Source organism: Ranitomeya imitator, chromosome 5 (genome assembly GCF_032444005.1).
Source record: "Ranitomeya imitator isolate aRanImi1 chromosome 5, aRanImi1.pri, whole genome shotgun sequence".
In the NCBI taxonomy this organism is placed as follows: Eukaryota; Metazoa; Chordata; class Amphibia; order Anura; family Dendrobatidae; genus Ranitomeya; species Ranitomeya imitator.
In genome coordinates this window covers 294793172-294865260 of record NC_091286.1, presented here as the reverse complement: position 1 = coordinate 294865260, position 72089 = coordinate 294793172, and the positions used below count along the sequence as shown (strand labels likewise).

The following is a 72089-nucleotide window of genomic DNA, read 5'->3' as shown; positions in this document are numbered from 1 at the left end:
GCTGCTCTGCATAGCTAAGTTCTTCTTTGCTATTTGTTTGCTATTTTTTCTGTCCAGCTTGTCTATTTTGTTGCTGGAAGCTCTGGGACGCAAAGGGTGTACCTCCGTGCCGTTAGTTCGGTACGGAGGGTCTTTTTGCCCCCTTTGCGTGGTTTTCTTTAGGGTTTTGTGTAGACCGCAAAGTTACCTTTTCTATCCTCGATCTGTTAAGAAAGTCGGGCCTCACTTTGCTGAATCTATTTCATCTCTACGTTTGTCTTTTCATCTTAACTCACAGTCATTATATGTGGGGGGCTGCCTTTTCCTTTGGGGTATTTCTCTAAGGCAAGGTAGGCTTATTTTCTATCTTCAGGCTAGTTAGTTTCTCAGGCTGTGCCGAGTTGCATAGGCAGAGTTAGGCGCAATCCACGGCTGCCTCTAGTGTTGTTTGAAGAGGATTAGGGATTGCGGTCTGCAGAGTTCCCACGTCTCAGAGCTCGTTCTATGATTTTGGGTTATTGTCAGATCACTGTATGTGCTCTGACCGCTATGTCCATTGTAGTACTGAATTGCCTTTCATAACAGACTGCGGCGTTGATAGTAATTGTTCCTGCCTGAGTGGGAGTAGTTATCGCGTCGCTGCAGCGTGCCCAATAGCCAGTACATAGCAGGCAGCCTTTCTGGCGACTAATTACCCAGGGTGCAGTACCTAATCTGACCTGAGAGTAAGGGGGGCGCCAGAGAGCTGCAAGTGTTAAGTGGAACTGTAAGCGGGATATACATAAATCCCTGCAGTTTGGGGTATATTGAAAGCAGTGGGATACCTAGAATAAGCCCCTGCTGTAAACTAAGAGGTCAATAGCCTTGTGTGTGTTTTCTCATCACATTGTTAGCAGTGGAGGGATAACTAAGATAAGCCCCCTGCACATGTGACAGCCGTCTGTTGGCCCAAAGTCACCCCGACCCGTGACGTAGGGGTGACGGTCACGGTGTGAATTGTGACAAATTGGTGGCAGCGGTCAGGGGGAATCCTGACACTTGTGATGCCATTCGAGCTCACTAATGCTCCATCTGTTTTTCAGTCCTTCATGCACGATATTTTGCGGACTTATATTGATAAGTTATTGATTGTATATTTGGACGATATTTCGATTTTTTCAGATGATTGGGAGTCTCATGTGGAACAGGTCAGGATGGTGTTTCAGATCCTTCGTGACAATGCCCTGTTTGTGAAAGGGTCTAAGTGTCTCTTTGGGGTGCAGGTGGTTTCTTTTTTGGGCTTTATTTTTTCTCCCTCGTCTATAGAGATGGATCCGGTTAAGGTTCAGGCCATTCATGATTGGATTCAGCCCACATCCGTGAAGAGCCTTCAGAAATTTTTGGGTTTAACTTATTTATATCGCCGTTTCATTGCTAATTTTTCCAGCGTGGTTAAACCCTTGACCGATTTGACAAAGAAAGGCGCTGATGTGGCGAATTGGTCCTCTGCGGCTGTCTCTGCCTTTCAGGAGCCTAAACGTCGAATTACTTCTGCTCCGGTGTTGCGCCAACCGGATGTTTCTCTTCTGTTTCAGGTTGAGGTTGACGCTTCTGAGATTGGGGCAGGGGCCGTTTTGTCTCAGAGGGATCCTGTTGGTTCCTTAATGAAACCGTGTGCCTTCTTTTCCCGTAAGTTTTCGCCTGCTGAATGCAATTATGATGTCGGCAATCGGGAGTTGTTGGCTATGAAGTGGGCGTTTGAGGAGTGGCGACATTGGCTTGAGGGAGCTAAGCACCGTATTGTGGTCTTGACCGATCATAAGAATTTGATTTACCTCGAGTCTGCCAAACGGCTGAATCCTAGACAGGCTCGATGGTCCTTGTTTCTTTCCCGTTTTGATTTCGTGGTCTCGTACCTTCCGGGATCTAAGAACATTAAGGCTGATGCCCTCTCTAGGAGTTTTTCGCCTGATTCTCCTGAGGACTTAGAACCGGTCGGTATTCTAAAAGAAGGGGTGGTCCTTTCTGCCATTTCCCCTGATTTACGATGGGTTCTTCAGGAATTTCAGGCTGACAAACCTGACCGCTGTCCTGTGGGGAAACTGTTTGTTTCTGACAGATGGACTAGTAGAGTGATTTCTGAGGTTCACTGTTCCGTGTTGGCTGGTCATCCTGGCATTTTTGGTACCAGAGACATGGTTGTTAGGTCCTTTTGGTGGCCTTCCTTGTCGCGTGATGTGCGTTCTTTTGTGCAGTCCTGTGGGACTTGTGCGCAGGCCAAGCCTTGTTGTTCCTGTGCTAGTGGGTTGCTTTTGCCATTGCCGGTCCCTGAGAGGCCCTGGACGCATATTTCTATGGATTTTATTTCCGATCTTCCGGTTTCCCAGAGGATGTCGGTTATCTGGGTTGTTTGTGACCGGTTCTCTAAGATGGTTCATTTTGTGCCTTTGCCTAAATTGCCTTCCTCTTCGGATTTGGTTACGTTGTTATTTCAGCATGTGGTCCGTTTGCATGGTATTCCGGAGAATATTGTGTCCGACAGAGGTTCCCAGTTTGTTTCTAGATTTTGGCGGGCCTTTTGTGCTAGGCTGGGCATTGATGTATTTTTCTTCAGCGTTTCATCCTCAGACAAATGGTCAGACCGAGCGAACTAATCAGACTTTGGAGACTTATTTGAGATGCTTTGTGTCTGCTCATCAGGATGATTGGGTGGCTTTCTTGCCATTGGCCGAGTTTGCCCTTAATAATCGGGCTAGTTCGGCTACCTACTTTAGTTTCACCTTTCTTTTGTAATTTTGGTTTTCATCCTCGTTTTTCTTCTGGGCAGGTTGAACCTTCTGACTGTCCTGGTGTGGATTCTGTGGTTGACAGGTTGCAGCAGATTTGGGCTCATGTGGTGGACAATTTGGTGTTGTCTCAGGAGGAGGCTCAACGTTTTGCTAACCGTCGTTGGTGTGTTGGTTCCCGGCTTCGGGTTGGGGATCTGGTCTGGTTGTCTTCCCGTCATGTTCCTATGAAGGTTTCTTCTCCTAAGTTTAAGCCTCGGTTTATTGGTCCTTATAGATTTCTGAGATTATTAATCCGGTGTCTTTTCGACTGGCGCTTCCGGCCTCTTTTGCTATCCATAATGTCTTCCATAGATCTTTATTGCGGAAATATGTGGAGCCCGTTGTTCCCTCTGTTGATCCTCCGGCCCCTGTGTTGGTTGATGCGGAGTTGGAATATGTTGTTGAGAAGATTTTAGATTCCTGTTTTTCGAGGCGGAAGCTTCAGTACCTTGTCAAATGGAAGGGTTATGGCCAGGAGGATAATTCTTGGGTTTTTGCCTCTGATGTCCATGCCGCTGATTTGGTTCGTGCCTTTCATCTGGCTCATCCTGATCGGCCTGGGGGCTCTGGTGAGGGTTCGGTGACCCCTCCTCAAGGGGGGGTATGTTGTGAATTCTGTTGCCGGGCTCCCTCCTGTGGTCGTGAATGGTACTTCGGTGAGTTCTGTTCATGGACTCCCTCTGGTGGCTGTAAGTGGAGCTGCTGCTTCTGAGGTTCCTTACACAGGTGACATGGTTTATCCTTTGGCTGGCTGCTCTATTTAACTCCACTTAGATCGTTACTCCATGCCAGCTGTCAATGTTTCTGCAATGGTTCAGTTCGCTCTTGGATCTTTCTGGTGACCTGTCTACTCCAGCAGAAGCTAAGTTCCTGATAGTATCTAATTTGTTCATTGTTTTCTTGTCCAGCTGCATATCATGATTTTGTCTTGCTAGCTGGAAGCTCTGGGATGCAGTGTGGCATCTCCGCACCGTTAGTCGGTGCGGAGGTCTTTTTTGCACACTCTGCGTGGTCTTTTGTAGGTTTTTGTGCTGATCGCAAAGCTACCTTTCCTATCCTCTGTCTATTTAGTAAGTCTGGCCTCCCTTTGCTGAAACCTGTTTCATTTCTGCGTTTGTGACTTTCATCTTTACTCACAGTCAATATATGTGGGGGCTTCCTTTACCTTTGGTGAATTTCTCTGAGGCAAGGTAGGCTTTATTTTCTATCTCTAGGGCTAGCTAGCTCTTAGGCTGTGACGAGGTGCCTAGGTAGAGTCAGGAGCGCTCCATGGCTATTTCTAGTGTGTGTGATAGGATTAGGGATTGCGGTCAGCAGAGCTCCCACATCCCAGAGCTTGTCCTGTATGAGTTTTAACTATCAGGTCATTCCAGGTGCTCCTAACCACCAGGTCATAACAGTACAGCTGGACCAAAGTATTAGTGCATCTCAATAGAGGGATAAGAGAAGTTCTGAGACCATTTTTTTTTCTTTGCACTGTCTTTTGTCTTTCTTTTCCCCTAGACCTTTGGGTGGTTCAGGACACAGGTGTAGATATGGACATTCAAGGTCTGTCCTCTTGTATAGATCATCTCACTGCAAGGGTACAAAACATTCAAGATTTTGTGGTTCAGAATCCGATGTTAGAGCCTAGAATTCCTATTCCTGATTTATTTTCTGGGAATAGATCTAAGTTTCTGAATTTCAAAAATAATTGTAAACTGTTTCTAGCTTTGAAACCCCGCTCCTCTGGTGACCCCGCTCAACAAGTAAGAATCATTATTTCTTTGTTGCGTGGTGACCCTCAAGACTGGGCATTTTCCCTTGCGCCAGGAGATCCTGCATTGCGTGATGTTGATGTGTTTTTTCTGGCGCTTGGATTGCTTTATGATGAACCAAATTCAGTGGATCAGGCAGAGAAAATCTTGCTGGCTTTGTGTCAGGGTCAGGATGAAGCGGAGGTGTACTGTCAGAAGTTTAGAAAGTGGTCTGTGCTTACTCAGTGGAATGAATGTGCCCTGGCGGCAATTTTCAGAAAGGGTCTTTCTGAAGCCCTTAAGGATGTCATGGTGGGATTTCCCACGCCTGCTGGTCTGAATGAGTCTATGTCCTTGGCCATTCAGATCGATCGGCGCTTGCGTGAGCACAAAGCTGTGCACCATTTGGCGGTGTTCTCTGAGAATAGGCCTGAGCCTATGCAGTGTGAAAGGACTTTGACCAGAGCTGAACGGCAAGAACACAGACGTCGGAATAGACTGTGTTTTTACTGTGGTGAATCCACTCATGCTATCTCCGATTGTCCTAAGCGCACTAAGTGGTTCGCTAGGTCTGCCACCATTGGTACGGTACAGTCTAAATTTCTTTTGTCCGTTACTCTGATTTGCTCTATGTCGTCCTATTCTGTTATGGCATTTGTGGATTCAGGCGCTGCCCTGAATTTGATGGACTTGGAGTTTGCCAGGCGCTGTGGTTATTCCTTGGAGCCCTTGCAGTATCCTATTCCATTGAGAGGAATTGATGCTACGCCTTTGGCCAAGAATAAACCTCAGTATTGGACGCAATTGACCATGTGCATGGCTCATGCACATCAGGAGGATATTCGCTTTTTGGTGTTGCATAATCTGCATGATGTGGTCGTTTTGGGGTTGCCATGGCTACAGGTCCATAATCCAGTATTGGATTGGAAATCTATGTCTGTGTCCGGCTGGGGTTGTCAAGGGGTACATGGTGATGTTCCATTGTTGTCAATTTCGCCTTCTACTCCTTCTGAAGTCCCTGAGTTTTTATCAGATTACCGGGATGTATTTGAGGAGCCCAAATCCGGTGCCCTACCTCCTCATAGGGATTGCGATTGTGCTATTAATTTGATTCCCGGTAGTAAGTTTCCTAAGGGCCGACTGTTTAATTTATCTGTGCCAGAGCACGCTGCTATGCGGAGTTATATAAAGGAATCCTTGGAGAAGGGTCATATTCGCCCGTTGTCGTCACCATTGGGAGCAGGGGCTGTTTTGTTGCAAAGAAGTTCTGATGGCTCGGTGATGAAACCATGTGCCTTCTTTTCTAGAAAATTCTCGCCTGCTGAGCGCAATTATGATGTTGGCAATCGAGAGTTGTTGGCCATGAAGTGGGCATTCGAGGAGTGGCGACATTGGCTTGAAGGAGCTAAACATCGCGTGGTGGTCTTGACGGATCACAAGAATTTGACTTATCTCGAGTCTGCCAAACGGTTGAATCCTAGACAGGCTCGATGGTCGCTCTTTTTCTCCCGTTTTGATTTTGTGGTTTCTTACCTTCCGGGATCTAAGAATGTGAAGGCTGATGCCCTGTCAAGGAGTTTTGTGCCTGACTCTCCGGGTGTTCCGGAGCCGGCGGGTATTCTTAAAGAGGGGGTAACTTTGTCTGCCATCTCCCCGGATTTGCGGTGTGTGCTGCAGAAGTTTCAGGCTGATAGACCTGACCGTTGTCCAACGGAGAAACTGTTTGTCCCTGATAGATGGACTAGTAGAGTTATCTCTGAGGTTCATTGTTCGGTGTTGGCTGGTCATCCTGGAATCTTTGGCACCAGAGATTTGGTGGCTAGATCCTTTTGGTGGCCTTCTTTGTCACGGGATGTGCATTCTTTTGTGCAGTCCTGTGGGACTTGTGCTCGGGCTAAGCCCTGCTGTTCTCGTGCCAGTGGGTTGCTTTTGCCCTTGCCGGTCCCGAAGAGGCCCTGGACGCATATTTCCATGGATTTTATTTCTGATCTCCCTGTTTCTCAAAGGATGTCGGTCATTTGGGTGGTTTGTGATCGCTTCTCTAAGATGGTCCATTTGGTACCCTTGTCTAAATTGCCTTCCTCCTCTGATTTGGTGCCATTGTTTTTCCATCATGTGGTTCGTTTGCATGGCATTCCGGAGAACATCGTCTCGGACAGAGGTTCCCAGTTTGTTTCGAGGTTTTGGCGGTCCTTTTGTGCTAAGATGGGCATTGATTTGTCTTTTTCTTCGGCTTTCCATCCTCAGACTAATGGCCAAACCGAACGAACTAAACAGACTTTGGAAACATATCTGAGATGCTTTGTTTCTGCTGATCAGGATGATTGGGTGTCCTTCTTGCCTTTGGCTGAGTTCGCCCTTAATATTCGGGCCAGCTCGGCTACTTTGGTTTCTCCTTTTTTCTGCAATTCTGGTTTCCATCCTCATTTCTCTTCAGGGCAGGTTGAGCCTTCGGACTGTCCTGGTGTGGATACTGTGGTGGACAGGTTGCAGCAGATTTGGACTCATGTGGTGGACAATTTGATATTGTCCCAGGAGAAGGCTCAACGTTTCGCTAACGCCGGCGCTGTGTTGGTCCCCGACTTCGGGTTGGGGATTTGGTTTGGTTGTCATCTCGTCATGTTCCTATGAAGGTTTCCTCTCCTAAGTTTAAGCCTCATTTCATTGGGCCATATAAGATTTCTGAAGTTCTTAATCCTGTGTCATTTCGTTTGGACCTTCCAGCTTCTTTTGCCATCCATAATGTGTTCCATAGGTCGTTGTTGCGGAGATATGTGGCGCCTATGGTTCCCTCCGTTGATCCTCCTGCCCCGGAGTTGGTCGAGGGGGAGTTGGAGTATGTGGTGGAGAAGATTTTGGATTCTCGTGCTTCAAGACGGAAACTCCAGTACCTGGACAAGTGGAAGGGTTATGGTCAGGAAGATAATTCCTGGGTTTTTGCCTCTGATGTTCATGCTGCCGATCTAGTTCGTGCCTTTCATTTGGCTCATCCTGATCGGCCTGGGGGCTCTGGTGAGGGTTCGGTGACCCCTCCTCAAGGGGGGGGGGGTACTGTTGTGAATTCTGTTGTTGGGCTCCCTCCTGTGGTCGTGAATGGTACTTCGGTGAGTTCTGTTCATGGACTCCCTCTGGTGGCTGTGAGTGGAGGTGCTGCTTCTGAGGTTCCTTACACAGGTGACGTGGTTTATCCTTTGGCTGGCTGCTCTATTTAACTCCACTTAGATCGTTACTCCATGCCAGCTGTCAATGTTTCTGCATTGGTTCAGTTCGCTCTTGGATCTTTCTGGTGACCTGTCTACTCCAGCAGAAGCTAAGTTCCTGATAGTATCTAATTTGTTCATTGTTTTCTTGTCCAGCTGCATATCATGATTTTGTCTTGCTAGCTGGAAGCTCTGGGATGCAGTGTGGCATCTCCGCACCGTTAGTCGGTGCGGAGGTCTTTTTTGTACACTCTGCGTGGTCTTTTGTAGGCTTTTGTGCTGATCGCAAAGCTACCTTTCCTATCCTCTGTCTATTTAGTAAGTCTGGCCTGCCTTTGCTGAAGCCTGTTTCATTTCTGCGTTTGTGACTTTCATCTTTACTCACAGTCAATATATGTGGGGGCTTCCTTTACCTTTGGTGAATTTCTCTGAGGCAAGGTAGGCTTTATTTTCTATCTCTAGGGCTAGCTAGCTCTTAGGCTGTGACGAGGCGCCTAGGTAGTCAGGAGCGCTCCACGGCTATTTCTAGTGTGTGTGATAGGATTAGGGATTGCGGTCAGCAGAGCTCCCACATCCCAGAGCTTGTCCTGTACGAGGTTTAACTATCAGGTCATTCCAGGTGCTCCTAACCACCAGGTCATAACAGGGGTACTGTTGTGAATTCTGCTTTTGGGCTCCCTCCGGTGGTTGTAGGTGGTAGTGCAGTTGTCTCTGGGCTGCGGTCCTGGACAGGTGTATCTGCTGATTGCAGTTCTGACTGGAGTATTTAGGTTTGCAGGACTCATTAGTCCTTGCCAGTTGTCAATGTTTCTTGGGAAGTGTTGGATCCCTGTCTGGTTTCTCCTGCTTAGCTGCCAATTCAGCAAAGATAAGTGTCTGTTTCTTTTTCTATGGCACACAAGCTGTGTGCTTGTTTTTTGATTGTATTCCTGCTCTGAGTTTAGTAGTCTCTGGAGTTGCAGATATACGTTCCACGTCTTTAGTTAGATGGAGGAATTTTTGTATTATCTGCTGTGGATATTTTTGGAAGGGTTTTAATACTGACCGCACAGAACTCTGTCCTATCCTTTCCTATTTTAGCTAGAGCAGCCTCTTGTGCTAAATCCTGTTTTCTGACTGTGTGTGTCTTTCCTCTCCTACTCACAGCCAATATTAATGGGGGGCTGCCTATCCTTTGGGGTTCTGCTCTGAGGCAAGATAGTATTCCTATTTCCATCTTTAGGGGTAATAATAATAATTTTTATTTATATAGCGCCAACATATTCCGCAGCGCTTTATATTTAGTCCTCCGGCTGTGACGAGGTGTCTAGGGCTTGTTAGGTACACCCCACAGCTACTTCTAGTTGCGGTGTTAAGATCAGGATTTGCGGTCAGTATAGTTACCACCTACTCCAGTGAAAGTTTTCATGCTGCTCCAAGGTCACCGGATCATAACACTCCTCCATGCTCCATGGTGGGAACCAGGCATGTAGAGTCCATCCGTTCACCTTTTCTGCGTCGTACATAGACACGATTGTTGGAAGCAAAGATCTCAAATTTGGACTCATCAAACTAAAGTATAGATTTCCACTGGTCTAATGTCCATTCCTTGAGATGTGTCTGCTGCTAGAACTCTGTGTGGCATTGACCTGGTCTCTAATCTGAGCTGCTGTTAACCTGCGATTTCTGAGGCTGGTTACTCGGATAAACTTATCCTCAGAAGCAGAGGTGACTGTTGGTCTTCCTTTCTTGGGGCGGTCCTCATGTGAGCCAGTTTCTTTGTAGCGCTTGATGGTTTTTGCCACTGCACTTGAGGACACTTTCAAAGTTTGCCCAATTTTTCGGATTGACTGACCTTCATTTTGTTAAAGTAATGATGGGCACTCGTTTTTCTTTACTTAGAATTTGTATTATGGCAAGAAAAAAAGCTAACAGTCTATTCAGTAAGACTATCAGCTGTGTATCCATCATACTTCTACACAACACAACTGATGGTCCCAACCCCATTTATAAGGCAAGAAATCCCACTTATTAAACCTGACAGGGCATACCAGTGAAGTGAAAACCATCCCCGGTGACTACCTCTTGAAGCTCATCAAGAGAATGCCAAGAGTGTGCAAAGCAGTCATCAAAGTAAAGGTGGCTACTTTGAAGAACCTAGAATATAAGACATATTTTCAGTTGTTTCACACTTTTTTGTTAAGTATACAATTCCACGTGTTCATAGGTTTGATGCCTTCAGTGTGAATGTACACTTTATGAATATGAAAATTGTACATTCACACTGAAAGCATCAAAACTATGAATTAACACGTGTGGAATTATATACTTAACAAAAAAGTGTGAAACGACTCAAATTATGTCTTATATTCTAGGTTCTTCAAAGTAGCCAAGACATAGCGACGGCATCCGTGCTGTAAGATATTTTTTGGATACTTCATCACGGTCTATGGGTATGAGATCGCTTCTGCTGGAGCTTCTAGAGTTTACCCTCACCCATAACTTTTTTGTTTTTAAGGGGTCCTTCTACCTGCAGCTCCAGGGGACCGCTATGGGGGCGGCTTTTGCGCCCGCGTATGCGGGTCTTTTCCTGGGGCTGTGGGAGAGGGACCTCCCCCTGTCAGATGAACAGGGATCGATTGATCGTGTTCCTCTATGGACACGATATATCAATGATGTCTTCTTCATCTGGCAGGGCACATCCGTCGACCTGGCGTAATTTATGTCCCTCCTGAACAGTAACAACTTAAATATTCATCTGACGTTTGTATCAGATGCCGATTCTATTGATTTTCTGGACGTCACGATTAAGAGAGACAGCAGGGGTATCTTAAATACGGACATATTCCATAAGAAAACATCAACTAACACCCTGCTACATGCCACCTCTGGACACCCAAGACACATAGTTAAATCTATCCCTGTGGGGCAGTTCCTCCGCTTGAGACGTATTTGCTCTGATATGGGTGATTTTGAAAAACGAGCGGAGGAACTTCGCCTCAGATTTAGGGAACGTGGATACAGTGGGAGGTCCATTAAAAGAGCCTATCTGCGTGCAAAACATACCTCTAGGGATAGTTTGATCTATGGTCCCCCTAGACGTTATGCTGTAGGTGTCAATGAAAAGACCAGATTTATCACCACTGTCAGCCTGCAATCAGACCGGATACGCCATGTACTGGAAAAAGCATGGCCCATCCTAAAGGTGGATCGGATTATCAGGAAATTCCTCCCAACCCGGCCCCTACTGACATTTAGACGGGCTAGGAATCTCCGTGACTGCCTAGTTCGGAGCCACTACGTGAGCCAGCATCCTCCAACCTTTTTGGAGAGATTTGCTCCTGGGCCTGGATGTCGTCCGTGTGGCCGCTGTGTCGCCTGCCCCAACGCGGATACCTGTGATACTTTCATGGACTCTAAGGGTGTCAGAACATACTCGATTAGATCACATATTTCGTGTAATACACGATATGTGATCTACTATGCCACCTGTCCGTGTGGGCTTATCTATGTAGGTCTGACTACCCGTTTATTAAAGGTCCGTGTGAGGGAACACGTTTTGGGGATACAGGCGGCCAGTGGCCACGCGCATGTCTCCATGTTAAAAACTTTGCCTAGGCATTTCAGGGAGTTCCACGGGTGTAATGCATCATTATTGAGGGTTAGAGGAATCGATACTCTAAAAATTATTATCAGGGGTGGCCAATTATCTAAAAGGCTTGCGAAATTGGAGACGCAATGGATTTGGTGCCTCCAGACTATCCACCCGGAGGGTTTAAATGAAAATATTTCGTTTGCCCCATTTTTGTTGTCCGCCGGTTGCTGTGTGTATTCCTGTGTGCCTCCGCATGCATTTGATTTTGTGATTTTAATGGGTTTTTGTTTTCTTTCCTAGTATTGATAGTTGTGGCACGCTAAGGACGCTTGGTTGGCCGCCTACTTGGGAGCAGGTTAACTAGCTGGATGGACGATACATGAAGTTTTGGGCAACACATGACCGGGTTGGTCGAAGAAACCTACTGGGACTTTTTATACGCATATTACGGACTCACCTGGACTATACTATACATATTATTATTACTCTTTCGGACATGCCCCCTTTGTTCCGTATATGAATTGGTACATGAGGCTGTGATCCGGTATTTAGACTATCTTATTCTGCCCAGTAACATCTAGAATTATCTTCATACATCGAGCTCTAGCGAGTTTTTTCCAAATGTTTAACCTAGATGTCTAATATGGTGGTCTTTATTTCGTGCATTTCATCTTTGTATATTTTATTATAATGTTTTTCTGTTTTTTGCTCCTTTGTGTTTTGGTGGACCTCTAATTGGCAGGCTTTGTTAATGATATATAAATTGTTACTGATTCTCTGTGATGTGTGAATTGGCATGGTAGCGTATTGTTCCCTATGATGTTTGGGATAATCCGCCTCCTGTTATCCTGCCCACATATCTTATATGACTGCTATGGTCAATATGGCCATCTATCTCTACTTTCATTATTCTTCATATGTTTGGCTATTTCTTTGTTGCCAATAGGTGTTATCTTCAGCACTTACCAGTATGGCTGCGCTTTTTTATCTGCGCATGATCGATCTTGGTGATGTGGAGATAGTCTACATAAGTACGGCCGCTTTGCTTCTGTCTGCGCATGTCTGGCTATAATAAGGTGGCCGTGCTTCTGTCTTTCCAACATGGCCGCACCGCTTTGTTTGCGCATGTCCGGCTCCAGTAACATGGCCGCAGTGCTGAGTAAGGACTTGGCCCACAGTTGTATGGCCGCCAGATGCGATGTGCGCAGGCGCACCATGGTTACATAGCCGCCTGCAGTCTCCATTCTCTCTGCGCATGTCAGGCTCCAAAAATATGGCCGCAGTGATGGGTATGTACTGTGTCCACGTTTGTATATCCGTCCGGCGCGATGTGCGCAGGCGCGGACGCACTATGATTACACAGCCATTTGCAGTCACTTCCTCTGTCCCCGGTCACATTACGCTATCTCTGTGGAGACGCATGGGGCCCCATGTGTTCCCTGATGAGTGGCGTTCAGGTGTATTGGGTGCAGAATGTTTGGGCTTTGCATGGTGATTGGTCAGCCTGTTAATTACGTCTCCACCAATGTGTGCTGCTTCCTGCTATTTATTGAACCCAGCGCTATGCTTATGTACACCTTGAGAAAGGCAATAGCCGAAACGCGCGTCGGGGGGGGACAGGGTGAGGTGCCAGTTTATGCCGGGATCTTTTCCACATTGACCGGTATGTATATTAGTTGCATTTACTGTGTATGCGCTTATATATACAATCTTTTGGACCTTTGTGTCTAATTCAGGTATTTATATTCTATTCACTTGCATAGTCTTCTTGATTTTTTTGTGATACCTGTCTCGGTTACAATGTGGATGTATCTACACTATAGGCACCTGTTCCCAGTTCATGTAGGTGCGTGCTGAGTATAGCACGGGGATTATTTCCCCCTGTCGTTTTTTAAACCTGGTATTATTATTAATATTGTTCTACATATTTACCTGGACTTTATGCTGCTTTTTTTCTGTTGGTTTTTACTGTACACAACGTATTATATATTTTAGTAGTCGGACTCGGTCCATTTTATACAGACTCCACCAAAATGGACACTGGCTCCATGACTCAGACTCCTCAGCCCTGCTTGTGACGCAACTTCTGACTTCCAGCCAGTTGGAAGTTACGGGCACAAAATGGCTCAATGGAACCAGAGCAGTGTCACTAAAAGATGAAGCCACTGAAAGGAGAGTCTAAGAACGGAGGCTGGGGGCTTACTCACCTTCCACAATAACTTCAACAAGTACCACCCAACCATCAAGCTCACCCTCAACTTTTCAAAGACCCAACTACATTTTCTGGACATGACCATATACATCAAGGACAATGCCATACAAACATCAATTTACCACAAGCCCACCGGACGTCCAGCTTATCTTAGATGGAACAGCTTTCATCCAAGACACACAAAAAAATCCATCATCTACAGACAAGCTTTGAGGTGTATTCGGATCTGTTAAGACAGCAAAGACAGGGAACTACAGCTGCGATCACTGAGGAACACATTCCTACAACAAGGATACCATCCACTGGTAATAGATGAGCAGATCCACAGGGCTACAAGGATCCTAAGAAGCGGCCTCCTGGATTACAAACAGAGAGGATAACAACAGGGTACCTCTTGTGGTCACATACAACCCGCACATGAGCATCTTAAGGAAAATTGGTGCTGATCTCCAACCCATATTCCACAGATATCACAAATTGAAAGACATATTCCAAGAACTACCACTTCTCTCCTATAAACAGCCCCCTAACTTAAGGAATCTGCTTGTCAGAAGTGTCCTCTCATCACCATCAGTGACTGGCACATTCCCCTGTAACAATAAAAAATGCAAAACGTGTACCCACATATTACCAACAAGTATAGTCTGTGTACCAAACACAAATCAGGACTGTAAGGTCACGGGTTCCTTTTCTTGTACATCCTCCAACGTGGTGTACATGATACAATGTACGAGGTGCCCTGGAAATATCTATATTGGGGAAACTATGCAAAGACTACAAACTAGGATGAATCTACACAGACACCCAATCAGGAATGAAATGGACACACCTGTGGGAAAACATTTCTATCGACCTGGACACAGTATGACAGATTTAAAAGTCTTAAGGTACCGTCACACATAGCGACGCTGCAGCGATACCGACAACGATCCGGATCGCTGCAGCGTCGCTGTTTGGTCGCTGGAGAGCCATCACACAGACAGCTCTCCAGCGACCAACGATCCCGAGGTCCCCGGTAACCAGGGTAAACATCGGGTAACTAAGCGCAGGGCCGCGCTTAGTAACCCGATGTTTACCCTGGTTACCATCCTAAAAAGTAAAAAAACAAACGCTACATACTTACCTACAGCCGTCTGTCCTCGGCGCTCTGCTTCTCTGGTCTGGCTGTGAGCGCCGGGCAGCCAGAAAGCAGAGCGGTGACGTCACCGCTCTGCTTTCCGGCTGACCGACGCTCACAGCCAGAGCAGGAGGAGAGCAGAGCGCCGGGGACAGACAGCGGTAGGTAAGTATGTAGTGTTTGTTTTTTTACTTTTAGGATGGTAACCAGGGTAAACATCGGGTTACTAAGCGCGGCCCTGCGCTTAGTTACCCGATGTTTACCCTGGTTACCAGCGAAGACATCGCTGAATCGGTGTCACACACGCCGATTCAGCGATGTCTGCGGGGAGTCCAGCGACGAAATAAAGTTCTGGACTTTCTTCCCCGACCAGCGACAGCACAGCAGGGGCCTGATCACTGCTGCCTGTCACACTGGACGATATCGCTAGCAAGGACGCTGCAACGTCACGGATCGCTAGCGATATCGTCTAGTGTGACAGTACCTTTAATACTAAAAGGTAATTTTAAGGACCACAGGGAAAGGAACATTTGGGAATACAAACTAATGAAGATGTTTAATTCGTTGACACTAGGACTCAATTTAACACCTGGATTCATGAGTCACTACATGGATACAATTCACACCTCCACAGATGGACTCCAGAAAACTAATAACATTATTCCCACTGCCTCTCCATTTGTAACAAAATGCCTAATTTGATTACCTTGGCTTATCTTTAGAAACCACCAAACTTTCCCACCCCTCAGAACAAATGTCCTGCTGTAGTATTCTCTAAATGTTGTGCTTGTTTCTTATTAATCTATTTGTAATCTTGCCTGAAGAAGGAGTCACTGTGCTCTGAAAGCTTGCAAACATATTTTCTGGTTAGCCAATAGAGGTATGACTCCTAGAATACTTTTGCCATCATTGGGCAGAAAAGTATTCACATCGATTTTTCTGGCTAACACGGTACCACAATACAATTTGTTATTGTACATCATCAACAGAAGATCTAAAATTGGCAGATTGTACTGAAGTACTTCCAATAGGTACAAAACATACAGGATGAAGTAGTAAGGGAACATTTTGTGGAAGACAAGAGGGTGAATGCCACTGTGCTAAACCGTACCATGTTGGAATGAAACCAGAAATGTAGTCATTCTATCAATATACAGGTTGAAAACTTATCAGTTGCTGGTCCACTAAAATATTATGTCCATGTCCCGATTTCTACACAGGAAAAAGAACAACCATTTCTGCTTCCATGAGTTTTGACTCAAGGTTCACTGGAAAAAGTTGTACTCTTGATAAACCATATACATGAAATTCAGAATTCTGATATTAAAAGGTTAAGATTTGTAGGGTTAACTACACTGAATGCTCCTGTGGATTGGTCAGATAGACAGAGGACGCAAAGCTGGAGGTGCACCAATAAATGCATCATGTCCCTTTAGGTTATACGAAAATTTTTACTATATCTGCTAAAGGTGCCTAATAGAGTAATTGGTGGTTGAGAATTTATGGATAGTCCGTTAACGCTGAACACCAACAGAAAGCTGCACTCCGGTAAGAAATGGTGGTACCTCAAAGCACACACTGACTCATGGCAGCTGGTGAATGTGAATAGCAGTGCCTAAGAGACTTGTTCATGATCAACAAAGCATAAGCCAAATAAAAATGTGTCAGCCTAACACACATTAGCTTTCCAAAAACCAAAGAAAAACAGGAGACCGCACTAGCAGCTGGTTCTATCACCTGGATAAATTAAGCATGACTCGGATACCAAGAAGCTGAATTGGAAATCAGGCGCTCACGCTGAAAATAAGTCCAAATCACCGCTGCATGAAGATAGAAGAAAAGCGGGCACTCACTATACAAATAAAATCCAAACTTTATTCTGACATCATGTCAAATGCAGGACAGGCAGGGAAACACGGGCTTCCACAAGACGATGGCCGTTTCGCGCAGTTGCGCTTCCACGGGTCTTGAATAAAGTTTGGATTTTATTTGGATGGTGAGTGCCCGCTTTTCTTCTATCTTCATGCAGCGGTGATTTACACATTAGCTTTTACTTCCTATATTAAAAGTAAAAATGTAGTAAGCTTCTTCCTTGCTGCTCTGAATGTACCCACAACCTCAAAGGGGAAAAGGATGGCCTGATTGTATTACCCTATATGCGCCAGAATGCAAGAAGAGTATGTATCATGTGCTTGGGAAAGTTGGAGGTGCACACGCGAGTGTCAACCCAGGCAGGCATCTTGTTGGCCTATCAAACTGGCGAATGGTGACAACAAGAAGTGTTGTCAGAATGTGTGAACTGGTTATGGGGTCGCTTAGCTCATTGTCAGCCTATGAGATAAGGTCAGAGGACAAATGAAAGCGAGAAGTGGAGCCTTTAACAGTCACATCAAAGTCACGTGTGCAGAGTGGGTGATGTTCTTGACATTCAACATTGAAATTGTAAAACCAAGAAGGTATACTTACGGCCTTATAGAAATCACAGGATCAATAGACATGTTAATTATATGCAAATGAAAAACTTTTTAAAAGCAGTCATGTCCAAAGATACACACATTAACACCTTGGCATGCCATCAATGAGGTTCTTTTTGGTAGTCTGAGGAATGTTCCGCCACGCTGTAAGGACTTAGACATGCAAATAAAGATCCACTGCAGGCAGCTTCCATTGCAAGTACTGACCAATGAAGTGTTAGATATGCTTGATGGGAGACAAGTCCGGAGACCCTGAAGGCCATAGTAGCATGCTTAGCCTGAGAGGCAGCTCACAGTAACCCAACTAACATGTGGTCTGATGTTTTCCTGTTGACAAATGGTTCCTGGGACACTTTGGTGGACTGTAAAGGCCTTTTCATGGCATTGCCCACAAGGTCATCGGATGGAGACCAGAAACTGAAATGGAGGCAGGACTGAACATCAAGCCTCTTCAGCATTCAGTCCCACTGTTGTCTTGGAGGAAATTATAGCTGTAGAGTGGTCTGGAGACAACATGGGACCATGCCATAAAGAGGACATCACACCAACCCTGCTCCCAGGATTAAATGGTGTGGGGTGACATAATGAATGGTAGCCTGGTCCCTCTAGTGTTCATTCCAGGTACACTAACACGTTGATTTGGTGGTGGATCCAATAGTATAGCCATTTCACTTAAATGACCAGACCACAAATTGTGCATGCTACTATGGAAAGCCTGCGTGGACTAAACATGCTATCATAGCCTGCAGTGTCTCTGGACTTGTCATTCATCGAGCACAATTGGGACATCATTCATCAGAAATTGAAAAATGAGCTGCCAGCAGCGGATGAGAGCATCAGTGTGGCATAACATCCCTCAGACAACCATTACTAAACTCAATAATAGGATGCCACGGTTTTGTGTATTTCTCAACGTGGCGTTCATACTCGAAGCGGAGTAAATCGAAAAACCATATGCATGCTTCTTGTCAGGATGCACTGAAAAATTAAATCAAAAACATTGTAAATAAAAGATTTTTATTTTCATATTTGTATTTCAAAAATTCAAACAAGTCATATAAAGATGTTTTATACTTGTATAAATTTCTTTGTAACATTTATTATAAAGTCTTTTGCAAGCTTTGAGGAGTTTCAGTATGCAAAGATTACACGTGAAGATATACAGAGTACGATAGTGGCACAAGATAATATGGAATAGAAACATTCTAGTGAGACTCTTTGTTAGTGCTAGTTAGCTGCCAATCTAATTATTCCTAGATATAGATATAGATATAGATATATATATATATATATATATATATATATATATATATATATATATATATATATATATATATATATATATATATATATGATAAATGATGTGTTATGAGAGAGGGACAGCTAGACTATTGTTTTCCAATTAAGAACAAAATGCCAGTAATCCCACAAGAGTAGTGTCACTGCCAAGGTGACAGCAGCTTTTATGATAAAAAGAAAAAAGGCAATTATAGTGAGCATCTATTACAATCAGATCAGTGATTACTGTAAAGTGATCTTGGTCCTCAACAAACATTATTTCATCCAAGTCCTCAGCTGGAAAAGGCAGAAATTGAATGATGACTTTCCAAATGGGAAAAAAAAAAAAAAAAAAAAAGATTATGCTAAACGTGAACAATAAACACAAAAGGAGAACAAATGGCAAAACAATAAGGCATTACCCACAAAGGACGGGAGAAATGACTGCCAAAGATGCTGCAAGATTCCCGACGCAAGGCGACTGACTATAATAAGGACTTTCACATTTCTTAGTGTGAGAGGCTCATGTCAGGCAAGCTACACAGAAACGGACTTTTCCTGGAAGACCTGAATACAACTGAATACAACTCAGTTAACACTTTTGTCTTTCCATCACGAATGACTTCTTTTACAACAGACATACTGACTTAGGTAACCCTTTATGAACACAAGCCTCTTGTCACAGTCTGAATCTTTACTGTAGTGCTGGAAATACATGCTGTCATGTTTCAATTTGGCTTAGAACAAGTAATAATAATAAAAAAAAAAAAAAATCATCAGCGAATCCTGTCCAAGCACCTTGAGGTTCAGTGTGTGATCATATACTTTAGTGGCAATTGAACCCGCTTCTGGAGCTGAAATGAAAAGTAACATTGTAGAGTAATATAGAGGTTAGTATGTTACATTTATTACAGCCGATTGTAACATGCCAACAATATAATAAAATAATGTTTTACAGTCATAGGGTGTCAATTGCTTCCAGTTATCAAGCATGTCTTATTTTGGATGGTGTGTAGTTCCTGTCGATAATTTCATCTTGTAGAAAAATATGAAGGCAACGTTCGTTTTGGGCCAACGGGTGACCAGCAACTCTGCAAGTAAAAAGAACAAAGGAAAAAAAATAAGTCATAAAACAGGTCAATCCATACGTCAGCAAATATAAGGAGGGCATGGTCTTTTCAATGCCATTATCATTTCTATGACTTATATTTCAAGGGCAATTCTGCCCTGCAAACCCACCCAAATCTTATGAATTATATGAAAATATTAAAGTATTGCATAAAATCAGCAGTGATGTAAAGAAGGTGATTAAGTACACTGGGCACATTTTACAACTAGAGATAATACCACAATCTGCAATCAATGCAAATGATTACCCCGCCTTTGTAAGCGGCATTGTTCCAGCAATAGGGCATATGTTGAAACCAGGGAGAGCTATGGTATAGCACGTAACTATTTGTTTCAGCGCCATCAATTTCGCAGGCAATCTGCATACATTAACTATACACAACAAACAGAAGGTCAGCAATAAGGAGGATTTGTTTTAACTCATTCAGTGCAGGGATTAAACTGTGCCCCCCTGTTATACAGTCTTTTATATACTGCTGAAGCATTTCCTAGCACTTGAGACGCAGAGGATCACACTTACTTGTTTATAAATTGCTCAAGCCCAAGCTTTCTATCCTCGATGAAAGATTCATCAAAGATTCCTTCATCTCCTCTGAATGGAAGCTGCCGAAAAAGAGCCTTGCCAGGTAGAGGGGGCACCACAACCTAAGATAAAGAGGTGAAAATAAAGAAATCAGGCGTATGGATCAATTGTGAGTCTTGGCCAATATGTCTGCTCAGAAGGTGGCATCATTTTCAGAGCAGCTACAGCTAGAACTATGACTTTTACAACACTACCATAAAAAAGATGATACTCTAGTCCAAATTAATCAAAAAATACAAGACTGTATTATTTAAAATTACAGACATAAGTGAGAGGGAAAGAAAAACATAACCATAACACTAAAAAGCATGCTTTGCAAAAAGTAAGGGAGCACATCTCCCTGGGCATCTACTGCTAGGCATATAATGCTGGTGACTGACCTCTCTCAATAATAATAAACATTTACCAACATATATAGAAAGCCAGTCCTCTGTAGATCACCCACTATCAACCATGATCACCCCTCAGAATAGCTGAACTTTTAATTTTTCATTGATATTACCTTAGAGTAATGTGGTCAGGATGTCCAGGGAGCTTGCGCCCACCCCAAAGTACGTTTCGGTGAAGCACCTTTGTCAGGGGACATGTGACACAATAACGCTGTGAGTTTAAAAAGACTGAGCCTGGAAAAACATCGCACATTAAAACCGGAAGTAATACTTCGTCACCATGACACCCACGGTGTGAGAAAGATACGAAATTATATATATATATATATTTTTATATATATATATATATATATATATATATATATATATATATATATATATATATATATATATATATATATATATATATATATATATATATATATATAGTTGCCTGGCCATAGTAAATATCTGTGGTTAGTTATAGCACCTCACACTCCTCATTCCCCTCCCCCCCCCCCCACACACACACACACACACACTCCTCATTTCCCCCCCTCACACACTCCTCATTTCCCCCCCTCACACACTTCTCGTTTTCCCCCTCACTCCTCTCATTCCTCCCCAACACTTGTCATTTCGACCTCACATCTGTCATTTTCCGATCACTCCACTATTTTCCCCTCACTCCTCATTTCGCACTCACACCTTTTCATTGTTACCTCACACCCCTCATTGTCACCTCACACCCCGCATTGTCACCTCACACCCCGCATTGTCACCTCACACCCCTCATTGTCACCTCACACCCCTCAATGTCACCTCACACCCCTCAATGTCACCTCACACCCCTCAATGTCACCTCACACCCCTCAATGTCACCTCACACCCCTCAATGTCACCTCACACCCCTCAATGTCACCTCACACCCCTCAATGTCACCTCACACCACTCATTGTCACCTCACACCCCTCATTTTCACCTCAGTATATACATGTTTGTCATCTCCCTTATATATAGTATACACCTGTATGTCATCTCCTCCTGTATATAGTATATACGTGTGTCATCTCCTCCTGTATATAGTATGTACCTGTGTGTCATCTCCTCCTGTATATAGTATGTACCTGTGTGTCATCTCCTCCTGTATATAGTATGTACCTGTGTGTCATCTCCTCCTGTATATAGTATGTTCCTGTGTGTCATCTCCTCCTGTATATAGCATGTACCTGTGTGTCATCTCCTCCTGTATATAGTATGTACCTGTGTGTCATCTCCTCCTGTATATAGTATGTACCTGTGTGTCATCTCCTCCTGTATAAAGTATATACGTGTGTGTCATCTTCTCCTGTATATAGTATATACCTGCATGTCATCTCCTCCTGTATATAGTATATACACCTGTGTGTCGTCTCCCCTGTATATAGTATATACCTGTGTGTCATCTCTCCTGTAAATAGTATATATCTGTATGTCATCTCCTCCTGTATTAGACCGCGTTCACACGTTATTTGGTCAGTATTTTTACCTCAGTATTTGTAAGCTAAATTGGCAGCCTGATAAATCCCCAGCCAACATGAAGCCCTCCCCCCTGGCAGTATATATTAGCTAACACATACAGTAATAGACAGGTCATGTGACTGACAGCTGCCGTATTTCCTATATGGTACATTTGTTGCTCTTGTAGTTTGTCTGCTTATTAATCAGATTTTTATTTTTGAAGGATAATACCAGACTTGTGTGTTTTAGGGCGAATTTCATGTGTCAAGTTGTGTGTGTGGAGTTGCATGTGGCGAGCTGCATGTAGCGATATTTGTGAGATGAGTTTTGTGTGGCGACATGCGTGTAGCAAATTTTTGTGTGTCGAGTTGCATGTGACAGGTTAGTGTAGCAAGTTGTTTGCAGCAAGTTTTGCGCATGGCGAGTTTTGCGCGTGGCGAGTTTTATGTGTGGTGCGTTTTGAGTATGTGCAAGTTTTGTGTGAGGCAACTTTTGCATGTGTTGCAACTTTTGTGCATGTGGCAATTTTTCCGCGTGTGCAAGTTTTGCATGTGGCGAGTTTTCCATGAGGTGAGTTTTGCACGTGTGGCGAGTTTTGCATGAGCCTAGTTTTGCGCGTGGCGAGTTTTGAGCGTGGCGAGTTTTGTGTTTCGACTTTTATGTGGCGAGGTTGGTGTATGTGTGGTGAAATGTGTGCTGAGGGTGGTAGATGTGTTCAAGCACGTGGTAGTGTGTGGCGCCTTTTGTGTGTGTGTTCATATCCCTGTGTGTGGTGAGTATCCCATGTCGGGCCCCACCTTAGCAACTGTACGGTATATACTCTTTTGCGCCATCGCTCTCATTCTTTAAGTCCCCCTTGTTCACATCTGGCAGCTGTCAATTTGCCTCCAACACTTTTCCTTTCACTTTTTACCCATTATGTAGAAAGGGGCAAAATTGTTTGGTGAATTGGAACATGCGGGGTTAAAATTTCACCTCACAACATAGCCTATGACGCTCTCGGGGTCCAGACGTGTGACTGTGCAAAATTTCGTGGCTGTAGCTGCGAAGGTGCAGATGCCAATCCCGGACACACACACATTCAGCTTTATATATTAGATACTAGATGGTGGCCCGATTCCAACGCATCGGGTATTCTAGAATATGCATGTCCACGTAGTATATTGCCTAGCGACGTAGTATATTGCCCAGCCACGTAGTATACAGCACAGCCACGTAGTATATTGCCTAGTTACGTAGTATATTGCCCAGCCTTGTAGTATACAGCACAGAGCCACGTAGTACATTGCCCAGTGACGTACTATATTACCGAGCCATGTATGTCACAGGTTAAAAAAATAAAAAATAAACATACTCACCTAACGATCTGAGGGCCCCTTGTAGTCTAACATACGTAGTAACCATGCTTGTCGCTGCTCCTCTGCATCCTGTGTCTCCGCTTCCTGGGATCCAACGGCGCTGTGCAGATGGGCGCGCGGCTGCCGCCATCTTGCGTTCCCAGGATGCTTTGCGAAATTACTCAAATGACTTAGCGGTCTCGTGAGACCGCTAGGTCTTATGGGTAATTTCGCAAAGCATCGCTGGGAAAGGAAGATGGCGGCAGGCTCCAGCGGCTTTGCGGACAACGGAGGGTGAGTATAGCAGGTTTTTTTTTTGTTTTTTTTTACTATTTTTCAACATTACTTTCCTTTACTATTGATGCCACATAGGCGGCATCAATAGTAAAAGGTTGGGGACACACAGGGTTAATAGCGGTGGTAACGGAATGCGTTACCCGCGGCATAACGTGGTCCGTTACCGCCGGCATTAACCCTGTGTTAGCGGTATGGAGCGGGCGCCGGGGACACTGACTGCGGGGAGCGGGGCGCCGCGGACACTGACTGCGGGGAGCGGATCGCCGGGGACACTGACTGCGGGGAGCGGAGCGCCGGGGACACTGACTGTGGGGAGTAAGGAGCGGCCATTTTCTTCCGGACTGTGCCCGTCGCTGATTGGTCGTGGCTGTTTTGCGGCGGCCAATCAGCGACTTGGATTTCCATGATAGACAGAGGCCACGACCAATGAATATCCGTGACAGAGGACAGACAGACAGACGGAAGTACCCCTTAGACAATTATGTATATAGATAGCATCTTTGCCCGGATAATACCGTGTCTATGACCAAGGAAGAGTTTGCCGTAGACTACTGTCCCTTTTCGCCTATGAGAACGACTATACCTTGTTAACATACAAGTTTAAATTATTATGACGATTCGTGGAATGCTGTCAAGTTGGAAAATGTGGAGACGTGGCATCACATAGGACTATAATGTGCTTATTTTTGTACACCAAGTGTATATGAGCAATGCTTATCTACTATATAATTGTCTAAGGGTCACTTCCGTCTTTCTGTCTGTCACGGAAATCCCAAGTCGCTGATTGGTCGTGGCTGTTTTGCTGCGACCAATCAGCGATGGGCAGAGTCCGGTGGCAAAATGGCCGCTCCTTCCTCCAGTCAGCGCTCAGACAGGGTTAATGGCAGCGTTAACGGACCGCGTTATGCCGCGGTGTAATGCACTCCGTTAACGGTGCTATTAACCCTGTGTGACCAACTTTTTACTATTGATGTTGCCTATGCAGCATCAATAGTAAAAAGATCTAAAGTTAAAAATAATAAAAAATAGTTATATACGTGGCTGTGCTATATACTACGTGGCTGTGCTATATACTACGTGGCTGTGCTATTTACTATGTGGGCTACTATATACTACGTGGCCGGCCGCGATCAATCAGCGACAGGCGCAGTCCGGCCGGCCGAATCCTGTGTATTCAATGTATTATTCTAAAATCTTCATAAATAAACTATATACATATTCTAGAATACCCAATGCGTTAGAATCAGGCCACCATCTATTGTTGATATAAATGTTGGGATGTCATGCTTAAATAATATAAAGATAGGATGCACTGGGTCTTGGGTCTCTATTGTTTCCAATTGGGCTCAACACGGCTTTTGCCGGTTATGCATTTGCTTCGCTTGTGATTATGGTCGTTAGTTCGCGGTGTATTAATTGTTTTTGATATTCTTGCTTTTGATGTTATTGATCACGATCGATAGAGTCAGTGTACGGTTGCCATGGCAGTATGGGTAATAACACTTGTTTGGAGTGTATGATTGATATCTTTCATAATATCAGCATATTTTTTATAAGGTATTTAAGTATACATATAGGTTAATCGTGGCTTAATTGAGCTAATATTTCAGTTTAAATTTTACCTATATGCTGATACATTCGTATTGTTTTTTCGGCTTGAAACTTCTAATATACCATGCAATATGCCTGTGGTTTCATGTTTACCATCTATTGGTGTCCTGGTACTGCGGCGTTTGCTGTCCGGTGGTGGTGATCACGTGGGGCCCCTGTGATCGCCCCTCCTGCTCGCAGGGTTGTTGGCGGCTGGCATCGTGGTTGTCATGGCGACGCCGCACAACTTCCAGTGTTATGTGCTAGATACTTTGTTTACCCCTTGTTTTTTGGTATTGCGGAGCCTGACTGACCTCCGCACTGGGGTCGGGTGGTGGTGACCACATGGGGCTCCCATGTTTGCCCCTTCTGCCCTCGTTATGTTGTTGCCGGAGGGCGCCGTGGGTGTCATGGTGACGGAGGATTACTTCCGGTTTCATGCGCTATATATTTCCGGGCTCAGTCTTTTTAAACTCACAGCGTTATTGTGTCACATGACCCCTGACGAAGGTGCTTCACCGAAACGCGCGTTGGGAATGGTGCACGCTCCCTGGACAGCCTGACCACATTACTCTAAGGTAATATCAATGAAAAATTAAAAGTTCAGCTATTCTGAGGTGTGATCATGGTTGATAGTGGGTGATCTACAGAGGACTGGCTTTCTATATATGTTGGTAAATGTTTATTATTGTTGAGAGAGGTCAGTCACCAGCATTATATGCCTAGCAGTAGATGCCCAGGGAGATGTGCTCCCTTACTTTTTGCACAGCATGCTTTTAGGGTTATGGTTATGTTTTTCTTTCCCTCTCACTTATGTCTGTAATTTTAAATAATACAGTCTTGTATTTTTTGATTAATTTGGACTAGAGTATCATCTTTTTTATGGTAGTGTTGTGAATGACAGTGATGATAGGTCACATTGTCCTCTGCATTTATGGGTATCTTTTTTTGACATGATGACTGTTTATAATATGCAGATATGCCTTATAAGTTACCATTTAACTAGGACTTTTAGCCCTTTTTCAAAATTTCACCACTGTCACTTTATGTGGTAATAACTCAAACGTTTCAACGGATCTCAGTGATTAGGAGACTGGTTTCTTTGTGACATATTGTACTTCAAGTTAATGGTAAATTTGTGTCAATATTTTGTTTATTTATAAAAACATCAGAAATATGAAGAAAAAAAATTCTACAAATTAGCAATTTTCAAACTTTAATTATCCCTTTAATCCCGAGAGCCATACCCCACACAAAATAGTCACAATATCATTTACCTCATGTCTGCTATATACCAGCACCATTTTTAAAAACAATCCATCTATTTTGTTTGGATGTCAGAAGGTTTAAAATTGTAGCAGCAATTTTTCAAGGAAATTTACAAAACTTATTTTTTTCTACTAAGCCCTTCACCCCCAGAGCTGTTTTTGTTTTTTGCTCCCCTTCTTTCCAGAGCCATAACTTTTTTCTTTTTCCATCAATATGGCCATGTGAGGGCTTATTTTTTGCGGGACGAGTTGTACTTTGGAAACATACCATTGGTTTTAGGATGTTGGGTAAGAGAAAACGTGGAAAAAAAAAAAAAAAAAAAAATTACAAATGCGATGAAATTGCAAAAAAAAAAAAGTGCATTGCCACACTAGTTTTTTGCTTGGCTTTTTTGATAGGTTCACTAAATGCTAAAACTGACCTGCCACTATGATTCTCCAGGTCATTACGAGTTCATAGACACCAAACATGTCTAGGTTCTCTTTTATTTAAGTGGTAAAAATTTTTTCCAAAATTTGCTTAAAAAAAATTTTCATTACCCGTAGCGTCTCAATTTTTCGTGATCTGGGATCGGGTGAGGGCTTATTTTTTGTGTCGAGCTGATGTTTTTAATGATACCACTTTTGTGCAGATACGGTCTTTTGATCGCTCGTTATTGCATTTTAATACAATGTTGCGGCGACCCAAAAAAAACATAATTTTGACGTTTTGATTTTTTTTTCTCGCTATGCCATTTAGCGATCAGGTTAATTTTTTTTTTTTATTGATAATCGGGCGATTCTGAACTATACCAAATATGTGTATCTGCCTCATTATAGGAAATCTTCCGCCACGGGTTCTGTCTGAATCATGTATTTCTGAGGTTTACATGGAAACCCCAGTGTAAGTACTCAGCGTATAGCGCATAAAATATATGCGCCAAACTTTACTGCGATCTTTGGGAGACAGAATGAACAAATCAACAGCATGTAAGAACTGTTTTTTGTTCCTTGTACAGTATAAGTGATTAGACGACTTTATTCTTTAGTGCGATTACAGCGATACCAGATTTATAGAGCTGCAATTTCCTATAATTCTGCTGCCGGAGTCACGTGAGGGTTGTTTTTTTCACGGGATAAGTCAACGTTTTTATTGGTACCATTAGGCAGAATGAACAAAAACCAGCGACTCAGATTGATTTTTGGTTTATTTTTTTTTTTTTGCCGTTCACCGTGTGGTAAACTTGATAAGGCAGGTTTTATTTTTGGGGGTCAGTACGGTTATAGCAATACTTCATTTTTATACATTTTTTTTGTTTTCTTGCTTTTACACAAAAACTATTTTATTGGAGAAATATTGTTTTTGGATCGCTTCATGGCGGATTTTTTTTGCGGGACAAGATGATGTTTTCAGCTATACAATTTTTATTTAAAGTTTTTTTTGTCGTGCTTTATTCCACGTTATTTCCAGTGGCATGATGAAAAACCATTGTTTGCTACATATTTTTGCAGCAATCACTCTAGGGGTTAACTAATTCTACATTTTTACAGATTGGGTCGTTCTGAATGCAGCAATACCAAATGTGTGTACTTTTTATTTCTTTACATAAAAATACATATTTATGGGTTTAATTTAAAAAAAAAATATATATATATATATATTTTATACACTTTTCCATTTATTCCCTCAATGAGAATTTTACTTTCGTTAGTCTGATTGCTGGTATAAAGCATCACAATGCACCAGCAACGCAACGCTTTTACCTGTTAGTACTGCACTAACAGAAATATCTTAGACCATGCTCTGAACCAAATTGAAGATGCTTTCCGTAGCATGGGGACCTCGGGTCACCATGACAACAATCGGGCTCCCACAAGGACATTGCTGAGGTGGGGATCTGAAGCAAGAGGGAGCCCCCTACTTTCAAAATGCTGTGATCATTATCGATCGCAGCATTTTGGGGGTTGAACAGCCAGGGGCGGTGCTGGCACTGTCCCTGGTTCTTACTGGAGGAGTATATAAGATACGATATAAGATAAGGCCACTGCCTTTCAGGGCTTATATACAGCATTCTATAATTCTATAATGCTGTAGATAAGCCCCTGGTCCGACCTAAAAGATAAGAAAAATAAGTTTTATTATACTCACCCAGGGGGGCGGTCCGGTCCGATGGGTGTCGCAGGCTCAGGTTCGGCGTCTCCCATCCTCTTGCGATCCCACCCTCCTGTTGCTTCTTCGCTCCCCGGCATCGCGCTCCGGCGCAGGCGTGCTTATCTGCCCTATTGAGGGCAGAGGAAAGTGCTGCAGTGCGCAGGCGCTGGGAAAGGTCAGAGAGGCCTGGCGCCTGCACACTGCAGTACTTTGCTCTGCCCTCAACAGGGTGATGCCAGGGAGCGATGAAGCAACAGGAGGGCGGCATTGCAAGAAAACATCTCTAAGGGCTTGTTTCCATTTGCGAGAAACACGTCCGTGTCTCGGATGTGGAAACGAAGCTCTGGTGCCGGCACTCCGGAGCGGAGCATGCGGCTCCATGTGTTGCTATGCGGCCGCACGCTCCGCTCCGGAGTACCGGCACCAGAGCTTCGTTTCCACATGCAAGACACGGACGTGTTTCTCGCAAGTGAAAACAAGCCCTAAGACACATAACATACACATTTAAATATTCCAAAGAGAAATTTTCACCATTTCACATATTTTTTAAGTAAAAGCACAAGCCTCAAAGTAAACAATTTAGTAATGTATTCAGCTTGTATTATGAAATAGTCGTAAATCTGTGAAAAACATGCATATAATGAAATGTGCATTAGCTAATCTGATCACTTACCTTGCTTTCTCTTTCAAGTTCACTCCTTAACCACTCAAAATCACTGTATCTTCTGCGGACGCTCGATTCCTTCAGTTTAAAAATTGGCAGATTAGTCTGTAACAAAATATTAATTGTCACTTTCTTTAAAGAAATTTCAACAATCAAATATCAGCACCTGTTCAGAACAACTTTTCCTCTGGAGTCCATCTGGCACATGCCTCAGTACGCAATCAAAGGCTAGCTCACAATTTCAGTGAGGCCAAAGCTGGTAATCATTGAAGAGGAGGGCAGTTTTATAACACGTAGGTGGGAAGGGGCACCAAACCCTGTTAACATCCCTAGGGTGCACCAAGCACCTAATTAGAATATTGGAATAAAGGATGATTACTAGTAAACAAACCAACACATTTTAACAGTGAAAAAACGATTTTAGGACAAAGTCCACTCCACGGTGCCATTACTATGAATAGCAATTATGAGCTCAGACAATGTTCACAAGGTCGGCAAATATAGTTTTGTCATAACTAAACATTTACATTATAATATATTGCATAGCATCATCAAACTCTTCCTTTAGAGTCTGGTATGTCTTAAAGGAGCTGTCCACTACTGTACTCCCCCAGTTTCATCAATTCGCAATCCAAATGAAAACAAATAACCATGTATACTCACCTCCAGCAATGGCACCGTTCCACCACCGCCTCGCTGTTACCGGTGGTGACAAGATACTGTTGCGTCACGTGCCCGCTGTGGCTCATCAATATTCCGTCAGGGTGAAGTTCCACTTTGACTAAACAGCAAAGACTGCAGTGGACGGGATGCCGCTCATTGCCTATTGAAAGCAGCAGGCGGGTGACACACCAATGTCACATCACTGTGAAAAAGCAGCGCCAATGATTGCTGGAATGGCACTGCTATGTTTATCTGCATCTTGATTTATTCTAAGGGAATCTTTCACCAGGTTTTTCCTACCCCATGTGAGAATGATGTAGGGGCAGTGGCTGATTCAAGCCTATACACAGAAATCTGTCAATCAGTACTTCGAATGGCACTACAAAGCAGAAGGCTAACTAGTCCTCTAGTGATAATACATTGCAGAAAAGTTATCAAAACTGCTGCACGCCGCTCAGTGACATCACTGAATCAGGGTCTCTTGCTACATTATGCTGCTCTCATACTAGGTGGCAAATACCTGGTGACGCAATCCTTTTAAAGAGGTTGTCTGGTCTAGAGCTGTGAGACTGCAGACTTGTAAATCCTCACATCGCGTGCACTACGTGCTGTGAGGATTCTCCGGTATCGAAAACAGTGGTCTTGTGATCCAAAATATGCAATATGCAGCCTTCAGGCCACATTCGATTAGATTGGCGCAGCCTCGCTCAATGCAAGTGTATTGAGCGAGGCTGGAAACCGTCCAGTCGGAATGTGGTGGGGAGAATGCATAGAGCATTTATTTGCAGTCACAGGACCATTGCTGGCACCAGCGTCCTCGCAGCGCGCAGTGGGTGCAATCTGAGTAGTCACAAGTCGGCACAACCAATTTAGGCTTCTTTTACACTTACCGTGTTTTTCCTGGCCGTTTCAAAATTGAAAAAATTCCACGGTGCGCCGTATGGCCGTATTTGCCGCCGTGAAAAAAGTTCGAGCCTGCTCAATCTTTTTCACGGCGTACGGACACGGCCCCCATTGAGAAATCAATTCCGTTTTTGCGGTGCACCGTCACTTCCGGTTTTGCAGAACGCCTTTTTTTCCCCAACACTTCTTCCATAGTATTGGGAAACTGAAAAACAGCGATCCGCAAGTTTTCTGCGGTCTGTTATTGCAGCAGACCACCTTTTTTGCGGCGATACAGCCCTCAAAAAAGGCCTGTAACGGGCCGTCAAGAAACACGGCAAGTGTAAAAGTAGACTAAAGCCCAGTTTGTATTAGTGAAAGGATTGTTACTGTATAGTCTATACAGTAGTAGCAACTATCTGCAACAAATGGAGCCAGGTGGTAGGAATAAGCTACTGAGCATGTGTGACCAGAAACACTGAACACATGATGTAGACGCTTGGAAAAATACATAAACAGCAATATCTAGATAAAACCATATAAATTTTTTTTTATCTTTAATTTAAGGGATTCCAGTTCAACAATATATAATATTGTGCTTTATCTGTTTAGAAACCTTGCAATTTACCAATTTACTATGGGGTCGGAAAGGGACAGTGTGTCTGCAGATCCACCAACGAAGTCAGATACGAATACAAATATCATGAAGCTCTGTTCTAGTCTGTACACTAAAATTACATTAAACCTGCAATATTATCCCAGGGAAGAATTAAGAAATAAAACCAAACTAAATCCAAGAACACATTCTTTATGGATTAAAGCCTCTAGCTGTGAAAACATGAGTCAGGATTAATTACAAGCAGCAAACCTCTCATTAAGGTGAAGTCAAACCTGGACATACGCAGTGTTTGTATAATCGATTTCTGTGTAGAAGAGAGGTCACCCAGACCGCAGGATAGCAAATCTGGTATTAAGAATGGTATCGGGTCTCTCTTATTACATCTCTATACATGCAGCGCTGGTGCAGAGGATGGAAAGCTTCGCAGCTCAGGCTTTTCTGCAGGTGATACTTTGCATTTCACATTCACTCCTCTCAAATTACTTTACAGAAGGGGATTAGCTGCTCTCTTCTAGTGACCCTGCAAAGATCAAGCTTGTGAAAACCGTTTAGAAGAATTTTCATATACGGAAGTCTATAAAGTTAATCACTGAAATAACAGATCAAGTTTAACGCTACAATGCAAAAAGGTAGAAGTGCCAATTGATCTCACTTTACCATGCTTTTCCCTTAGCCTGAACTTTTGACATATTAATAGTTATAGGATGCTTCTTTTTTGGATTGTAAAATTATAGTCACAATGCTTTTTCTACCAAACTCTGAAAGTCTTGGAAATGCCTGTCTTCTCCACAAATTGTTCGGTTACTAATACTTGGGAGTTACGAAAGCTAGGAATATATGAAGACCACATACTGTAGTGAAAATATGTGTTTGCCCCCTTCCTGATTTCCTATTCGTTTGCATGTTTGTCACACTTAAATGATTCAGATCACCAGACAAAGATAAAACAAGTACCGTATTTTTGGGTGTACAACACGACTGGGCGTATAAGACGACCCCCAACTTTTCCATATAAAATATGGAGTTTGGGATATACTCGCCGTATAAGTTGGGGGTCATCTTATACGGCGTGTGCGGTGCGGATGGTTCCCAAGATCTGGAGAGGAGACTCTCCTTCAGGCCCTGGGATCCATATTCATATAAAAAAAAAAAGAATAAAAATAAATATGGATATACTTACCTTCTGACGTCCCCCGGCTCTCAGCGGTGCAAGCGGTGGCCTCCGTTCCCAAGGATGCATTGCGCGAAGGACCAGAGATGACCAGAATGTATCCCAGAGTCCGAGAATGTTTTTTGGGCCACATTGTACTTCATGTTAGTGGTAAATTTAAGCAGAACCGCCCCATAAGTGACCTCATTTTACAAACTACACAGCTTAATAAATTCATCTAAGGGTACATGTTGATACGAGTGTGTCACAGAATTTTAAATCGTTGGAATGTGAAGAAAAAAATAATTACGTTTTTAAACCACAAAAATGTTGGTTTAGCCCTAAATTTTACATTTTCACACAGGGAAATGGGCAAAAATGTCACAATTTCTGCTGACCGTGGCAACATTCCATATGTTGCTCTGTCTGCTCTCTTCTCAAAGGTGCAAAAAACTGTGGCCGACTTCGTTTTTATATAAACTTAGAAAGACGCATGCCACTGAATCATAGGCCAGATGGAGTCCACAGTGTCGTCATCTGCTTCATCACAGAGACTCTTCAGCCGGGGGTTCTGTCTGAATCACATAAATGTGAGCGGAGACTTACTGCGATCTTTGGGAGACAGAATGAACAAATCAATAGTAGGTGAAGAATTGCTTTTATTTAATTTTTATGCTGTTCCTCATGCCGTATAAGTGATTAGGTGACTTTATTCTTTGGGTCGGTGTGATTACAGCGAGGCCAGATTTATATTGGGTTTTTATGTTTGGAAGCTATCACACGCTAAGACACTTTTTTTTTTTTTGCATCGCCATATTTGGGAGATATGACTTTCTTATATTTCTGCTGACCAAGTCATGTAACAGCTTGTTTTTTGCAGGACGATTTGACGTTTTTATTGGTACTGTTTTCAGGCACATAACATTTTTTGATCAGCTTATATTCTGATTTTTGGGGGCCAGAATGAACAAAAAACATCAATTCAGGATTTATTTATTTTTTAATGCCGTTCACTATATGGTAAAAGTGATGACTGCTTTATTCGAAGACATCGAAGGGGTGCCGATCTAAAGGGAGCCTCCTCCCTCTCCAGCCATCTAAATGCTGCAATCACTATCGATCAGGGCGTTTAGAGAGTTAAGTGGCCCACGGTGCGGGCACTGCTCCTAACAGTGACAGCCATAGCCCTTCTATAGCTTATGCCGAGCTCCCAGCGGGGATCGTGGTCGCTGAAGAAAGTCCAGAACTTTATTTGGTCGCTGGACTCCTGCTGACATCGCTGGATCGGCGTGTGTGACACCGATCCAGCGATGTCTTCACTGGTAACCAGGGTAAACATCGGGTAACTAAGCGCAGGGCCGCGCTTAGTAACCCGATGTTTACCCTGGTTACCATGCTAAAAGTAAAAAAAACAAACACTAGATACTTACCTACCGCTGTCTGTCCTCCAGCGCTGCGCTCTGCACTCCTCCTGTACTGGCTGTGAGCCGGAAAGCAGAGCGGTGACGTCACCGCTCTGCTTTCCGGCTCCCAGACAGTACAGGAGGAGTGCAGAGAAGCAGAGCGCAGCGCTGGAGGACAGACAGCGGTAGGTAAGTATCTAGTGTTTGTTTTTTTTACTTTTAGGATGGTAACCAGGGTAAACATCGGGTTACTAAGCGCGGCCCTGCGCTTAGTTACCCGATGTTTACCCTGGTTACCGGCATCGTTGGTCGCTGGAGAGCGGTCTGTGTGACAGCTCTCCAGCGACCAAACAGCGACGCTGCAGCGATCCGGATCGTTGTCGGTATCGCTGCAGCGTCGCTTAATGTGAAGGGGCCTTTAGTGCTCGCCTTTCCGACTATCTAATTAGAATATGTGGCACCAAGAGATTATAATCTGGATTTTACAATCATGCTGGAAACTCTTCCATAACATTGAGGTTATTAAAAATCAGCATTGAATGGTGAAAGCAGCACTGTCAAGTTAATAGGGGCAGATCCTGATGTCAGGTTCCCTTTGGTAAACTGAGCTGGTAGGTACTAACAACCATAGCTGTAGGATCAAAAAAACATAAATGTACAAACAAATCAGCATGTAAGCAGTGTATTATGTACATAATATTACATACATTTCAGTAAATACTGTCTTTGGACCCAATAAGCCACTTGAATGCTTGTTAGAGGGTATAGGATCCTGTGTGGGAAAAAGCTGCCCAGAAACAATGCAGCGAGGATTACGCAGCTACTTGGTATCGGAGCTCTTTTCTGAAGCCCTCTTCACCAAACATCTTGTTTAGGACATTCTTTGCTTTGTTGTGCTACACAGCCAACTCGCCATTAATTTACTGCTTGTAAAACATACCTGTTGCAAAACGATAAACTACTGGAGGCTATAGCACAGGAATACCTGGCTGAATATAGCTTTTAAATAATATTTATAATTTGCAGGAAGTCACTGTAAATTGCATATCCCTAAAATCCTTCCCTCCCAGCCTCTCCACATAAAGGAAAACAGAGTAAAGACACTGGAAATTAGAAGAGAGTCAAGTACCACTTTATGTTGTTGCTGGATGCTTTTTAGAAGCCAATGAACATAATGAATAATGCTGCGGGGCTTCTTTCATCCTGCTTGACTAGTCATAGACATAAACATAAAGCTGCCTGGTTGCCATGGAGCCTACTTTTATACTGCCATTTCAAGTAGGCCAAGGTAGCCTTGATACAGCTGGGTTTACATTTCCATTAAAATAGTTGTTTGAAAGTTTAAAAAGAAGCTATTCACTTCGGCTTACTGTTTATTGCTTATGTTAATATCCAATTAACTTTCAAAAGGGCATCTCAATGATGTGAGCATCAGAAGTGAGCTTGGGAAAACAAACAAAAGAGGTGGAATATGTGAGGCAAGAAGCGCACTGTTACAGCTGCACAACCTCCGCGCGCCATTCACGGAGAAGGCTCGGCACTGGAAGCCGGGGCCAAGCAAAACAAATAGTACCACAAAACTGACTGCGCACTTAATGTATGCGGCCAAATATACAGATCCAAGATCCGCATGGCTGGAGGCCAGGAACGGTCACCACGCTAATAGCCACAATTCTAGCCACGCCATTTCACCAATAGGCTCTCTTTACACAGCTATTTTTCAAGCTTTTTTTGGAGCTTCGAAAGATGACTGGGAAAAAATACCACTCAGAAAATGCTTGCCTGGCTTTTTCTAGCCATTTCTACTGTAAAATAACGTTGCTGTTCAAACGTTCAGGCTTTTCAGTGTCTTCGGACTTCCAAAATGCCAAGCGACTAAAAATAAATAAATAGAAGTGAGCCGCCCATTCTTCATTCTCTTTCCATTATGAAGCCGCTCCATACTCTACAATAAAACTCAATGGGAAAGCAAGTTGAATGCAAGAAGACACAACTTATAGGGGTATTCCCATGTCCAAGATCCTATCCCAATATGTAGTAGGTGTAATAATATTAGCAAATACATCCAATTAGTAATGTAGAATAGATCTTCTGATACGATAGGTCTCTTTCCTCATGAGCAGGCATTGCAGGACCTTAGGTATCCATGGTTACGACTACTAGCATCTAGCTGTCACAATGGATACCTAAGGTCCTGCAATGTCTGCACATGAGGAAAGAGACAGAGAATCAGAAACACTATACTACATTTCTAACTGGAGGTATTTGCTAATATTACTATTATCACACCTGCTACATATTGGGATAGGATCTTGGACACTAGCGTTTTATTCATTGCCTAATGTATTTTAAAAAATATTCTAAGAATGCACACCCCGCCAAATCTTACAGAAAAAAGGTCATCAAAAATCTTCAACCAAACGCTTCAAAAAAACGCTTGCTAAGCAGTAATAAAACGCATCACTAGAAAAAAAAATCCTGAAGTAATTTCCACATGAAAAACTTGTTTTGGTCACAGACTGCACACTTATGAATCCTCCTGTGACCACAAGAATGCAATATGCATACTGCCGGCCACATTCCAACTAGATGGGCACAGCCTCGCTCAATGCAAGTGTATTGAGCGAGACCAGAAACAGTCTAGTTGGAATGTGGCCGGGAGTTTGCATATCGCATAACTGAGGTTACATGACTGACCCCCTCCCGATACCGGAGAAGCCTGACAGCAGACAGTGACTGCAGACTTCTTGCTTTAGACCGGACTAACCCTTTAATATGCAGATACAACACACTTAAAGAAAATTTCCAGCATGGAGATAGACCAAACCGGATAAATGCATTAATCTGCCAACACTAAGAACTTGTGTGTACTTTCTGCTGCACAGCACAAGGGCTGTACAGAGTGGTGCCAATATCTGATCACCATCACTTGCATTGTGGATGAAGCTTTCCAGCACCAGAGCAGCTTCACAGCATTACATTTCCTCCAATAACCTTGAGGAAAGGCATCTCGGAGCCCTCCAGAATCCATCTGTGTTTCATCTCTTACATAACTTGTCTGAACCAAACTCCTCTAAGTCATCATTTCAATAATACCAATTTTCTTTTGAAGATTTCCTTTAAACATTTTTTTCAATGCATTTCAAAGCGTATTTATTCCTCAGAACTTTTTTTTGTAGCGCTAAGGATTAAAAATAATCTGTCACCAGGTTATTGCCACCTAGGGGGCAGAGACCATGCTTTTTTCCAGCTACGTACCACTGGCCTGTATTATTATTTTGATCAAATCGCTGGGGTTTTGCTTCAGATGTAGCAGGTGTCTGAATGCTGCGTTCTGTATAACCCCACCCATTCCACTGATTGGAAGCTTTCTGTGTGCACTGTGCATAGGCAGTAACCTGCTAATCTGTAGTGGAGCAAAGGTTCCAAAGAACAGGACTACATGACACAAGACAATAAGCTGCACAACAAAAGCACTGATTTTATTCACCCTACAACATGCAACCTAGTAAGTGACATCACTGAAATCAGGGTGTCTACCTCTATATCATGATGCTCTCAGATTGACAGCAGGTTTTTGCTATTCAGATTCCCTTTAAAGGGAACCTGTCACCCCCAAAATCGAAGGCGAGTTAAGCCCACCGGCATCAGGGGTTTATCTACAGCATTCTGTAATGCTGTAGATAAGCCCCTGATGTATCCTGAAAGATGAGAAAAAGGTTAGATTATACTCACCTTGGCGGGCGGTCCGATCCGATGGGTGTCGCGGTCCAGTCCAGGGCCTCCCATCTTCTTATGAGGACGTCCTCTTGTCTTCACGCTGCGGCTCCGGCGTACTTTGTCTGCCCTGTTGAGGGCAAAGCAAAGTACTGCAGTGTGCAGGTGCTGGGCCTCTCTGACCTTTCCCGGCGCCTGCGCACTGCAGTACTTTGCTCTGCCCTCAACAGCACAGATAAAGTACGCCTGCGCCGGAGCATGAAGACAAGAAGAGGACGTCATCGTAAGAAGATGGGAGGCCCTGGACCGGACCGCAGCAGGAACGCCTCTGGGTGAGTATTATCTAACCTCTTTTTCTCCTCTTTCAGGATACATCTGGGGCTTATCTACAGCATTCCAGAATGCTCGCCTTCGATTTTGGTGGTGATAGGTTAAGTAATTACGGTACCTCCCCCTGAAGGAGAAAAAGCAAGGTGCGTCGGATGTATATGACAGCCGATATCCTCATTCACTGGCCACAATTGTTTTTTGCATGGATCACAGACGTTTTACCCCACTGTCATTTACAACAGCTGTACCTAGATGATTAACTTGAGGAAGAGGAAGGCTCCTTCTTTAATCCTATCAGGAGGCTGCAGTAGCAGGATTTCACCCCCAAATTAAGCTCCATCTAAAAGGACGTGGTGATCAAGTATACATGCAATTACTCCATTCACAGACTATTGGACTGACAAAGAATCAGTATAAAGTTTAGCTAGCCACAGCCGTTGCAAATACAATGAATAGAGCACAGGCTTGCATGCTCAACTAATGCTCCATTTAAACAGTCCTCCACAGACCTTGTTCTTGAGTTTGGTGGGGGGGGGGGGGGGGGGGGTCACAGAAATTATTTTAAACTATTTCAGCATTTTTAACGGAATGTACTGCTCTGCCTTTAAATATCACTAAACATAAGCGGATCTTCCACTGTCTTACTGTTCAGTGGGCTAAAGAATCAACTCCGTGCAGATTTATGGCTGAGGACAGCGATTCAGTTTCCTGAAATAGGAAAGTTGTCAAGTCACGTTTTACATCAGGCAGTAAGGAAATTGGGATTACTGAGGTCACAATACACCATGTACACAATAAGACTGCATATCTATAAACAGTGAAACCTCTTTCAGATGACCACAAAAAATGCATTAAAACTGGTATCCCAGAAAAGTCTAGTGAGGAAAGGTACTGCATATCCAGGGCCTGTAAAACTTATTAGAAATAATCTTCACCATTAAGGCTATTCACCATACGCAAAGCTTCGCTACTTTAATGCTCACAAGAGGAGTTTTCAATTTATTTCTGATAAAGGTGAAGTTTTATAGGCTCAGGACATACCTTTCCACACTGGCCTTTTCTATGGGTTGTTTGCTGCTATTGGTGTTGCTCCGGCTGGTATGTGCTAGGTTTCCTGCAGCGATTGAGCCTGTCTGCCAGGGATTGGTGAACTTATCCACCCTTCTCTTTACAAGATATCTGAGATGCTCTAAAGGAAGATGACCACAAGGCCGGTGACACACTTGTGCAAGTCTCGCACAGCTGCTGGCACTCGGGACCGGGGCGAGTGGCCGTATGTATTTCTATGCAGCTGAACGTTCCAGACCGAGTGCCGCTGAAAATCTGATATATATATATATATATATATATATCGATCCAGGGCGATCTTAGCTGCTTCTGAGCGCATACATCACTAGCAGGGTTGTGGGGGTCGGTAAGCCAAAACTTCGACTCCTCAATTTCCATGACACCAACTCCACGACTCAGACTCCCCAGCCCTGATCGCTAGTAGTAAAAAGCAGTTCACCACTAGTACTTAGCCTATATGTTGACCAGAGCAAAACCTCTTCTTTTTCAAGCAATCACAGCAAACAAGTATTCACCTACTACACAGCTATATAAAGTTGCCTATCGCCAGCCTCTGAGTGAAAGGCCCTACATTGGGACTGTCTGCAAACATAAACCTATGCAGGAGCAGCCCACAGCGAGAATTTAGGACAGCCATTGTGTACCCCTGTCTCCTGCTTGGCAGTTTCTGTTGGGTGAAATGGAGCTTGCCGTCAGCGAAAGCCCCCAGCCGCTGATAGCCGTCGAGGCTTGACGAGCTACCTCAGCTAAATGTATCGCAGTCTCCTCTGAAAAGCAGAACAGAAAGAAATGATTAAATAGTTCCAGAGAATTTTCTACCACCCATCATATTAAGCTGACTTCACTTATGAGAGAGTGAGGCATTAACTCTCCTGGTGAGTAAGTGCAGCTGAACCTTGGCCATGACTTGTGAAATCTCAGTACAAACTGGTGATGGTGAGATGAGGAGACAACTTTGACTAGCTGGTGATTATAGGGGAGATCCATCAGAGGAATACCTTTAGTCCTGCAATGATAAGCGACCTGTATGAACAGCCACACTGACATCAGACTTTCTCCGCTTATGAAGAGGAGTTTACATATAATAAATGAATGCTCAACTCTCCTGCCAGCAGTGTATTTGCCGCTGTCACACTTGCAACTGCAATGCGAGAAACGCGCCACAATACCCGGCACTGCCGGCGGCGGCTCGGACTGGAGCATAGAAATACATGCAGCCGCATGCTCCGCTCCTGAGTGCTGGCGGCAGTGCCAGGTATTGAGGAGCGAGTTTCTCACATTGCAGTTGCAAGTGTGACACCGGCCTTAAGGTACCGTCACACTGGACGATATCGCTAGCGATCCGTGACGTTGCAGCGTTCTGGCTAGCGATATCGTCCAGTGTGACAGGCAGCAGCGATCAGGACCCTGCTGTGATGTCGTTGGTCGGGGCAGAAAGGCCAGGACTTTTTTTCGTCGCTGGATCTCCCGCTGACATCGCTGAATCGGCGTGTGTGACACCGATTCAGCGATGTCTTCGCTGGTAACCAGGGTAAGCATCGGGTTACTAAGTGCAGGGCCGCGCTTAGTAACCCGATGTTTACCCTGGTTACCATGTTAAAGTAAAAAAAAACAGGCTTGGTTCGTGAAAGTCAACAAAAGTCTGCGCAAAACAAAAAACATTTCACCAGGTGACCAAGTGTTTTTGTTATTCATCGAGTGATCGGCTTCCTGTGACATGGTAAGATAATCGTGAAAGAAGTGTTCTTAAGAACGCTCACGCACCTTATGGTCCTAATTCATCAAAACTGGCCAGGACCGGCTGAATTTGGGGCACCTCTCACGTGCACCACCACAAGCAGTGGACTCCAATCAAAAACTGGAGAGCATCTGTCATAACTTATGCCACAAAAGTGGCATAAATGATGATGAATTTGTTTGCTGAGCTTAGTCACACCCATTTCAACCAAATTCCACCCACTTTTCTAAATGTTGTCAGACGTGGCAGAATTTGGTGTAAGAATGCCAGAAGTCACTATATATTTGCGCAACAATTTTGCCACATTTCAAACAGTTTTACTTCAGAGTTCTGAAGAAACCCGTTTGAATAATTGAGGCCCACTTACAGCTGCTGCTTTCTATGAGGTAAAACTTTTTTTTTAAAAATCAGAAGCAGTACAAGTTTTACCTCACAAAGAATGAGCTGCGATCCCATGCTGTCCTGTCTGTATACTCGTTTTTGCACCCTCTCCTGACCAGTAGCTGTGGCATGCTCATGAATTGAAACGGCTTCAAAACGTGCAAGGGAAAACAAATAAGCAATGTGTGCATGACACTTCAGAAATCTCATTCTCTTTGCTGGCTTTAGATAATCCTTCAGTTTTTGTGACAAAACTGCGCAGAAAAATTGTGACAAAAACACAGCAAATATTTAAAGTGTGCACAAGTCATTAGCATTATGCATGTTACTACCAAGCTGTTGTAGTCTCTAGCAAACATATATAACAAAATATGATATGATATATGATATCAGAAACATTGACCACGATATATGAAGGGTATCACTGGCAGCTGCTGTCAAGAATATATAGCATGTGCTAGACACATTCGACACTGTACAAGTGAGCGTCGCACAGTATCACTGACACATTGCTTTTTTATTAAATCTCAAATCTAACGATGGTCACATGTACTATCTACTATATAATTGTCTAAGGGTCACTTCCGTTTTTCTGTCTATCTTTCTGCCTGTCACGGATATTCATTGGTCGCGGCCTCTGTCTGTCATGGAATCCAAGTCGCTGATTGGTCTCGCCAGCTGCCTGTCATGGCTGCTGCAACCAATCAGCGACGGCCACAGTCCGATTAGTCCCTCCCTACTCCCCTTCAGTCAGCACCCAGCGCCTGCGCCATACTCCCCGCAGTCACCACTCACACAGGGTTAATGCCAGCGGTAACAGACCTCGTTCTGCTGCGGGTAACTCACTCCGTTACCGCCGCTATTAACCCTGTGTGACCAAGTTTTTACTATTGATGCTGCCTATGCAGCGTCAATAGTAAAAAGATCTAATGTTACAAATATTAAAAAAAAAATAAAAATCATCATATACTCACCCTCCGGCGCCTTTCAGCTCCTCGTGACGCTCCGGTGCTAAGGATGGTATGCGACAAAGACCTTCCATGACGTCACCGTCATGTGACCGCGACGTCATAACAGGTCGTGCGCGCCTGCGCAAGAAGGACCTTCCATTACGTCACGGTGATGTGACCGCAACGTCATCACAGGTCCTGCGCCCCTACGTGAGAAGGACCTGCCATGACGTCACGGTCATGTGAGTATATGTTTATTTTTTATCCTGTGACATACGTGGCTCTGGGCAAAACACTACGTGGCTCTGGGCAAAACACTACGTGGCTCTGGGCAAAACACTACGTGGCTCTGGGCAAAACACTACGTGGCTCTGGGCAATATACTCTGTGCTGTATACTACATTGCTGTTCGCTGTGCAATATACTACATGACTGGGCAATATACTAGTGGTTGGGCAATATACTAAGTGGCTGGGCAATATACTACGTGGCCTGGGCAATATACTACATGGCTCTGTGCTGTATACTACGTCGCTGGGCAATATACTACGTGGGCTGTACAATATACTACGTGGGCTGTACAATATACTACGTGGACATGCATATTCTAGAATACCCGATGCGTTAGAATCGGGCCACCATCTAGTCAATAAATAACAGTGAAAGATTTGGCTGATGTAAAGGAGCGCTCCTGGAGAAAGATACTTGCTGTGGTATAAGGGTATGTGCACACGTTCAGGATTTCTTGCAAAAATTTCCTGACAAAAACCAGACATTTCTGCCAGAAATCCGCATGCATTTTTTTACGGAGCTTCCCAATGCATAAATAGCGGGAAAAACGCGAAAAATCCGCAAAATTAATGAAAATGCTGCTTTTTTACAGCGATGCGTTTTTTTCGCGGAAAAAGACGCTTCATGTGCACAAAAATTGTGGCATGCATTCTAAATGATAGGATGCATATGTATGCGTTTTTAATGCGTTTTTATCGCGAAAAATCCTGAACGTGTGCACATACCCTAAAAGGTATTTGCTTAGAACTTCAGAGATTGGTACTAGACATTTTAACAATTTACATTACAATACTAGGGTCCTGTATCAACCATGCCAAATTGTGTCCGCTCCTACCATGGAAATTTAAGGTAATAGAACAAGGTCCTCTTACACAGTACTGGAGTCCACAAAAACTATGGTGAAAGTGTGCAACCCCGACGCGCGTTGATAAAGCAAGCGGTAGAGCAGTGAAACGTGGGTAAGAGGACTTTGCTCTATTACCTTTTATTTCCAAGAGCGGACACAATTTGGCATAGTTGATTCAGGACCCTAGGGGAAATATTCCCTCCCTTGAAAGCCTTACCCTCTGTGGTTGACAGTAGGTACAATGGGTTACACAGTAATTGCTAATTGTGAGGGTTATAGCTTTAAAGTGGGGGGTACATAGAAATTAGGGCTTCCTCTTCCCTGATTGTTCACACTGGATTTTCATAATTGATAGTGTACTGGATTCCAATTTATGGTGTCCTTAATTTGTATTTTACATGCATGTGTTTTTCTAATTATGTGGTGTTTAACCCCTTAGTGACGGAGCCAAATTTTTGAAATCTGGCCAGTGTCACTTTATGTGGTAATAACTCTGGAACGCTTCAACAAATCCCAGTGATTTTGAGATTGTTTTTTTGTGACACATTCTACTTTATGATAATGGTAAATTTAGGTTGATATGCTTTGTGTTTATTTATAAAAAGTATCAGAAATTTGAAAAAAATGTTAAAAATTAGCAATTTTCCAACTTTGAATGATCATCCCTTTAATCTCGATAGTCATACCACAACAAAACATTAATACATAACATTTCCCACACATCTGCTTTACATCAGCACCATTTGCAAAATGTTATTTTATTTTGTTAGCATTTTAGGAGGTTTAAAAATGTAGCAACAATTTAAATTTTTTTCAAGGAAATTTACAAAATGTATTTTTTTAGGGACCTATCCATGTTTGAAGTGAATTTGGGGGTCCTATATATAGGGAAATCCCCACAAGTGATGCCATTTTAAAAACAGCACCCCCTGACATATAGAAAACTGCAGTCAGGTAGTTTGTTAACCCTTCGGGTGATTTTCAGGAATTAATGCAAAGTGGTATGAGAAAAATGAAAATGTGTATTTTTACCACCTAAATGTCACTAACTTCTGAACAGATTACTACAGCCGGCAGACTCTAAAGGTACCTTCACACATAACGATATTGTTAACGATATCGTTGCTTTTTGTGACGTAGCAACGATATCGTTAATCAAATCGTTATGTGTGACAGCGACCAACGATCAGGCCCCTGCTGGGAGATCGTTGGTCGCTGAGGAAAGTCCAGAACTTTATTTCGTCGCTGGATCTCCCGTGGACATCGCTGGATCGGCGTGTGTGACACCGATCCAGCGATGTCTTCACTGGTAACCAGGGTAAACATCGGGTAACTAAGCGCAGGGCCGCACTTAGTAACCCGATATTTACCCTGGTTACCATTGTAAAAGTAAAAAAAAAAACAAACGCTACATACTTACCTACCGCTGTCTGTCCTCCAGTGCTGTGCTCTGCTCTCCTCCTGCACTGGCTGTGAGCGTCGGTCAGCCGGAAAGCAGAGCGGTGACGTCACCGCTCTGCTTTCCGGCCGCTGTGCTCACAGCCAGTACAGGAGGAGTGCAGAGCACAGAGCTGGAGGACAGACAGCTGTAGGTATGCATGTATGTAGTGTTTGTTTTTTTTTACTTTTAGGATGGTAACCAGGGTAAACATCGGGTTACTAAGCGCGGCCCTGCGCTTAGTTACCCGATGTTTACCCTGGTTACCGACATCGTTGGTCGCTGGAGAGCTGTCTGTGTGACAGCTCTCCAGCGACCAAACAGCGACGCTGCAGCGATCCGGATCGGTGTCGGTATCGCTGCAGTGTCGCTTAATGTGAAGGGGCCTTAAAGCCGCTATTTGGCCATGAATTGCCATGACAAACATCAGGTCCACACAATCATGATCTGAGACCACCAATTGGGATAAAAAGGAAGCCCCCACACTCTGTTAACCATTTATAATGATGTAGTCACTACTGACAATAGCATCTAAGGGGTTAAATAGATTTGGATGCTGCAAACACTGATCATGGCTGATGCAGCAAGTTGTCAGCTATAGTGTCCAGTCAACAGCTGCTGGATTGTCACCTATATGGGGATATACGGTAAGTCTCATATCTCAGGTCAGTTAAAAGGCGTACTGGCGGTCACTAAGGGGTTAAAGGGAACCTGTCACCCCCCCAGGCGTTTTAGTTTCAAAGAGCCACCTTGTGCAGCAGTAATGCTGCATTCTGACAAGGTGGCTCTTTTAGTTATTGGTGCTGTAAATTTAGAAATAATCTGTTTTGTAATTTGTCCTAAATACCTTTCTTCAGTCTTGGAGTCAGGCGTTTCACCCCCTGATGCAGACGTCTCCTCAGCGCTGTTTTGAAATCTGCCGGTGCCTGCGCTCTTTTGTCATGCCTTGGGCAGGCGCAGTGAGCGCTGCCCGTCCTCTGTGCTCATATGAAGTCTCGCTGACTGCGCCTGTGCGGCCGCCCTGCTTGTGAATCCCAGCCCCGCAATGTGAATAAATCATAAGACACTGCGGGGCTGGGATTCACAGGCAGGGCGGCCGCACAGGCGCCGTCAGCGAGACTGCATATGAGGACAGACGGGCAGCACTCACCGCCTACCCAAGGCATGACAAAAGAGCGCAGGCACCGGCAGATTTCAAAACAGCGCTGAGGAGGCGGCGCCTGGCGCCAAGAAGACTTGAGTGACGGCTGTGAGGCATCTGCAGCAGGGGGGGAAAGGCCTGCCTCCAAGACTGAAGAAAGGTATTTCGGACAAATTACAAAAGGATTATTTCTACATTTACAGCACCAATAACTAAATGAGCCACCTTGTCAGAATGCAGCATTACTGCTGCACAAGGTGGCTCTTTTAGTTTCAAACGCCTGGGGGGGGGGGGGGGTTCAGGTTACCTTTAATAAAGATTTGTGCATTGATTTTTTTAAAACTCCTATTGTCCAATATGGTAACATCTGCACACTCTATGGGTATATGCACACATACGATGTTGAGCATGTTATTTCACCATTTAAAAAAATAAAGCAATATCCAGTAGAGTTAAATGCAAATTTCATGGTGGATCATGAGATAAAGGCTGGTACCTTACTGACCTCAGGGTGGTAGGTGGAAAAGAACAGCACTCTGGTCTGTACAGGGATGTACTATGCCCAGCTCATGGGGTATAGGCTGGTACCTTACTAACTCCAGGGTGGTAGGCGGCACAGCACACAGGTCTGTACAGGAATGTACTATGCCCAGCTCATGGGGTGCAGGCTGGTACCTTACTGACCTCAGGGAGGTAGGTGGCACAGCACACAGGTCTGTACAGGAATGTACTATGCCCAGCTCATGGGGTGCAGCCTGGTACCTTACTAACTCCAGGGTGGTAGGTGGCACAGCACACAGGTCTGTACAGGAATGGACTATGCCCAGCTCATGGGGTGCAGCCTGGTACCTTACTAACTCCAGGGTGGTAGGCGGCACAGCACACAGGTCTGTACAGGAATGTACTATGCCCAGCTCATGGGGTGCAACCTGGTACCTTACTAACTCCAGGGTGGTAGGCGGCACAGCACACAGGTCTGTACAGGAATGTACTATGCCCAGCTCATGGGGTATAGGCTGCTACCTTACTGACCCCAGGGTGGTAGGTGGCAAAGAACAGCACACCGGTCTGTACAGGAATGTACTATGCCCAGCTCATGGGGTACAGGCTGGTACCTTACTGACCTCAGGGTGGTAGGTGGCACAGCACACAGGTCTGTACAGGAATGTACTATGTCCAGCTCATGGGGTACAGGCTGGCAGCTTACTGACCCCAGGGTGGTAGATAGCACAGCACACAGGTCTGTACAGGAATGTACTATGCCCAGCTCATGGGGTACAGGCTGGTACCTTACTGCCCCCAGGGTGGTAGGTGGCACAGCACACAGGTCTGTACAGGAATGTACTATGCCCAGCTCATGGGGTGCAGGCTGGTACCTTACTGCCCCCAGGGTGGTAGGTGGCACAGCACACAGGTCTGTACAGGAATGTACTATGCCCAGCTCATGGGGTATAAGCTGCTGCCTTACTGACCCCAGGGAGGTAGGTGGCACAGCACAGGTCTGTACAGGAATGGACTATGCCCAGCTCATGGGGTATAAGCTGCTGCCTTACTGACCCCAGGGAGGTAGGTGGCACAGCACAGGTCTGTACAGGAATGGACTATGCCCAGCTCATGGGGTATAGGCTGCTGCCTTACTGACCCCAGGGTGGTAGGTGGCACAGCACACAGGTCTGTACAGGAATGTACTATGCCCAGCTCATGGGGTGCAGGCTGGTACCTTACTGCCCCCAGGGTGGTAGGTGGCACAGCACACAGGTCTGTACAGGAATGTACTATGCCCAGCTCATGGGGTACAGGATGGTACCTTACTGACCCCAGGGTGGTAGGTGGCACAGCACAGGTCTGTACAGGAATGGACTATGCCCAGCTCATGGGGTACAGGCTGGTACCTTACTGCCCCCAGGGAGGTAGGTGGCACAGCACAGGTCTGTACAGGAATGGACTATGCCCAGCTCATAGGGTACAGGCTGGTACCTTACTGACCTCAGGGAGGTAGGTGGCACAGCACAGGTCTGTACAGGAATGGACTATGCCCAGCTCATGGGGTACAGGCTGGTACCTTACTGCCCCCAGGGAGGTAGGTGGCACAGCACAGGTCTGTACAGGAATGGACTATGCCCAGCTCATGGGGTACAGGCTGGTACCTTACTGCCCCCAGGGAGGTAGGTGGCACAGCACAAGTCTGTACAGGAATGGACTATGCCCAGCTCATGGGGTACAGGCTGGTACCTTACTGCCCCCAGGGAGGTAGGTGGCACAGCACAGGTCTGTACAGGAATGGACTATGCCCAGCTCATGGGGTACAGGCTGGTACCTTACTGACCTCAGGGAGGTAGGTGGCACAGCACAGGTCTGTACAGGAATGGACTATGCCCAGCTCATGGGGTACAGGCTGGTACCTTACTGCCCCCAGGGAGGTAGGTGGCACAGCACAGGTCTGTACAGGAATGGACTATGCCCAGCTCATGGGGTACAGGCTGGTACCTTACTGCCCCCAGGGAGGTAGGTGGCACAGCACAGGTCTGTACAGGAATGGACTATGCCCAGCTCATGGGGTACAGGCTGGTACCTTACTGACCTCAGGGTGGTAGGTGGCACAGCACAGGTCTGTACAGGAATGGACTATGCCCAGCTCATGGGGTACAGGCTGGTACCTTACTGCCCCCAGGGAGGTAGGTGGCACAGCACAGGTCTGTACAGGAATGGACTATGCCCAGCTCATGGGGTACAGGCTGGTACCTTACTGACCTCAGGGAGGTAGGTGGCACAGCACAGGTCTGTACAGGAATGGACTATGCCCAGCTCATGGGGTACAGGCTGGTACCTTACTGCCCCCAGAGAGGTAGGTGGCACAGCACAAGTCTGTACAGGAATGGACTATGCCCAGCTCATGGGGTACAGGCTGGTACCTTACTGCCCCCAGGGAGGTAGGTGGCACAGCACAGGTCTGTACAGGAATGGACTATGCCCAGCTCATGGGGTACAGGCTGGTACCTTACTGACCTCAGGGAGGTAGGTGGCACAGCACAGGTCTGTACAGGAATGGACTATGCCCAGCTCATGGGGTACAGGCTGGTACCTTACTGCCCCCAGGGAGGTAGGTGGCACAGCACAGGTCTGTACAGGAATGGACTATGCCCAGCTCATGGGGTACAGGCTGGTACCTTACTGCCCCCAGGGAGGTAGGTGGCACAGCACAGGTCTGTACAGGAATGGACTATGCCCAGCTCATGGGGTACAGGCTGGTACCTTACTGACCTCAGGGAGGTAGGCGGCACAGCACACAGGTCTGTACAGGAATGGACTATGCCCAGCTCATGGGGTACAGGCTGGTACCTTACTGACCCCAGGGTGGTAGGCGGCACAGCACAGGTCTGTACAAGGAATGGACTATGCCCAGCTCATGGGGTACAGGCTGGTACCTTACTGCCCCCTCAGTTGCAGGGTCACAGACTCCACACACCGGTACTCGCCCCCCGGTAGCGCCACACAGCCCTGCTCACCTTCAGCCGGACCTCGTATGTCGTGTAGCGGTTCCGGCCCACCCCGACCGTCTGCGGGTTGCTCACATCTATCTCCAGGAAATTGCTTGGCGGCCCGTACGCGTCATTCAGATTCTGGGGTTTGCTGTTTAGGCGGCGGGTATCTGCCACGGTTTCTGCCATTGACAACCAAACGAACAGTGACCCAGGCGGAACAGATCAGGAGCTGTCCAGTGACTGCCGGAAGTGGCGGCCGCAATCAGTCAGGTGACAGAGATGGGAGGGCGGCGGCGGCGGCGGAGGCGGAAGACTGTAGCTGACACGTGATCCCTGAAATCCGATTACGCAGTCACGTGAATAGCGCGCCGCTGAGCCTGAGCGGGACGATACACGGCGCAGGCGCATACTGCCGCACAGCAGCACACGTAAGGTCCGCACAGCGAGCACAGCACACGTAAAGTCCGCATCCGGCCGCACCAGCAGAGCGGGTACAGGGCGTGTAGTGTCCGTGTGTATGGGCCGTCAGAAGGGCCAGTACAGGGAGGGGAGAGGATGGGTCCTTCCTGTGTGGCTGGGGTAATACACCTTTAAGCCCTTCACCCTGGAGCTTGGTTTCACCTTCTATCCAGACGAGGCTGAAGTTGCTTTCTTATTCGGCAACTTTTTCTGTTTTTTATAGGTATAAGGCTAGGTTCACATTGCGTTAGTGCAGTCCGTTCATCGCATGCAATAAACGGACTGCACAATGCAAGTGCCTTTTAAAGATCGTGTTATGCGGTCGCGCTAGTGCAGATGCTCCATCTGTGCTAGCGGTGACGGACCCGAAAACACTGCACACCGCGTCCAAGGGTCCGTCACAGAATGACGGCACATCGCTAACGCATGCCGATTATGACACGCATTAGCGATGCGCTACATAATAGCAGTTAATGGGTGCGCTGACACATCTGTTACAGAGAGTTAGTGCCGCTATGTAACGGATGCCGTCAGCGCATTGCCATTAATGCAATGTGAACCTAGCTTAAGGCCGGGGTTAAACCTAACGTATAAAAATACGGTCCGTTTTTTACAGCAGAGATACGCAGAAAATTTCCTGAACAGTGATCTGTATTCAATGTGAGTGTTGAGTCCTCTTCCGTCCCTGGCTTCCTGGATTGAAGAATCCAAGTAAATGACACGCAGCACAAAGGTTGTGTGTTCATAAACAGGGGTAGCCCCGGAGCACGCCTGCCTCACTGGGCGCTGCCCCTTCTTTATATAGTAAGAAGTTAGGCATTTACAGACATGCGCACAAGCGCTCATATTTCATAATCACTTACAAAGCAAATCTATACTAGTGAAAAGTTACAATATCTGGTATGTGGGTGAAAGGCTACAATATCAAGGAGAAATGCGCGCGTGATTACTTCTATAAAAGGAAATGTCAAGTTTGCTGTGCAGAAGCAGATTTCATCTGGGAGACAAAATGGATCCTTTGGTTCAGTCTGGTCTCCACAGTGAGGATGCGATTTTTTTCTCATAAAATGAACCGCATGGCATCCGTACAGCAAGATTTTCTCACCAGCTTGCAAAATGGACATAGAATGGATCCATGGGCTCAAATATTTGTGAAAACATATATACAGTGTATATATTTATACAGGTCCTTCTCAAAAAATTAGCATATAGTGTTAAATTTCATTATTTACCATAATGTAATGATTACAATTAAACTTTCATATATTATAGATTCATTATCCACCAACTGAAATTTGTCAGGTCTTTTATTGTTTTAATACTGATGATTTTGGCATACAACTCCTGATAACCCAAAAAACCTGTCTCAATAAATTAGCATATTTCACCCATCCAATCAAATAAAAGTGTTTTTAATAACAAACAAAAAAACCAACAAATAATAATGTTCAGTTATGCACTCAATACTTGGTCGGGAATCCTTTGACAGAAATGACTGCTTCAATGCGGCGTGGCATGGAGGCAATCAGCCTGTGACACTGCTGAGATGTTATGGAGGCCCAGGATGCTTCAATAGCGGCCTTAAGCTCATCCAGAGTGTTGGGTCTTGAGTCTCTCAACTTTCTCTTCACAATATCCCACAGATTCTCTATGGGGTTCAGGTCAGGAGAGTTGGCAGGCCAATTGAGCACAGTAATACCATGGTCAGTAAACCATTTACCAGTGGTTTTGGCACTGTGAGCAGGTGCCAGGTCGTGCTGAAAAATGAAATCTTCATCTCCATAAAGCATTTCAGCCGATGGAAGCATGAAGTGCTCCAAAATCTCCTGATAGCTAGCTGCATTGACCCTGCCCTTGATGAAACACAGTGGACCAACACCAGCAGCTGACATGGCACCCCACACCATCACTGACTGGGTACTTGACACTGGACTTCAGGCATTTTGGCATTTCCTTCTCCCCAGTCTTCCTCCAGACTCTGGCACCTTGATTTCCGAATGACATGCAAAATTTGCTTTCATCAGAAAAAAGTACTTGGGACCACTTAGCAACAGTCCAGTGCTGCTTCTCTGTAGCCCAGGTCAGGCGCCTCTGCCGCTGTTTATGGTTCAAAAGTGGCTTTACCTGGGGAATGCGGCACCTGTAGCCCATTTCCTGCACACGCCTGTGCACGGTGGCTCTGGATGTTTCCACACCAGACTCAGTCCACTGCTTCCTCAGGTTCCCCAAGGTCTGGAATCGGTCCTTCTCCACAATCTTCCTCAGGGTCCGGTCTCCTCTTCTCGTTGTACAGTGTTTTCTGCCACATTGTTTCCTTCCAACAGACTTACCATTGAGGTGCCTTGATACAGCACTCTGGGAACAGCCTATTTGTTGAGAAATTTCTTTCTGGGTCTTACCCTCTTGCTTGAGGGTGTCAATGATGGCCTTCTTGACATCTGTCAGGTCGCTAGTCTAAAGGTACCGTCACACATAGCGACGCTGCAGCGATACCGACAACGATCCGGATCGCTGCAGCGTCGCTGTTTGGTCGCTGGAGAGCTGTCACACAGACAGCTCTCCAGCGACCAACGATCCCGAGGTCCCCGGTAACCAGGGTAAACATCGGGTAACTAAGCGCAGGGCCGCGCTTAGTAACCCGATGTTTACCCTGGTTACCATCCTAAAAAGTAAAAAAACAAACGCTACATACTTACCTTCCGCTGTCTGTCCTCGGCGCTCTGCTTCTCTGGTCTGGCTGTGAGCGCCGGGCAGCCAGAAAGCAGAGCGGTGACGTCACCGCTCTGCTTTCCGGCTGACCGACGCTCACAGCCAGAGCAGGAGGAGTGCAGAGCACAGCGCTGGAGGACAGAGAGCGGTAGGTAAGTATGTAGTGTTTGTTTTTTTACTTTTAGGATGGTAACCAGGGTAAACATCGGGTTACTAAGCGCAGCCCTGCGCTTAGTTACCCGATGTTTACCCTGGTTACCAGCAAAGACATCGCTGAATCGGTGTCACACACGCCGATTCAGCGATGTCTACGGGGAGTCCAGCGACGAAATAAAGTTCTGGACTTTCTTCCCCGACCAGCGATCTCCCAGCAGGGGCCTGATCGCTGCTGCCTGTCACAGTGGACGATATCGCTAGCGAGGACGCTGCAACGTCACGGATCGCTAGCGATATCGTCTAGTGTGACAGTACCTTTACCCATGATGGGGGTTTTGAGTAATGAACCAGGCAGGGAGTTTATAAAAGCCTCAGGTATCTCTGCATGTGTTTAGAGTTAATTAGTTGATTCAGAAGATTAGGGTAATAGGTCGTTTAGAGAACCTTTTCTTGATATGCTAATTTATTGAGACAGGTTTTTTGGGTTATCAGGAGTTGTATGCCAAAATCATCAGTATTAAAACAATAAAAGACCTGACAAATTTCAGTTGGTGGATAATGAATCTATAATATATGAAAGTTTAATTGTAATCATTACATTATGGTAAATAATGAAATTTAACACTATATGCTAATTTTTTGAGAAGGACCTGTATAAGTTTTGGCCTAGACTCTGGTGGATTTTTGTATAGCCTTACTGTATAATTGGACAGTGTATGTTGTACATTGACCCTTTTTTTCGGTTGTAGTCCGTCCATTATATATTTATATTTTTATTATTAGATTTCATATACTATTTCTCTCCAAGTACAGGCACATTGTTAGTGCCATTGCCATATATTGTAATAAAGGCATTTTTTATATACACTTATTTGTCATTATTATTATTATTTTTTTTTTTTTTTATGCTATAGACATTATTATTATTTTTCAGGTTTCTTTTTGTTGTGCTCTCACATAGCAGCGAACAGCAGATCGCTGCTATGTAGCAGAGGCGATCGAGTTGTGCCTGCTTCTAGCCTCCCATGGAGGCTATTGAAGCATGGCAAAAGTAAAAAAAAAAAGTTTAAAAAAATGTGAAAAAAATATAAAAGTTTAAATCACCCCCCTTTCTCCCCAATCAAAATAAATCAATTAAAAAAAAATCAAATCTACACATATTTGGTATCACCGCGTTCAGAATCGCCCAATCTATCAATTAAAAAAAAGCATTAACCTGATCGCTAAACGGCGTAGCGAGAAAAAAATTCGAAACGCCAGAATTACGTTTTTTTTGGTCGTCGCGACATTGCATTAAAATGCAATAACGGGCGATCAAAAGAACGTATCTGCACCAAAATGCTATCATTAAAAACATCATCTCGGCACGCAAAAAATAAGCCCTCAACCGACCCCAGATCATGAAAAATGGAGACGCTACAAGTATCGGAAAATGGCAAAAAAAAATTTTTTTGGCAAAGTTTGGAAATTTTTTTCACCACTTAGGTAAAAAATAACCTAGTCATGTTAGGTGTCTATGAACTCGTACTGACCTGGAGAATCATAATTTCAGGTCAGTTTTAGCATTTAGTGAACCTAGCAAAAAAGCCAAACAAAAAACAAATGTGGGACTGCACCTTTTTGCAATTTCACCGCACTTGGAATTTTTTTCCCGTTTTCTAGTACACGACATGCTAAAACCAACGATGTCAAAAGTACAACTCGTCCCGCAAAAAATAAGCCCTCATATGGCCAAATTGACGGAAAAATAAAAAAGTTATGACTCTGGGAAGGAGGGGAGTGAAAAACGAACATGGAAAAACAAAAAATCCCAAGGTCATGAAGGGGTTAAAATACTTTATTCTTAATGTGTGTGTTTTTTAACCCTTTACTAGTATTGGGTTAATAATGGATAGGTGTCTTACTGACATCTCTCCATTATTAACCTGGCTTAATGTCACCTTACAATAGCAAGGTGACATTAACCCCTTATTAGCCCATATCCCACCTCTACAGGGCAGTGGGAAGAGAGTGGTCAAGTGCCAGAATAGGCGCATCTTCCAGATGTGCCTTTTCTGGGGTGGCTCGGGGCAGATGTTTTTTAGCCGGGAAGGGGGGGAGGGCAATAACCATGGACCCTCTCCAGGCTATTAATATCTGCCCTCAGTCACTGGCTTTACTACTCTGGCAGAGAAAATTGCGCGGGAGCCAACGCCATTTTTTCCATGATTTAACCCTTTATTTTAACACCTAGAGTTCCACAATTTTTCACACACAAACTACTAACATTATTAGTGAGGGATATCTAAAAATATTACGGATATGAAATGGTTTACTGTATGTAAACCATGTCTCATATCCTGTTGGGTTTGATAAGGAGTTAGCAAAAGACGGCAATTGCATTACCGGCTTTTATGCTATCTAGCTCTGTATTAAATATATATATGTGTGTCAATTACATATATACAACCCCTGGCAAAAATTATGGAATCACCGGGCTTGGAGGATGTTCATTCAGTTGTTTAATTTTGTAGAAAAAAGCAGATCACATATATGGCACAATACTAAAGTCATTTCAAATGGCAACTTTCTGGCTTTAAGAAACACTAAAAAAAATCAAGAACAAAAATGTAGTCAGTGATGGTTACTTTTTTAACCATGCATAGGGGAAAAATTATGTAATCACTCAATTCTGAGGAAAAAATTATGGAATCACCCTGTAAATTTTCATACCCAAAAATAACACCTGTATCAAATTAGATCTGCTCGTTAGTCTGCATCTAAAAAGGAGTGATCACACCTTGGAGAGCTGTTGCGCCAAGTGGACTGACATGAATCATGGCTCCAACATGAGAGATGTCAATTGAAACAAAGGAGAGGATTATCAAACTCTTAAAAGAGGGTAAATCATCATGCAATTTTGCAAAAGATGTTGGTTGTTCACAGTCAGCTGTGTTTAAGATCTGGACCAAATACAAACAACATGGGAAGGTTGTTAAAGGCAAACATACTGGTAGATCAAGAAAAACATCAAAGCGTCAAGACTGGAAACTTAAGGCAATATGTCTCCAAAACAGGAAATGCACAACAAAACAAATGAATGAATGGGTGCAAACTGGAGTCAACGTCTGTGACCGAATTGTAAGAAACCGCCTAAAGGAAATGGGATTTACATACAGAAAAGCTAAACGAAAGCCATCATTAACACCTAAACAGAAAAAAACAAGGTTACAATGTGCTAAGGAAAAGCAATTGTGGACTGTGGATGACTGGATGAAAGTCATATTTCGTGATGAATCGTGAATCTACATTGGGCAAGGTGATGATGCTGGAACTTTTGTTTGGTGGCGTTCCAATGAGATTTATAAAGATGATTGCCTGAAGAGAACATGCAAATTTCCACAGTCATTGATGAAAAGAGGCTGCATGTCAGGTAAAGGCACTGGGGAGATGGCTGTCATTACATCTTCAATAAATGCACAAGTTTATGTTGATAATTTGGACACTTTTCTTATCCCATCAATTGAAAGGATGTTTGGGGATGATTAAATCATTTTTCAAGATGATAATGCATCCTACCATAGAGCAAAAACTGTGAAAACATTCCTTGAAAAAAAGACACATAAGGTCAATGTCATGGCCTGCAAATAGTCCGGATCTCAATCCAATTGAAAATCTTTGGTGGAAGTTGAAGAAAATGGTCCATGACAAGGCTCCATCCTGCAAAGCTGACCTGGCAACAGCAATCAGAGAAAGTTGGAGCCAGATTGATGAAGAGAACTGTTTGACACTCATTAAGTCCATGCCTCAGAGACTGCAAGCTGTTATAAAAGCCAGAGGTGGTGCAACAAAATACTAGTGTTTGTTTGTTTTTCAAGATTCCATAATTTTTTCCTCAGAATTGAGTGATTCCATAATTTTTCCCTGTGCTTGGTTAAAAAAGTAACCATTACTGACTACCACATTTTTTGTTCTTGATTTCTTTTAATGTTTCTTAAAGCCAGAAAGTTGCCATTTGAAATGACTTTAGTTTTGTGCCATGTCTGTGATCTGCTTTTTTCCTACAAAATTAAACAACTGAATGAACATCCTCCAAGGCCGGTAATAATCTTTGCCAGGGGCTGTATATACCTATTCTATGTGTAGACATTTATTTTATCTACTAGATGGTGGCCCGATTCTAACGCATCGGGTATTCTAGAATATGTATGTATATAGCAACCACATACTATATAGTACAGGCCTTGTAGTATATAGGAGCCATGTAGTATATAGCATACAAATAGTACTTGGCCTGTGTTATATAGTATGTGGCTGCTATATACATACATACATATTGTAGAATACCCGATGTGTTGTATATAACGCAGCCCACGCAGTATCTAACACAGGCCACGTAGTATACAACAGCCATGTAGTATATAACACTGCCCACGTAGTATATAGCAGCCATGTAGTATATAGTACTGCCCACGTAGTATATAGCAGCCATGCAGTATATAGTACTGCCCACGTAGTATATAGCAGCCATGTAGTATATAGTACTGTCCACGTAGTATATAGCAGCCATGTAGTATATAGCAGCCATGTAGTATACAGCAGTGTTTTTCAACCAGTGTGCCGCGGGGAACGGGAGTCAGCTGTTCTCTGTGCCGACTGTCAAGCTGACAGCCGGCACAGAGAGGCTGCAGCGCGCCGGCTCCCGGAGATCAATTGTACTCGCAGACATCTACCAGCTGCGAGTACAATTGAGGCTCTGACCGCTGGGTCAGAGCGACGCCAGCAGCGTGATCAAGTCATGTGATCACGCTGCTGACGCCACTATCCGGCGCGCAGGAGAAAGAAGAGACTTGGTGGTAAGTGCTCCTGTGCTGTGGAGCTGAAGACACCGAAGATTCAGCGTGGGGTGGGTTTATGGGGAGTATGTGGGAGGATTTATTAAGTGTGTGGGGGGATTTATTAAGTGTGTGGGGGGATTTATTGTGTGTGGGGGGGGATTTATTCAGTGTGTGTGGGGGGGATTTATTCAGTGTGTGGGGGGGATTTATTCAGTGTGTGTGGGGGGGATTTATTCAGTGTGTGGGGGGGATTTATTCAGTGTGTGGGGGGGAATTATTCAGTGTGTACGTGGGGGGGGCTGGAATCTATTTAGCATGTGTGGGGCAGGGTGCATTTATTCTGTGTGGAAGGGGATGGATTTATTTTATCGGAAGGGGAGTGGATATATTCTGTGGGGGTGAGTAGGGAGATGGGGGTGAACACAGTAGCGAGGGGAAAAATGTGTGCTGACAGTACTGGGAGCAACGGTGATGGGATGTGTGAGGACAGTATGGGGAGTCGGGGGAATGTGTGAGGAGGAAATATGGAGAGAGCAAAGGGGTATGTTAGCAGGGGGGGGATGTACATGAGGAGGCTATTAGAAATGTGTGCAGACAGTATGGGGGGATGAAAGTGTGAGTGGACACATAATAGATACTGAGTAGTGTGAGGGTAACAGCCAGGAGGAGACCGTATGCCAAGTAGGAGGAGTGTAATGAAGGGGCACAGTAGAGAGACTGGGCTCTCTATGAGGGACACCGTATGAGAAGGCAGTGTGAAGTATGGAAAAGAGAGAGAGGGTAGTGTGGATGGCATGTACCATAAGAGGGACAGTGAGGGTCATATTATGTGCTGGGAATAAAGTGAGGGGCAATTATTTACTCAGGGGCTCAGCCTAGGGCAGATATTGTTATTCCGGAGCATTATAATAACACTGCTATCTTTAAGGGTGTTGTGTCGGGATGTGCTGCAGAAGACAGGAGAAGATGGAAGTCTGCAGAAACGAGCTCTGCCGGTGGATGAGAAGAGTCATCATGGCATCTGGACAAGGTGAAGATGAAAAGAAAGAGCCGACTCCACAAACAACGTCATCTATCAGGTACCTGGATGTAAATGTGTTTTTTTTTTGTGATACTAATTCTCATTTTTATTTGTTAGGAACATTAAAGGGGATGTCCAAGGTTGTGATGAGTCTGCAGTCATACTATGTGACTGCAGACTTCTGAATTCTCACAGTGCACACTGCTATCATAATTCTCTGATGTTGGTGATTTACATACATGCGGTCATGTGCTGACTAGACATGTGTGGCCTCATTCAATGAAAATGAATTGACTGAGGCTGGACACGTCTAGTTAGAATGTGGCCAGAAGTATCCAAATCACATACTTGTGCTGTCATGACCGTCCACTCTGGCCACCGGCAAGGGAGAATCCTGAAAGTGTGCAGTGCTTGCGCTGTGAGAATTCAGAAGCCTGCAGTCACATAGAATGACTGCAGACTTTCATCTCAAACCTGGACGCACCATTTTGTGCCATTTTGGTTGGTGGTGTGCCTCGGGATTTTTTAAGTATAAAAAGTGTGCCGCGGCTCAAAAAAGGTTGAAAATCACTGGTATACAGTACTGTCCACGTAGTATATAGCAGCCATGTAGTATATAGTACTGTCCACGTAGTATATAGCAGCCATGTAGTATATAGTACTGCCCACGTAGTATATAGCAGCCATGTAGTATATAGTACTACCCACGTAGTATATAGCAGCCATGTAGTATATAGTACTGCCCACGTATATATAGCAGCCATGTAGTATATAGTACTGCCCACGTAGTATATAGCACAGGCCACGTAGTATATAGCAGCCATGTAGTATATAGTACTGTCCACGTAGTATATAGCAGCCATGTAGTATATAGTACTGTCCACGTAGTATATAGCAGCCATGTAGTTTATAGTACTGTCCACGTAGTATATAGCAGCCATGTAGTATATAGTACTGCCCATGTAGTATATAGCACCCATGTAGCCCACGCAGTATTTAGCAGTGTGGGCACCATATCCCTGTTAAAAAAAAAAAAGAATTAAAATAAAAAATAGTTACATACTCACCCCCTGGGATCCAACGGCACTGTGAGACCGCTAAGTCTTCTGGGTAATTTCGCAATGCATCGCTGGGAACGGAAGATGGAGGCAGGCACGAGCGGCTCGGCGGACAACGGAGGGTGAGTATAGCAGGTTTTTTGTTTTTTATTATTTTTAACATTACTTTTTTTACTATTGATGCTGCATAGGCAGCATCAATAGTAAAAAGTTGGGGACACACAGGGTCAATACCGGCGGTAACGGAGTGCGTTACCCGTGGCATAACGTGGTCCGTTACCGCCGGCATTAACCCTGTGTGAGCGGTGACCGGAGTGGAGTATGCGGGCGCCGGGCACTGACTTTGGGGAGTAAGGAGTGGCCATTTTCTTCCGGACTGTGCCCGTCGCTGATTGGTTGTGGCTGTTTTGCCGCGACCAATCAGCGACTTGGATTTCCATGACAGACAGAGGCCGCGACCAATGAATATCCGTGACAGACAGAAGGACAGACAGACGGAAGTGAACCTTAGACAATTATGTAGTAGATTCTATTCTAACCTGTCAGTGAGATTTTACTGTACACCACACTGAATTACCGGCTTTTCTATAGGACACCGGTGCGTATTTCTCGCAAGGCAGACGCATGGTCCGTGTGTTATCCGCATTTTTCTCGCCCCCATAGACTTTCATTGGCGTATTTTTGGAGGAACACACTGACAATCGCAGCATGCTGCGATTTTCTCAGCCCGTAAAATACGGCCAAGAAATATATGGCAGCTGCCCAATAACATTGGTCCGAGTGCAATGCGTTGTTTTTGCGCCTCTCTCGTCCGTATTTCTCTCTAGTGTGACGCCGGCCTTACAGCAAAAATAAGCATCACAATAATAACAAACAATGCAGCGAGGTGCCCTGATGTGAATACACATAAAAACAGCTACAGAAATGGGTATCAAAATACAGGTCCTTCTCAAAAAATTAGCATATAGTGTTAAATTTCATTATTTACCATAATGTAATGATTACAATTAAACTTTCATATATTATAGATTCATTATCCACCAACTGAAATTTGTCAGGTCTTTTATTGTTTTAATACTGATGATTTTGGCATACAACTCCTGATAACCCAAAAAACCTGTCTCAATAAATTAGCATATCAAGAAAAGGTTCTCTAAACGACCTATTACCCTAATCTTCTGAATCAACTAATTAACTCTAAACACATGCAAAAGATACCTGAGGCTTTTATAAACTCCCTGCCTGGTTCATTACTCAAAACCCCCATCATGGGTAAGACTAGCGACCTGACAGATGTCAAGAAGGCCATCATTGACACCCTCAAGCAAGAGGGTAAGACCCAGAAAGAAATTTCTCAACAAATAGGCTGTTCCCAGAGTGCTGTATCAAGGCACCTCAATGGTAAGTCTGTTGGAAGGAAACAATGTGGCAGAAAACGCTGTACAACGAGAAGAGGAGACCGGACCCTGAGGAAGATTGTGGAGAAGGACCGATTCCAGACCTTGGGAAACCTGAGGAAGCAGTGGACCGAGTCTGGTGTGGAAACATCCAGAGCCACCGTGCACAGGCGTGTGCAGGAAATGGGCTACAGGTGCCGCATTCCCCAGGTAAAGCCACTTTTGAACCATAAACAGCGGCAGAGGCGCCTGACCTGGGCTACAGAGAAGCAGCACTGGACTGTTGCTAAGTGGTCCCAAGTACTTTTTTCTGATGAAAGCAAATTTTGCATGTCATTCGGAAATCAAGGTGCCAGAGTCTGGAGGAAGACTGGGGAGAAGGAAATGCCAAAATGCCTGAAGTCCAGTGTCAAGTACCCACAGTCAGTGATGGTGTGGGGTGCCATGTCAGCTGCTGGTGTTGGTCCACTGTGTTTCATCAAGGGCAGGGTCAATGCAGCTAGCTATCAGGAGATTTTGGAGCACTTCATGCTTCCATCGGCTGAAATGCTTTATGGAGATGAAGATTTCATTTTTCAGCATGACCTGGCACCTGCTCACAGTGCCAAAACCACTGGTAAATGGTTTACTGACCATGGTATTACTGTGCTCAATTGGCCTGCCAACTCTCCTGACCTGAACCCCATAGAGAATCTGTGGGATATTGTGAAGAGAAAGTTGAGAGACGCAAGACCCAACACTCTGGATGAGCTTAAGGCCGCTATTGAAGCATCCTGGGCCTCCATAACATCTCAGCAGTGTCACAGGCTGATTGCCTCCATGCCACGCCGCATTGAAGCAGTCATTTCTGCCAAAGGATTCCCGACCAAGTATTGAGTGCATAACTGAACATTATTATTTGATGGTTTTTTTGTTTGTTATTAAAAAACACTTTTATTTGATTGGATGGGTGAAATATGCTAATTTATTGAGACAGGTTTTTTGGGTTATCAGGAGTTGTATGCCAAAATCATCAGTATTAAAACAATAAAAGACCTGACAAATTTCAGTTGGTGGATAATGAATCTATAATATATGAAAGTTTTATTGTAATCATTACATTATGGTAAATAATGAAATTTAACACTATATGCTAATTTTTTGAGAAGGACCTGTAGTCACCGAAGGGCGTTAATGAAACTGTTAAATGACTTTGGGCCACTGATTCCACACCACTATTACATAGTGATGCTCCGCATCAAACCCTGGTTCCTCCAGCCTGGCTCAATTGGGTTCTGGGCATCAGAATTGGCAACGAAGTGGGCAAACAGCCCATTTTCACAGATTTGAATAAGAAACTGATGTTATTAAGGGTGGTTTCACACTTGCGTTTAGCAGGGCTGCAGATGGCAGCTTACTTCCTCCTCCCTGAAGATCCGCCTATTGCCGCATGCGTCCTGCGTTTCCCTACGTACCTATCTTTAGCATTGGGTGATTACAGCGATACCAGATTTATATTGGGATTTTATGTTTGGCTGCTGTCACACACTAAAAGACGCATTTTATTGGGAAAACTAGTTTTTGCATCACCATGTTTTGAGAGCTATAATTGCTTTTTTTTTTTATTTATACTTTTCCTTGCATGGTAAAATTGGTAAGGCAGCTTTATTCTTTGGGTCAGTACGATTACAGTGATACCCAAGTTATATCCTTTTTTATGTTTTGGTGCTTTTATACAATAAAAACTTTTATAGAAAAAAAAAATATTTTTGCATCACTTTATTCCTAGAGCTATAACTTTTTTTATTTTTCTGCTGATGGAACTTTATAGCGGCTTGTTTTTTGAGGGACAAGATTACATTTTCAGCGGTACCATTTTTATTTACAATCGTCTTTAATCGCGTTTCATTGCACTTTTTTTTGGGCAGTATGATGATAAAGCATTGTTTTTTGCCTTGTTTTTTATTTATTTTTTATGGTGTTCACTGAAGGGGTTAACTAGTGGGACAGTTTTATAGAGCGGGTCGTTACGGATGTGGCGATACCAAATATTATTTATTTTTTTATTTACATAAATGTATTTATTGGAAAAATATTTTTTTTTTCTTAACCCTTATCCGGCTGAATAGGTACAATTGTAACTATTCCGTTTTAAAATTGCAATAACTTTTTTTTGAAAAGACGTAGAGGGCTGAAATTTCGTGACATCTCTACATTTTTGGTCCAGAATATATTGGCCAAATTTCAATAAAATATCTCCACCCGCTTCCGAGATAAGGGGTCGAGATCTTTTTGCATCCATAACAAGCTGCATAGGTACAAATGTACCTCATATATTTTGAATGAAGATAATGCAAGGGAAAAAGCATAAATTTTTTTTTAATGATAATGCTATTTAACTATTATAAACAAGTAAAAAACTGTTCATTTACATTATAAAAGAAAATGTAAGAAACTTTTTTTTATTGATTTTCTTTGCAAGTAATGCATGTTGGCTTTGCTACAGAGTGTTCATCGCAAATGGGTTTCACACAAACCACACAAGACTTTCTAGTCTTGCGTTGTTTTCGCCTCAGGTCTCTGCAGACATAGCAACTACCAACAACAGGGGAGGGTCCACGACTACCATGAGGTATTTTGGGGCCAGCTGCTGGCTGCGATGCTACCACAATGCATCGTCCAAGCACCATTTCTACTGCACCTCGAAGAAAATGGTTTCTCATTATCATTTTGTTTGTACTACGATCTTCAATTGCAATCATACACAGCTGATTTGCGAGATCTTTCAGGAACTTTCTTCGTTGATCCTTTGCCCTGAAGCTTGGATTGTGTTCTCTGTAGATGATGTAGGATGCTAACCCACTGACATCAATCATATTGTAGAAAAATGCCAAAGTCCAACGTGATGTTCGTCGTTTCACAGTGTACTCTCCCAACATTTTATCCATAACATCAACGCCACCTTTTGTTATGTTGTAGTATTTTATTATCTCTGGCTTGGCTGCTAGTGTCTCTTCAACTTCTCCCGTCATGTGCATAGATGATAGAAGCACGACTGATTTGTTCTTCTTTGGTACATATGAACAGACTGTTGCATCATGATTGTAGGCAAAATTTGTCGAGTATACAGGCCTTTCTTTGGCAGGCTGCATGTTGTTAGGTAGGAACCTTTTGTTTTTTCTCACTGTACCAACTAGTGTCATGTTCCAGGAGTTCAATACCTTAGCTAGTTCCATGGTTGTAAAGAAGTTATCGGTGGTGACATTTCTTCCAGAGCCTTTATACGAGCTCACTAGGTCCAATACTGTTCGTTCTCCAATGTTTACTTGTCGAGGACCATCAGTTGGTTTCCCAGTGTAGAGCTGACCTTGTAAAGGGTAGGCATTTGATGAGTCACAAGCCCAGAAAATCTTTATGCCATATTTAGCTGGTTTTGAAGGTATATACTGGGTAAATTTAGTATGACCTCTAAATGGAAATAATTGCTCGTCGACGGTGATACAATGATATGGCTTGTAGGCTCTCTCCAGATTACTGTTCAGCATTGTCCAGATGTCCCGTATTGGTGCAGCTTTATCTGTTTGCACACGTTCTGCACGTGTATTTTCGTTGTCAAACCTGATAAATCTGAGTATCATCTTGAAGCGGTCACGAGACATGGCTGCACGTATAAGAGGCAGAGCAGCAACATTCCACATTTCCTCCAGATTCTCTTTGTTGGCTCTGTGCACACCAGCAGCAATCAGTATGCCCAAAAATGCATGAAGTTCAGTTTCAGTAAATTGCTTGAATGTTTTTTGTGGTGGCCGTTTGGAAGAATCAGGAAAACGTTGTACCAGTTCGTTGTTGTAAGCATCACAAACTCTCTTGGCCTTTCGATTCGTTTCCCGTAATATGATGTCACACATCTCGGGAGTCATGATGGACTTGAATAGCTCTTTTGCTGTATATAGGTTGCTGATTGCTGCAGGGCCACCTCTTTGTCGTAGGACATTACGAGATTTTGTTTGTGCATTTGGCAGTGGATTACTGCACCATTGAGTTTCATCCTTAGCAGTCCAAATGTCGCCTGCACTTTGAGGCACAGAATCATCCTCAACACTTTCGTCTGATTCGTATTCATTTTCATGCTCTATGACCATTTCTTGTTCAATGTCTGAATCTTCTTCAGTAACATCCACTTGTGGTACATAGTTTTCATCATCAGATGGAACATATGGTTCATCCTCATGCTCAGAATCAGATTCTTCTAGCATTCGCATTATTTCGTCAGACGTAAATCTGTAAATATGAAAAAATGTAAAATAAATAATTTTCCGAAATACTACATTATTGGCTTTTCACAAAATTATACTAACCTGCAAACACGTTTTCTTGGATTATGGCGGAAACTAGATCCAGCATTACTATCACTCATGATGACTTGCTAGATGAATTTTGGCTTCGTATTTTGTGCTGAATATAAATAAAACATCGTAAAACAATATGTAGATACTAATTATTATCCATTTTTCGTATAAAAATTATACCTATAGTGATAAGTTTCATACAAAATATATGTAAGCCAAGTCCAGGCTGAAAGACAATTTGACTGTTTTGTCCCCACATAATGAGAATAAAGGTATAACTGGCTGTTAGATGCTGTGAGACTTTCCTACCTTCGTTTCCAAGAAATTGAAGACTTCACAAGCCTAGAAATGTGTGCTCACAGCAATGAGATGAACAGCAAAATGGCTAATGAGAGGAGGGAGGCAGGAAGACAAGTAGAAGCCACTCCCAGTTTGAATTAACTTAATTGACAGCAACATAAGTGACCAGTAACAACACTGAACAATAGATATCAGCATAACATTTGTAGCTGAATGAACTTTAGTTTCTGAAACCAAGTAAAGTCTTCCCACAGTGGAGGTATATGTGAAGGTACAATTGTACCTATGCAGCCTGTTAAGGTTGTAAAATTATGCAGCCTGACAAGGGTTAATTTGAAGACTTTTTAAAAAATATCTTTTTTTAATATTTTTTTCTCACTTTTTTACATTGTCCCATCCTGGGACACCACTATATAATGTCAGATCACTGATCTGATACTCTGCACTGCAGAGTATCACATCAGCATCTGACAGACAGGAAAAGAGGCATGTCAGCGCCTGCTCTCAGCAGGCGCTCATAAACCACCTTCCCTGCTGGACCCCTCAGCCATCTTGCAGCTGGCGGTCTCCATGGAGACCATCAGGACAATGCGATCACATCGCATTGTCCTGATGGAAGCACAAAGGGAATTGATTCCCTTCTGCAATGCTCCTCTATGCCGCTGTCACTACTACTATGCTCGCACCGATCGTGGGCTTTGCTGCAGTGTGTCAGATCTCACACAGAGCTTACACCCACACCTGAGCACTGTGGGCTCAGTGTCAGCCCGCGCTTTCGGGCCACCGTACATATTGCGGGAACGCAGAGCAGTATATGTATGGCGCCTGTCACCAGGTTTTATAAAGTCAGGCCAGCACCTGTAAGCCTTATATGACCGCATTCTGGAATGCCATATATGTCAGCAATAATCTCTGCATAAAACAGAAAATAGCTTTTTTATACTCACCTACGCAGTGATCAAATGAGTGTTGCTGGTGTTGGTCCGGCGCCTCCTCTCTTCTTGTGATCGTCATACTTTTTGCTTCATGTGGATAACGCTTCCTACATCATCCACAGAGTGTCCTCCATTGCATCTCCTGCTGAGGGCAGATGAAAGTACTGTAGTGCACATGTGCTAGTGCTCTTTGGCCTTTCCCCGCACATGCACATTATATTACTCAGCAGGAGCACAATGGAGGACACTGATGTAGGAGGTGTCAAGAAGAGAGGAGGTGCCAGACCTAGACTACAAACATCCTTTGGAATACCCCGTAGGTGAGTATAATAAAAGCCATGTTTTGTTTTATGGAGTGCGCATTAAGGACTTATGTAGAGCATTCTAGAATACTGTATGTATGAGGTATTGCAGGCGCTGGCCATACTCTATATGGTAAAAACCTGGTGTTAAAGTTGTGTTCACCCCACTGCTCAACCCTTCTGGTGTCTAGAGCTACAGAAAGCAGACTGGAGACAGGTTCATCACCAGGCCACCTTCACACATCGAGTACTTGGTCAGCTTTTTACCTCCATATCTGTAAGCCAAAATCAGGAGTGGAACAATTAGAGGAAAAGTATAATAGAAACACATCACGACTTATGTATTTACAGTTGTGCTATACTACTGTAAAGCACGGAGGTGGATCGCTGTTGTTTTCGGGATGTGTGAGCTACAAATGCACATGAAACTTGGTTAAAGTTGAAGGAAAGGTGAATACAGCATTTTATCAGCAAATACTGGTGGCAAATTTGCACGCATCAGCCCAGAAGTTGCACATGGCACGTACTTGGACGTTCCAACATGACAACTAACCAAAACACAAGGCCAAGTCGACCTGTCGTTGGCTACAGTAGAACAAAGTGAAGGCTCTGGAGTGGCCATATCAGTTTCCTGGCCCCAATATCATTGAGCCACTCTGGGGAGATCTCAAACGCGCAGTGCATACTAGACAGCCCAGGAAATAACAGGAACTGGAGGCTTTTTGCTAAGAAGAGTGGGCAGCTTTACCATCTGAGAAAATAAAGAATCTCATCCACAACTACCACAAAAGACTTCAAGCTGTCATTGATGTTAGGGGGGGCAATACACGGTATTAAGAAATGGGGTATGTGAACTTTTTATCAGGGTCATTTGGATGTTTTGGGTTGTCATTATTATTTAAAAAGAGAAAACACAGTAGTTTGACAATAAATGGCTTCACCCAACCACTAACCATGAGTGGAGAAAAAGTTTTAATGTAATCATTCATATTCTCTGAAAAAAGGCAAAGAAATCAAAAATTCTGCCGGGTTATGTAAACTTTTGAGCACAACTGTATCACCCACTCCTGGTTTTGGCTTACAGATACTGATGTAAAATCCTCACCAAATATTGAACGTGGCCTTAGATGCACATCAGCATAGCCCGACTGTCCCCACTGACTATAACGAGCTCTGTCACCATTCTGTCAAGATTCCCATCATAGCTCAAATCCTGTTCTTATAAGTACACATTCAGGGGCTGATTAAGAGTAGTTAGGGTCCCAGCCGGTTTAGAGGGCTAAGCCCCCCAGCTCCAGATCTATCATGTCACATGATTCCCTTTAGAGATCATGTGATTAATATAGGCACTATGGTGCACATGTGCAGATACAAAATGCGTAGCCCGCCACTTTATGCAAACAATGCTGGCGCCCCCTCTCCTCCCCGATCAACCTCCAGCACCTATGTAAAGGAATGGGCCAGAGACTAAAGTAAAACAACTCATAAAGCACCCTCATTTTTACACCCCTGTGTGCCCACACCCTGGCCATCAGTGGGCTAAATGCGGCCAGAGGAAGACATTGGGCGGCCACAGGCATTCAGCCATGTCCCTTTTTTTTTCTCCTCAAAGTGTGCCCCCCTCTGGGAGGCCATACCCTAGGCAGGTGGCTACCACTCATCCCGGCCCTGCATAGCACTATACATCATAGAGGATACAATGTAATAAGAAATGTTTAGGAGACTGTTGCTTGGAGTTTTGTCTGTGTGCATATCCTCATCCACTTCTATTTGTTTTTTACTTCCTGGTGTTCCACTCTGTTGTTCATGAGTGCATATTTGTATGATTGGTGTTTTCATTTATCGTAAATAGTGATGAGCGAGTATACTTGTTAGGCCGGAGTCACACTACAGTGAGATACGGCCGAGTCTCGCAGGTTAAAAACAAGCTCTGGCACCAGCACTCCGAAGCGGAGCGTGCAGCTCCATGTATTGCTATGCGGCCACACGCTCCGCTCTGGAGTGCCGGTGCCAGAGCTTGGTTTTAACCTGCGAGACACGGCCGTATCTCGCTGTAGTGTGACTCCGGCCTTACTTGGGTTTCCCGAGCATAGCTTGCCGAATAAGCCCTGACCCGATCAAATTTGCTCATCTCTACTAATATCGAAGCCACTCATCTCTAGCCAATTAATTACAGCATTCCAAATAAGTTTACAGCATTTAGTTGCTCATCTCCCTCCCTTTCTCTTCTGTCTCCTGACAAGCTGCTGTTACTAGTGATGAGCGAGTATACTCATTGCTCGGGTTTTCCCGAGCACGCTTGGGTGGTCTCTGAGTATTTGGATGTGCTTGGAGGTTTAATTTTCTTCACCGCAGCTGCATGATTTGCGACTGCTAGCCAGGTTGAATACATGTGAGCAATGCCTGTTTGTTAGGGAATTCCCACATGTATTCAAGCTGTCTAGCAGTCGCAAATCATGCAGCTGCGGCGACGAAAACTAAATCTCCAAGCACATCCAAATATTCGGAGACCACATGAGCATACTCGGGGAAACCCAAGCAACAAGTATACTCGCTCATCACTAATCGTAAACCAATATGAATGAGCTAACAGATGGGATAACACCAAACTAAACCTTAAAGAGAATACCCCTTAAAAGATATCTTTTATTAGTAACTAGATAAATATACAAAAATATAAAAAACACCCAAATGGGGATAACAAACAGGGAATAGGGGCATTGGTCTTTGGGGGTGATAAAATATTCCTAAAGCTCCCCCTAGTAGGCCCTAGGATCTGATGGCCTACCTAACAGCGGAGGTTTGGCACCCTAATTTTGCAATGTGGCGCCCCCGCTCAATGACGACTGTCCCTTCAATCCCTAATCTAACACATAAAAAAACAGATGCACTCAGATCCAAAATGGATCCAGTGCATCTGTATCAAAGTTGAGCACACCTGGCTACTGCTGTGTATATAGACTATTTTATCACTAGTTTCACATGGGTCAAAGACAATTAAATGCTTAACTGATTGATATAGCTGTAGCCTACAATGCAACAGAGTTAGAGTGTTAAATACAGTAGATATATACTGATATGATGACCTTGCCTATCCACTCAAACATGGTATCTCAAGAATACAAAATATGGCATAGCACATTTAAAGACTTAATATGCAATTGGTCTTTCAAAGTATATTATCCATCTATCCAACTGGCAACATGTAGCAATAGGATGGTAGTAAGGGTACCGTCACACAGTGGCATTTTGATTGCTACGACGGCACGATTTGTGACGTTCCAGCGATATATCCGTGACGTTCCAGCGATCTCGCTGTGTCTGACACGCTCCTGCGATCAGGGACCCCGCTGAGAATCGTACGTCGTAGCAGATCGTTTGAAACTTTCTTTCGTCGTCTAGTGTCCCGCTGTGGCGGCATGATCGCATGGTGTAACAAAGGTGTGCACGATATTGTATACGATGTGCGCATAGTAACCAACGGCTTCTACATCGCACATACGTCATGAAATAATCGCTGGAGCTGGAGCGATATTGTTACGATGCTGGAGCGTCACGGATCGTGCCGTCGTAGCAATCAAAATGCCACTGTGTGACGGTACCCTTAGTGCTAAAATCAAACCACAAGTGCATGAATGTCAGGTTTAAGATGTAACAAAAGGCTATAATCTCAGCCTAATCTCATGACCCTTGTAAGGGTATGTGTCCACGTTCAGGATTGCATCAGGATTTGGTCAGGATTTTATGCAGGTAAAATCCTGACCAAATCTGCACCTGAGGTCACTGGCAGGTCACTTGTGCTGTCCTTGTGTTGTTTCTGCAATGTAAGGACATGCTGCGTTCTTAAAAGACGTGCCGCATGTGCGTTTTCGTGGGTATGCCGCATGCGTCTTTTAATGCATAGTGGAGACGGGATTTCATGAAATCCCCTCCACTATGCTGTAAAATCTGGACGCTGCATGTTTGACGCTGCAGCTCTACGCAGCGTCAAAAACGCAGCGTTTCCTGAACGTGGAAACATACCCTAAGAAGTAGCAGCCAGATACAATAAAGGGCAGAAAAGAGAAATACTCCAATGATTAAAGTGCAGGTGTGCTCAAAAAAATGCTCAAAAGGTAAAAAGACTTAGCTGCATATTCAAGGTGAATCCCTTGTTCCAGCTGTATACTCATCCCTGGTCCTGGCGTGTTTCTCTGTTTATCTTTGCTTGGGGGTTCATCAGGGGACTTGCATACAGGGCCGCCATCAGGGCATTACTGCCCTGACTGGCATATGGGGCCCGGTGGACAGAGGGGGCCCACATCAGGCCCCATCTCATCTGCCCATCGGGTCCGGCCCCAGGTCCCGAGACGCAAGTTCTATTGCCTTGCGGGTCTGTCCGGGCCCACAAAGCAACAGTTAAAGCCGCCAGCCAATTGAAGGCTGGCAGCTGACGTCAGCGCGAACGTCGCCAGCGTATGGCGTTATTGTCATTCGCCAGCGAGTCCACACTGAAATCCTTAGGATGGACGTTGGCGCTGGAGCTGGATTTTTACTAAATGCAGCAAGCCCAGGGCAGATTGGAGACATGTAGGCAGGATGGAAGACACGGGGGCTTGATGGAGATACAGGGGGGCAGAAATGAAAACACGGGGCAGAAATGAAAGCACAAGAGGCAGGAATGGAAGCAACACAGGGGGCAGAATGTGAGACAAGGGGGCAGAATGTGAGACACGGGGCAGAATGTGAGACACGGGGCAGAATATGAGACGTGGGGCAGAATGTTAGACACGGGGTAGTAGAATGTGAGACACGGGGGCAGGATGTGAGACACAAAGGGCAGAATGTGAGACACGGGGCAGAATGTGAGACACGGGGGAAGGATGTGAGACCCAGGGGGGCAGGATGTGAGACACAGGGAGGCAGGATGTTAGACACGGGGCAGGATGAGAGACACAGGAGGCAGGATGGGAGACACGGGGGCAGGATGTGAGACAGGGTGGCAGGATGTGAGACATGGGGCAGGATGGGAGACACGGGTCAGAATGAGATACGGGGGCAGGATGGGAGACACAGGGCAGGATGGAGACAGATGAGGCAGGATCATGGTGCAGGATGGATACGATGGAGACAGATGAGGCGGTAGGACCATGGGACAGATGGGTCAGGATCAGATTGGTCAGGATCATGGGACAGATGGGGCAGGATCATGGGGACAGATGGGGCAGGATGGGGAGATCATATGGGGGCAGAATTGATACTCATGTGGGCAGAATGGCAAAACA

The 72089-nt window shown here is 44.4% G+C and overlaps 1 protein-coding gene across 2 annotated transcripts; it reads right to left on the bottom strand.

Moving 5' to 3' along the window:
- Positions 1-18099: 18099 nt before the first annotated feature.
- SNX3 (sorting nexin 3) lies at positions 18100-49650 on the bottom strand. Of its 2 annotated transcripts, XM_069726257.1 has the most exons (5): positions 49368-49650; positions 29253-29348; positions 20026-20150; positions 19334-19468; positions 18100-19231 (listed from the first exon to the last, which is right to left on the bottom strand). In XM_069726257.1, the coding sequence occupies exons 1-4, from the start codon at positions 49527-49529 to the stop codon at positions 19363-19365; spliced, it is 489 nt and encodes a 162-aa protein (XP_069582358.1). In that variant the 5' UTR covers positions 49530-49650; the 3' UTR covers positions 18100-19231; positions 19334-19362. The 2 variants fall into 2 exon arrangements, with proteins under 2 accessions (XP_069582358.1, XP_069582357.1); XM_069726256.1 differs by having other exon boundaries at positions 18100-19468.
- Between the last annotated feature and the right edge of the window lie 22439 nt (positions 49651-72089).

Excerpts from the sequence above, each read along its gene's own strand:
- SNX3 (XM_069726256.1), bottom strand. The coding sequence starts at position 49,529 with ATGGCAGAAACCGTGGCAGATACCCGCCGCCTAAACAGCAAACCCCAG. Across the intron at positions 29,349-49,367 it reads CATACGAGGTCCGGCTGAAG|ACTAATCTGCCAATTTTTAA; the intron begins GTGAGCAGGGCT and ends ATTTTGTTACAG. Across the intron at positions 20,151-29,252 it reads AACTTGAAAGAGAAAGCAAG|GTTGTGGTGCCCCCTCTACC; the intron begins GTAAGTGATCAG and ends TCTTTATCTTAG.